Source organism: Astatotilapia calliptera, chromosome 6 (assembly GCF_964374335.1).
Source record: "Astatotilapia calliptera chromosome 6, fAstCal68.1, whole genome shotgun sequence".
Taxonomy (NCBI): Eukaryota; Metazoa; Chordata; class Actinopteri; order Cichliformes; family Cichlidae; genus Astatotilapia; species Astatotilapia calliptera.
The window spans coordinates 35097156-35169244 of NC_137427.1; the positions used below are offsets into that span (position 1 = coordinate 35097156).

The window sequence follows — 72089 nt, forward strand, 5'->3', positions numbered from 1 at the left end:
TCATTACTGATTATTCACGTGAAATAAAATTCATATCAATCAACAAGGAACCTTTGAATTTGAACTAGCACCACTGAATGAACAATGGTCTGGGAGGTCAGTTCCTTGGTAATTAATATACAGATTCTCATGACCATTGATGAACAACTACTGATCAAAGGCCATTGATCAATGGGATCAGTGGTGCTAGTTTCAGTCATTTTGCAAATGTACTGTTTATAAGACTGGGGAAACCTGCAGTCAGCTGAGACTGAAGAAGTCACTTGGATGAGTGACGAAACGTTTCTCTCACTGAAAACGCTACGTCCAGATGATGCATGCTCAGTCATCCAGGTAAGCAAATCCCAAAAGGCTGATTCTTTTCAAGTCAAGTAATAATTACAATAATTAACTTGTGGGTGGGGCAAAACACGCCCACACTACTGTTGCTGTGCTCTTAGCTGCTTCCATGCTACGTTAGCCCTCCTGTGGCATGTTGAAGTAAAACCAGAAGTGAATAATAGATCAGCTCATTGTCACCGATATCTGACCAAGGTTTTTTTGTAAATATGGGACTGATATCAAATCAAACTATTGGATTAGTGGGTCCCTAATACTAATAGCCTATGCAAAATAAACAAATAAAAATCTCTTCCAAGGTTGTTAGTGAGTTCAATTTTGTTTGAACAATTATTGCACACTTTCTGTAAATCCAGTAAACTTCATTTCACTTCTCAAATATCACTGTGTGTGTCTGTTTAACTGACATTTTTTATTGTAACAACCAACGATTTATACAGGAAAATAATGACTATTAACAATGTTGCCCAAACTTTTGCATCCCACTGTACGTTATACTAACAGTGGACTATTGCAGGCTGCTCTTTTCTTACTTCTTTACTGATTCATCTCACATCTACTCTCTCTACTCTGCATCATCGCACTTTATATTTTTCTTTTCTTTCCCCCGTGTCCTTCTCTATTCCTTTTTCATCTTCCTTGTCTGATTCCATCTTTTAATATTCTCAGCCACAGCCTCTCAGAACAATCAGTCAATATGATCTGTCATCAAAAATAAAGGCTCAAAGTTAATATTACAACGACTTCTCAAATAAGTATTTTGAAATTATGGTCAGTGATCATAAAATATCCTCCACAGCGTTTGCCATGACACTGAAAATTGAGCACAGATACTTCCTGTTTCGAGTGATCATCTGTTAGTTGCTCATGTGCACGAGTCATGTAGCACCAAGAGACTGATTAAATGTTAGAACAGGAGACTGTGCAGCACCCACTGGACCATAGTACATGTAGAGCACTTTTAGAACGGTAAACACGACTGTTGAGTGAATTTATGGTGACATACATGGCACAGTCTGACAAAAATACTATTAGCAACAATTTCATTCTTCCTCCAAAGTGTGCAGCACTCATACTGTGCAAAACAAAATCCCCAAATGCCAAAATGGAACAGAACAAAATAAAAACCTTGAAAAACAACAACTCTATGAATAAAGTCTTCTGTTTTCACAGACAGTGAAAGAATCAGAGAGAAAGAAGTGTCATGAGAAACAAAACAGATGGTTTTATCAGGTGGGAGTGGGAAAACTGCATAACGCTCTCTCTTCACTTCCTCATCTCACCTGTTTTGTCTCTCTGTCCTCAACTATATGTACACTATTACACTGTGGTAATATTTAATCAAGTTTAGGGAGGAAGGTGACAGACTCTCTCTGCTTGCCTCTGTTTGATTAGCTAGCAGCAAAAGAGGCTATTTACTAAATGCAGAAAGTTTGGAAGTAAAGCAAACAAAGCAGCAGCAGAGCCAACAGAGCCAAACTAGAACCACATATCTAGTGGTTCTAGTTTCACTTGTAAAGAAACATTGTGCACACACACACACACACACACACACACAAGGACCATGTTAACGTTTCACACTCTCAGGAACCGAAGCTGTAGGACATAACTCTAGTCTGATATGTTATATACTGCAGGTGAAACTGCACAACACAACAGCTGTCAGGCTCTTTCTTGTTCACCTTCAGTTGACTCAGCTCATATTTCACTGCTGTGGTTTAAACTCCTATTTGCTTTGAAAAGACAATGACAAGAAAACACAGTTATGGATTGGATTATTGTAATTATGATATTCAAAAAACACATTTTAAAGAAAATACATGATTGTATTTTATACAATAATACATAAACGTTGTGCCTGCACCGAGTGGATAGTCAAACAAATTGAATCATCATACATACATTATTGTATATTTATTACTTCATTTTTTTATTCTTATCGCTTTTTTATTATAGCACTCGGAATTAACAATAAGGGAAGGATTCTGGATCAGCGCCATGATGCAAACTTGTGGTCACAGTTTGAGTATGTGAGCGAGAGGAGCAGCGGAGGAGAGGAATTGGACTTTTCTGTGAGAGAGTGGAGCATGTTGGACCCTTTCCCTGTTTCCTTCGGACCCTGGAGCCCCGGACCGCCTTTTCACTGGCACTCTGTACATATATTCACCTGGTGTTTTCTCACTGTAAATAAACGCACTGTCTTCTTTCACAAGGAATTCCTGGTGTGCGCCTGAGTCCGTCTAAAGAACGTGTCAGAAAGTGTTACAGACTAGTTGAGAAAAACTGCTGCACTTGTTTTTAGTCCGGGTAAGAAAAAAATAAAACTAAAAATTTAATCTTCGGTTGCACCATCTGAGCCCATAGTAGAACCTTTGAAACATCATCATATGTGACAACAGTCAAGACAAAGGCCACTTTAATTTACATAGCAAAATATCACAAATTTGACCCAAAAGGCTTTGTCACCTGGACACATCACAAACTGATCTGAAACAGCACAGAGTGAATATCAGAAAAATATGATGAAAAATCAAAGAAACAAACTGATTATTATTAAAATTGTGCTGTTATTAAAAAGCTAAGAATATGATCCGGGAGGATGTCAAACAACTTTTTATCCAAGAATTGATTTATATTTGATTATGAGTATTATTATTTATCCATGCGAACATGAATGACTAAGCTGCGCTGAAAGAATAAGAAATACCAACAAAAACTTAGAAAGTAGTAGCTGACCACTGAAAGAGGCACAGAGAAAAGTTTTAAGGCTTTTACCACAACTGATATGTGTTGCTTCTTGAAAATGTTGCTTCTCATAAGCAAGTATTGAACTGAACAGAAAATTCTAAGGCCCCGAGTTTTGTGCTCAGTGAGCCAGACGTAGTTGTTCAGCAGTATCACTTATTAAAATACAGGAAAGTGTGATACAAAATACAAACAAAAAAGAAAATAAAAACATTGTTAAATGAAGTCAGTCAATATCTTGCTAATTGAAGAACAGATGTTTTATAGTTTTTCCTTTATGCTACTCTTAGAAAAAGATATACACACACCCTAAAAAGTTGTGTGTGTATAAATTAACTTCAACTTTGAAATTATTCTGTTAAAAAACAACTTATTTTAACAAATGCAGTATCATTTCCTGGAGTATGTGGATGACAAAGACTATAAATAATGAGGACACTTTTTTGTTAAGATGAAGAGATGTTCAACATTTGCATGAAAACTGTCCCAACGAACCAATGGGGTTTTGTTGATAACATTAGGCTCTTTGATTGGTGGATCCATCACTAACACAGTGAGAACAGGCTTAAAAAGGTCCCAGCACAGCATTCACTGCAAGCTGAATGACAGCAATGGCTCATCTGAAGTTCCTCCTTCTCCTCCTGTGGGTTGGTAAGTGAACTACTGCACTCACTTCCTGTGCTTGTTTGAACTTTGTCTGTTTGAACTGTTCCTTAGGTTATGACACATCTATGTTAATAAAGGCTTGTTTTGCTTGTTTTGTGTTAATATCATGTATGTCCTTCTAATTCTTTGTTTCTCCTTTGATATCAGTTTTGTATATTTGTCAGAATTTCCCAGTATCAGGAACACTCGCTCATACAATATGTTTGAATTTCATCAGTTATTTATGATAAATCTTTTTAGCCAAACAACTGGCTGAGAAAGATAATGTTGTTCAGACAGTGAACCAACTATTTGTAAGTAAATTACTGGGCTTATTTCAGGTGTCACAGAGAGCGCAGTCCTGGATTTACACAAAAGAATCTTCAACGGTTATGACTGTGAAAACACCAAGCATCTGTACCATGTGAAAATAACTGCAACCAATGTAACACATGTTTCTCGATGTGGAGGCTCTCTGATCCACAGAGAGTGGGTTCTAACTGCAGCTCACTGTTGGAAAGATCAACCTGGATGGTGAGAAAATGAGAATTTCACTTAAAACTTAAGATTAGACAGAATCGAAAAGGCCAGAGGCAAAAATCATTACTGATATTTGTTCTTTATTTTCATAATAAAGACTTTGTTATAACCATTTCCATTGTTTAGGACTATGTCTGCATATGTAGGAATTCATCCAGGTCCAGGAAGTATGGTTGCAATTAGGGAGCACCAAATCTTTCAGAACCATGACATCATGCTACTGAAAATCTCACCAGCATTGATCAGGACTGACCCTGTTCAGTTACCTGATTGTACCGTTCCTCCGAACATGTGAGTTCCAACACAAGCATGATAGGTTTTCTTTTTAAACTGTCGTTGTAACCTGAATTATTTAGATTTTCTTACATGCTTAAAGCAAATCTGCAAGTATGCTTTAAAATGAGAATAAGACTCTCTTTACTTTAGGAGATGCATTCATGACCCAGAGTAAAGGACAATAAAATATGAGAGTGGCATAAAATTCAGAGAATAATCAGAAATTTAATGTTTAATTTTTGAATCCTTAAAGTTAATTTAGCTTTAGTCATAGTGAACTGGAAATACTCAGCCTGTGGACTCCAATCATATGATTTTATCTTGTACTCACAACACATGGATGGACTAATTAATTATTATTCTTTAATTTGTAGAGGAAATGAAATTAAAATTGCAGGCCTTGGTGGTTATCTAGTAGATCTACAGAACATCCCACGTAAGACCAATTTTATTTTATTTTTTCATTTTTCTAGCTTACATTAGAATTTGATTTTGGCTTGTGAGCCTGTTTTAATTTTACAACTGTGATGACATGCAGTATTTATTTGATTTTATGGTGGATATACTCTCAGTTTCCCTCCTTTTTAAATGCTGCTCAGCTTCACACATTTTGTTCCAGAAATGAGTGAAAGCATGTTTCTGATCTGATTTCATTGCATGAAACACTGAGTAGCTTTTGTTCTTTTCCTCTTTTTTTTTAGTCCCTGGTGAACCGTCTCATCTCAGGTGTGCAAAGATGCATGTTGTTAACTGTGGGCTTAATCGCACTCCATGTGATTCACCATTATTATGGCCAAATGGAAACACGATGTGTTATGAAGAAGCTGGAGTGGACACATGTCCGGTGAGCTGCCATGCTGCTAACGTTTACTCTCCATTATCAGATGTTTTAAAATAAACCTATGGATTATATTTTCTTTCTCAGGGTGATTCTGGTGGTGGAGTGTTATTCAACAACATGATTTACGGTGTTCATGTTGGAGGTAGGACATGTGTCTGTAGCAGATCAGCTGTTTCTCTGAAGGTCTGCTCTTACATTGGTTGGATAAACAACTTCACTACACCAAATAGTGGAAAATAATTCAATTAAATAAGATTTCAAGAAAAAAATAAACAATCAGCTCTACAAGAAATATGTGTGGTGTGATTTGTTTCTATCCCAGAACCACTTTTTCTCAGAAATGTAAATTTATGTGTATAAAACCACACACCTTATGTGTGGTGTGAATATAGTTTCAGATAGTAGATCATTTTGTTCTTCAGAAACTGTGAAATTGACACTGTGAAGATGGAAACCAGGTTTGTGACATGCCATCAATCAGCTGCAGGACACCTAATGATGAAACACCGCTTCATAAGTCAGAATAACATTTTGGAAAGGATGGACTGCACGGAAAGGAAAATTCGGAGGTCATCAAGAGTCACCTCTAAGTCCTCCAGCGCATCATCTGTGAGCGGACAAGAAACTGCTGCTAAAATCGCTGCAGCTCAAGCAACATTGAAAATCATACATGAACAACAGTGTCAGCAAGCAGAGCTTCTGCAGCTGGAAGCTGAAAATAAAAGACAGATTGCAGAATAAACAGCTGAGGCCTGTAGATGATGTTTAAGGATGGAGGAAGAAGAAGCACAGTTGCAAGCAAAACTTGAGGTTGAAAATGCTGCCAGGCGAAAGGTTTTGGAAGAGAAGTGCAAGGAACTGGAGTGATTGGAAGCACTCAAACAGTTAAGGCTGCTAAGGCATCCATGCAAGTGTAAAAGCAAGAGCAAGATGAAGATTCAGGAGAAGAAATTAAGCAGTTACTACTTGCATAAAAATCTGAAAGGGAAAAGGAAGGAGACTCAAGTCATCACACAAGTCACATATGTAACTCACCAGAGTTACATATGTGACAGATGTTCACCACAACAAGCTATTATACAGCCACAGCATGACGGTAGCATTGCAGCACTTGCCATGGCATTAGCAGATTCTATTAGTGCTAGTCATCTTCCTATGCCAAAGCCAACTACATTCAGTTGTGACCCACCAAAGTATAAGAACTGGAAAGCTGCCTTTCAAACTTTGATCAAAAGAAAAAAACACACCAGCCTCTGAGAAAATCTACTATTTGTGCAAGTAATTCGCATTTTACTTTCTTCTTTCCTGAACCTTATTTTATCTTATCATATTATATACATTTGTACTTATGTAAATATGTATATTTTTATAGTTTTTCCTTTCTCTTAGTTTAGGTAAAAGTTTTTCTAGTATGTTTCTCACAGTCGGGGGGAGTATTTTTTTTTTAGCCAGGAAAAACATTTCACTGTATGTTGTACTAGCTATAACTACATGTGACAAATAAATAAAGAATTGAATTGAATTGAATTGAAGTACGTTAGTGGACCAGCTAAGAAGGCTGTTGAAAACTATTTCCTGTTAGGCACTGAGGCTGCTTATAAAGCACCATGGGAAGTTTTAGATGAGAGATTTGAAAACTATTTTCTTATTGTCAAAGCCTTTAGAGATAAACTTAGTGCATGGCCTAGAATTGGCTCCAAGGACAGTTTAGAACTTAAGTGTTTGTAGACTTCCAGCGTAGCTGTGAAGCTGCCGAAAGCCAGATTAAGGGTCTACAGGTTCTTAATGACTATAATGAGAATCAAAAAATCCTCTCTAAGCTTCATGATGGGCTGACTTCAAGGTGGAACAGAAAGGTCTCGATGATAGAAGAGAAGACTTCCAAGCTTAGCCAGTTTGTGCAGTTTCTCATAAGGGAGGCCAGGATTGCATGTAATGTTGTGATTTCACTCCATACCTTGAAACAGTGTAATGGAGAAAAGGCCAAAGCACAGTGGCCGGGGTGGGTATCTTGCTGTCTGTGCGTTGGAGTTTTTCCCAATGGGAGAGAGGAACAGGTCCTGTGCTTTTGGTGCAAGAAACGGGTCCTGACAGTTGTCTGTATCTATGTGCCGAATGACAGTTCAGAGTACCCGGCTGTCTTGGAGTCCCTGAGTGGGCTGCTTGAGGTTGCTCCACCTGGGGCCTCTTATATCTTATTGAGAAACTTGGGTGCTCATGTGGGCAATGACATGAGCACCCAAATAAGGGCTATGGTTACCGTGATCATTTACAAATATCTCTAAATCACAGAAAATACTAAACACTCTTAAATTTTTAATCACATAAAAGTGATTTTTGAGTAGAAATAAAAAGATGGTTTTTGCACTAGGATTTGTAGTGGTCTGAAACTTACACAGACTGCAATTTTCCTCATTATGACACAATGCCAAATCTTACACTTCAAAACCCTTCGTTTAGGCTGACTGGCATCTGACTATTTAGACCTGTTTTCTCTTGTATTTCCCTGCCTAAGGTTTCTGACCGAAAAGAAGAATCCTGATACAAGCCGCAAGCAAACATGTATATGAATCTACAGCCTGCAGAAAAGAGTGATGCATGCATGCAGTACAGTAACATTCAAAAACACATGGACTGCTCAGGATTAACTGACTAAAACCACAATGCCAGTTGCTGGGATAGATTGTAAAAAAGTACTCTGGATTCACCCCAGTGTCATCTCCCTGGTTTCAGTATGATGGCTAAAAATGATTTGTAGATGGATGGATAGATATCTCTTCACTGATGTCAACATCATAGACTCAGATGATAAATGGTAAATGGTCTGATTGTTATATAGTGCTTTTCTACTCTCCAAGAGCACTCAAAGCGCTTTATATAACATGCCCCATTCACATATTCATACAAGCACTTTCTCCTATTCTGAAGTGCATTGTATTTAACATTCACACACACATTCATGCTTCAATTGATACATCGAAGAGCAACTTGGGGTTAGGATCTGGGTCAATAATGAAGAAAATTATGTTGTCCTTCGCATGATTAAAAAAAACCTCTGATCATTCTGGCAAAACCTCACAAAATAACTAAAGTTGTATCTTTGCTGAAAGCCACACATCTTCATGATCGCATAGAAACAGTAAACATGATAAGCATTTATGAGCTTTCAGCACACAACAAAACTGCAAATACAGTGGACATATAGATCATGTGGACAACTGCTGCTGTTTGCAAGAACTGGAGGACACTTTGAAATAACTGTAAATTTGTTACCTGATCAAATTTTTTTAGCTATACATATTTCAAAAAATTAAAAAAACATAAAACTTATTAACAAATCATATAAAAAAAAAAACATTTCATTCACAAAGAGATGAATTTCATTCCTTTGTGTGTGTGTGTGTGTGTGTGTGTGTGTGTGTGTGTGTGTGTGTGTGTGTGTGTGTGTGATATGATGTAAGTGCTCTATGTGATTTGATTTTTATTAAGCTATTTCCAAGGTCACAAACAGAATTTTAGGCTTGCAGACTAATGTTAAAGTTTAACTTTTTCTAACTGCAAGTATGCTTGTATACCATCTGTAGGAGGGACAATGGGTTGGCCCTGCTATAATTTTCTTGAGCAACTGTGTGTTCAGAGGCCCAGGCTGACTGGCTGCCTATGCACCATCCCATTGGTTAAGTTGTTGTGAGGCATTGTGGGGATCAGAGAAGGACAGTCATCAATCAATCATTTCACAGAATTACTTGATTTGCAAACACAGTAGGGTTCTGAGACATTGTGGTAAATGGCCTTCTTCCGATATTGCACTTTTCTACTCAAAGCACTCTATACAAGATAAGCAATTTCTTTCTGTGCTTAAGTGCTTCCTATCTAACATCCTAACAACATAGCTAGGATGATTGGGATGGGTATAAAAAAACAGAACTAAGTTAACCGCAATCTGCAATCTACTGACATCCAGTGGTGAAAATTTTACACACCATAACATCAGTGAACTCAGGAACACCGCATGCAGAACACCGTTCCAGAAACATATTTTTGAGGTCAGACACTGATGATGGATGAGCTTGAAGTCTCTGCTCTAATTCATCCCAAAGGTGTTCTGACGGGCAGAGGTCAGGACTCAGGGTGGAGCCCAACTCCACAAAAACAACCCCACGTCATGAGCCCCGCTCCATCAAACTTTACACTTTGCACAATGCAGTCAAACAAGTACCATTTTCCTGCTAACTGCCAAAAGCAGACTCATCTATCAGATTGCGACATGGAGAAGCGTGAGCCCGGGGTAACAAGCACTGAGTTATCTAAGAACTGTCTTCTGTTCACAAAAGGAATCTACACTTCCAACTGCAAACATGTCTTGAACACACACACACACATTTTTCCTGGTCCTTCCAACCATGAAATTAAATCAGGATCTGTCATCAGGGAAATGTACCACAAAAAATTCTAGGTATGGTCTAGTTAAATTATATTATTAAAAAAACTTATTTAAGATAAGATAAGATAAGATAACTCTTTATTGTCATTGCACAGTCATACATAGTACAGTAGTACAATGAAATTGGAAAAACTGTCCTACGTCGGCACTACATATAACACAACACGACACGATATGACACATCACAACGTAACAAACAACACAACACAGTATATTAACTTAGTATAAAAAAAGAAGAATACGTGTATGTGTATTGCACACTGTTATTATTGCACATTAATTATTATTGCACCTTGTTATAAATATAAATATTATTGTTATCGTTTTAAACATTGTTACCTCCCCCTAAAAAGTCCAGGGAGGTATCCAGTCAGGTCAGCTATTTACATTGATCAGGGCTATTGCCCTGTTGTAAAAGCTGTCCTTGAGTCTATTTGTTCGGGACCTCAGCAGCCTGAACCTCCTGCCAGACGGCAGCAGCTTAAACACCCGGTGTCCTGGGTGTGTGCAGTCCCGTAGGATGCTGCGTGCCCTCTTGAGACAGCGAGTGCTGTACAGGTCCTTCAGGGAGGGAAGAGGATGTCCAATGATTTTTGGGGCCATGTTGATGACCCTCTGGAGTGCCTTTCTGTGTGCTGTGGTGCAGCTGGAGAACCACACACCGATGCAATATGTCAGCACACTTTCAATGGAGCAGCGGTAGAAGACGGTCAGCAGCTCCTTCTTCAGGTCCATTTTTCTGAGGATTCTCAGAAAGTGGAGACGCTGTTGGGCCTTCTTTAAGACCGCAGAGGTGTTAGAGCTCCATTGGAGGTCCCATATTTGAGCAAACACCAAAAAGAATTTGAAAAGTACTCTACATGTTTTATTTTGTCCATTCGTCCATTGTCTTCTGTGTATCCTTAATAGGGTCATAACTATAAACCATTCAGAAAAAATTACCAAATGTTTTGCAGTGTGGCGGTCCACGTCCATGTTGATTTCTTGTCTATGGAATCAATTTCTGTTACTGTCAGTCTCCTGAAAATTACAATACCACTACAATACAATACTAACTGGCAAGAGAAAATATTTTGTGAATGAAACATAATTCATGTTCATTATTATTATTATTATTATTATTATTATTATTATTACATGAATGCCTATACTTTCATTGATATTTGGAAAGTAGTAAAATATTTTTTACTACTACTGTATAGTTAAGAGTTTAATGATAATGTATTATCATATATTATTGCTTATTTATTTTTTACAGTATCCACTAGAACAGCGGCATATGGAGCCTCTTGCAGAAAGGCAGAGAGGTGACAGTCATCATCCTGGCAAACTAACCACAAAATATCAAAGTTAACCTAATAATTCAAGAGGAAAATATTCCACATCAGTTTTATATGGACTAACATTACTGTTCTGTTATGAGTTTAAGATTGAGCTTCTTTTAAATGCTTTATATTCAGTTTAATCTTCAGTCGCACTGGGGATTAATAAAGTAAACAATCTCTCTGTATGCCTGTGTAGCTATCTATATTATAAGACATTAAACTGTATTAATTAAATAACAAATAAAATCACAGCTGAAGACTTGAGCACCATGTGACATGATTAACTGTTCGCAGGATTACTAAAATGATTGAAACATGAAGGTGTTTTGGCAAAAAAGCTGGTCAAACATTAAACTGCAAAACTGAAAGTGCTGCTTGAGTCTGAACATTTTCAACTCACCACCAGAAAAAGATGCTGTTGTCCACAATATGTAAATAAGGATAGAGTATAGGCGATATCAGCAGCTGTATCAAAATGAGAATTTTATATCCCCCATAGTTGAGTATAGGCATTCAATCCAAAAGGTCACATGTTGTGGAGAAATAATGTGAATCTTTTGTGCAATCAAATGTTTTATTTTTATTTTAATAGCACAACAAATAATACATTTGTTAATAAATCTTATTCAGACACAAGTTTGCTTGTTGCTTGCTTCCTCACAAACGACCATTTCTGCTCCTTACATTCATCACCCTGAAAACAGCACAGTGAACAAATCATACTGAAACACTGTGTTTATTTCAGTTACAAAAGTTATTTTTATTTTAGCTTTTACAAAACACATATATATTGTTGGCAGTACTTTAGATGAAGGCAGCATGCTGCTCTCAGACTTACACTTAAACTCAAAGGGTCTATAATCTCTAAACTGATATATTTTACAAAGAAATCCTGTCTGGGCAGCGTCTGGATTTGGACTGAAGAGCTCGTTGGCATTTCTAAAACAATAGCAAACCTGCACACCATACATTGTTTTGTTTTTTGTGTGTGCATGTGTCAATGGAAAATTGTATTTAGTAGTCAGTATAATCTTTTAGTGATATAAGTTTGCATATGGTAGAATACTGCATGTAGTTATTTGTATTAGAAAATATTCAACCATGTATACTTAGAGGCATATAATTAATTGTGTGTGATCTCTAACAGGCTGCAGGCTTGGGGTGCATCCCAGGAATGCACCCCCACGCCTGGGAGCGTGGGAGAGGTCGCACCTAGTCTTATTGTTTTAACGTAGCTATGTCTGTTTCAGTCTAAGTGCTTTAACTGCTGGACTTCCTCACCGTGCCATCTAGGGTGGGGGAGACTACCCTCTTTATGACCAAGGATGTACCTTTTGTGTTTGTATGTTATATGACCCTTTTGATCAGCAGTGACACACACACACACACACACACACACACACACACACACACACACACACACACACACACACACCATACACACACACATACGCTCAAGAGTATAAATAAAGACCAGGGCAGTTCTCTCACTGGAGTCTCTTAGTGTGGAGACTGCCCTTGCTAGCAAGAACTTCTGTGTGTTTCTCTTCTCTGAGTCTTTACTGAAGAAGTGTTTTAGAACATTTTCCCTAACATTATTTGGTCCTTCGAGCCGGATCAGAAAATATCAGAATTGTTATCTGTGACTCTGTTCCAAGATCCAGCACTGATTCCTGACGCCGTGGGGAGCCAGCACCGAAGCCTGTGCACAGCCCTCTTGGACGAGGAGAGAGCCCCAGGACGTTAAATTCGGGTCTGGGCCGGTGTTATAATCTGGTCCACGGCGGTGGGATTCAGTCCAATGATCTGAATCACCAGTGGGACATCGGGGGTGAGAAACACTATTTGGTATTTAAAGACGGCCACAAAGATTTAAAGTAAAAATACGTTTAAGTAACGTGATAAATTAGGTTGGGTTCGCCGGAAGGAGCCGAATTTGACTAGTTTTAGAGGTAGCTGAAATTATCTCGGGACAAATTAGGTTTAAGTTCGCCAACAAGAATTGTGTTTCGACCAGTTTTAGAGGTAGCTGAAATTATCTCGTGACAAATTAGGTTTAAGTTCGCCAAAAAGAATTGTGTTTCGACCAGTTTTAGAGGTAGCTGAAATTATCTCGTGACAAATTAGGTTGGGTTCGCCGGAAGGAGCTGAATTTGACTAGTTTTAGAAGTAGCTGAAATTACTTCGTGACAAATTGTAAAAGCGCGCAAATGTCCATATGTGTGTGTGTCTGGAAGTAAGTTGATTTTACAGCACAATAAATTGCTGAACTACTTCCATTTTTGTGTATCCTGCAAGAGCCCATGTACTGGTGACAAAGGAAAAAGGTTGAGTTTCATCTCATAAAACTGATACCGCTTCACCGTTAGGGTGAAGTCGAAGGCCGTATCAGTAAACCTCTCTGAAGTCAAGCGTGCCAGCGACGGCCCAGCAAAATCTTTGAAAATGGGTGATTAAACAAGTAAAATTAACACCTGATGAGAAATGTCTAGAAAAACAGCAAGCCGGAGCACGATTAATCCAAAAGAAAGAGAGAGGAATGCATCGTGGAAGAGCAAGAGGTAGAAGAAACAAAGTAGACAGTAACTCAAAATAGGATAGCAGCTCAGGTGAAGAGAGCAGTTCAGACTAGGAAGAACATAATAATCCCTCACCCAGTGAAAATTAGAGATCACAGTAGTTTGAAGTAGTTTAAAAAAGGGTTGGAAACAGACCCGACTGAATAGATATAAATGCAAGAGGAATAAAGTAAAATAAACAAAAAGCTAAATTACAACTTAATTTTAACGCATTCAAACTAATAATAAAAAGGATAACAACCTATAAACTGGTATTAATAATGAAAGCAGATATTTCACACAAACAGAACTATGATAACTGTGATAACTGGAGTGTGCAGCGTTTCCGTGAGCAGTTTTCCTGCATCTTGACTTGTGTGTAGAGTGTTCATAACATCAGCATTATGTTTTTGTTTATTTGTTTTGTTGGGTTGAAAAATAGTTAAACTGGTGATCATGCCTATGGATCACCATGGTACATATCATCAGCCATATGATTTATTTACGCAGATGAAAAAGTGAGTGTGAATGTGTCTGACGTCACAGTGTTTTTGTGCGCTGTGTAAAAGTAATTGCCTTTGATTGTGAGAGCGTGTGATTCTGCAGGTCACCAGCTATTTAAAAAAAAAAAAAGAAGAGTGAAAAAGAGAGAGAATTTATATTGTAGATGAAAAATAATCATAGGGAGAAGGTTTTGTGTTGATCAGCCAAAAAAACAACAACTATAATTTCATTTTCTGCTTTTAAGAAAGGATTGTTCACAAAAACAGAGAGAGAGAGAGAGAGAGAGAGAGAGAGAGAGATGTGTGTTGATTAAGCAGTGATGATAATAATGAACATGTCTTAGTTTGTCACTTTCAGGTGAAAAGCAGACCTGAATCAATTTTCCACATGCAGCAGTCGGAAGAAAGTTATAGTTTAACATCATTGGAAACATGCAGGCCAAGTTTCTGGCTGACTTATTTACAACACCGTGTGTCTCTCAACCTCACAAGCAAGCTCCAAGGAAACTAATCTCTCCCTGAAGACAAGGAATGCAGCTCCAAAGCAATAACTTGATAAAGAGACAGCAGCAAGTCCTGAGCAAAGAGTCCCAGCAAGCAGCAGCAGTGTGGACAAACAGCATCAGAGAAGAAGAGCAAACCCATCATCCTGACTGATCGGATGAATGGCACTGTGTCTACAACAAGCTGAAACTTCACTGTGCATGTGAAGAAAACGTTTGAGGAGAACTGAACAGTTGGAGTTTGACATTTGCCACCTGTGGAGTAAAATGGCAAGAAGGGACAGTGGGACACAGGACAAAGCTGAAGGAGAACTGCCGGGACTGTTGAAGTGGGAGAGGACAAAAGAGTGAGAGGACAACAGACGACAGAGAGGAGTGGTGAGAACACAGAGGAATGCTGTTATTTAATGTGGGAAATCAAAATTTGGGTTAGCAAACCTGGGGAAAAGAAAACTGACTGCTTAAGTTGGAAAATTGAGAAGGAGTCTGGATATATGCAAATATAAAAAACATATACATCATATACAAAATCACACACACAAGAAGAACATGCATTAACCCTACTAACACTTCCAAACACAAGAGAGCTCATGAAGATTAGACAACATTTTAAGCATGTCAGTCTGTTTATCATCTTGTCCAAGTCACCTAGTGTGATGCAAAGACCAGTGGACTCATAGCACATTAGTTAAGAAATGATCAAATAATAGTAGAGAAGTGTGTAAGAAAGGCAGCTTTTAAGAACATGCTCTGCTGGATATGCAGCTCCACAGACATGCATTAGACCTGCCTAATAACACAAACACATGTAATGAAAATTAGCTTGTTATCTTTCATGAGTGTTAAAATAGTGTCAATTTAGCAGACACTTGTTATCAAATACTGAATTTATCCTAAAAAAAATTGACTCTCCAAGTTGCAGGACAACAATTTAACTTTTGTGGGAAAAAAAAAAATCCTGGTTTGATAAACCAGTGATCAGACAATAAATTTAGTTGTTAATATAGTAAATTGGGAGAAGCTTCCTGCTTGATTGAGGCAGCACATGTAATTTACTGTATGAGGGAAATTGTCTTTTGTGATACTATTTTGAACATGCTTTTCTGTCGTCCTGTCAACTTAGTGGGTTAATAGCTGATATGCAAATTAGTTGATCGGTTTTAGATTAATGAAAGGTGACTGAATTCTAGCACGAGTGAATGGGATGTTTGTTGTGTGTTGAGTGGAGACTCTAAAACACTGAGTTCCTGCTTTGATGTGCGAGTGAATTCTGTATTTAGATATACAACTCTGAATACGTCAGAACAAACTTTTTTTTTATGAAGTGCATGACAGCATGTCACATGTTTTATGATGAAGGAAAAAGGAAAATTGAATAAAATAGATCTGTGATTTAGATGAGTGAAGAGCACAGACCTGGTGATTAAACTCATAGCTAATAAGACACATTAGGCTTATGTGTGTGTTGTGCAGCTGATGGTTGGTTTGGAGTGAATTTAGCTGATGATTCTTCTCCTGTTGTGAAGTTGATGAGGAGTTTGTGTCATGACTTAACAAGGCCTTTTTATTTTGATACTTTCACAGTGCACTGAAAGTTTGGTTTGATAATTTGTTATTTTCCATTTTTATCTTTTAAACAGGCACTGATTTTGTTTGTCTATTTTCTTTTCTTTAAGCAGATCCGCACGTCGGGAATTAAAAGTGCTACACATCGTCGAGAAAATTGTGACAAGTGAGTCTTCTCCACATTAAATTGGGTTTTGGAGAAGGCCACTTATAAGTGTCCCAGCCTAAAACTGGATTCAGCGATGTAATCCTATCTAAAGTTCTTTTTTCTTTTTTGAGATGACGTCATTTTGCTGAAAGTGGAAACTAAATGCGACGACAGGTTCCACTATCAGCAAAGAAAGAAAGAAAGAATGAATGAATGGAAATAAAAAACAAACTGACTGACTGGTAAAAGCTGACAGGACTTGACCACGACTCAAGGTTAACCTCCACCTAGACAGGACAAAAGGGTGGATGAATTTATGTGTTTCCTGTTACAGGAGCAGAAAGATGACAGCAACATTCGAGGTTGCATGATGGTTTAACCTTTGAAATGCCATTTTCTGTGTCTGTGCATCTACCAGGGGTGTTATTCACTGCCTTGTGTTGCTTACAGAGGTAACGGTGACAAAGTATGCATATGCCTGCGCAGCGCTAACATTTGTATTTTCTTTTCTACAGCATTACAGTTTTTTATGTGTTTGATTATGTGGTTTATAAGAGGATTAGTTAATGTTTTTTTTTACTATAGGATTTTTGGGTTTACATGTGACTGACATTCTTTCCACAGCTAGGGTTGACTTTATGGTGTTTTTATGGCACCTCTGGAACCTGTTGACCTGTGTCTGACCTCCGTCTGACCACAGTCAATGTGTATTGCTTATGTTTGTTTTTTCTGGGACTGCATGTGGAAGATTCAGCTGAAACGGACAAGTGACATGAGTAAAACAAATAAGAGATTGCGTGTTTATGGAATAGTTTATTGTGGGCTCTTTGCTGGCCACTTTGAGCCCATAATAATAATAAATAATATATGAGTGGAGTGACTTTGCTTAAGGGAAGTCACTGATTACATTAATGTTAACAGAGTACATGGGATGATCCATGTCTGGGGCAAATTGGGGTAATAGTTGTAATTTACTGATTTGAGAAAACCTGCACATGACACTTGTCCTGCTAGTGCTGAATGCTTATTACTCTTATAATATAATTGTTTGTAAGTGTAAAGTTTGATTTCACTTCCAGATTTTGCTTTCCAGGCCATGATGGTGTGTATGCAGGCTCCTGGCAGAGCCAGGTGTTATGCAAAACACACTAACATTTTTATTGCAGGATTATAGGTCCAGGGTGGTGCTGCTCCAGAGGAGGAGATGCCCTGATGTTACCTGGGATATGATCTAGCTAATCTTTTTCTTTGAGACAGGAATCTGATTTTGATGAGTTGACTCATGGGAGTGTCCATGTGTCAAGATGGGGGATCCAGGATTAATATGAAACAATGAATTAACATTAAATTTTGGAATTAACATTAAATTTTGTTTTATATAATTTTTGCAGCGATTTGTGTGATTAACCGTTTATTTACAGGTATTAAACCTATGCAAGTGGTGCATCCATGTTCAGATGAGGCTTTGATGGTCTATAAGTTCACTGAACTAAAGAATGTGGTTTGATGATTGTTGACATGCTCTCCAAATAGAAGTTTTTCCTCCTAGCAATGAAATACAGGTGCAGCAGTAATCTCCTGAGAAATCTTCAGAGGCCCAGTGAGAAGCGAGAACCATTCCAGGCATAACTGACAGCCCAGGCAGTGGTTGAGGTCAAAGGTCAAGCTGGTTGGGGCCCATCATGAGACCCTCCTGGATTTATCAGAGCCACTGCAAGAGGTCGAGGTCCCAGGAAACCCCGGCACCCTCAAGACAGCACAATAGAGAAATCTCACACTTGGTTGTTTCAGTGGTGAGGGGGGAGTGCTGATTGAGCCCCCGTAGGGTAAGCTCGCACTTCAACCTCCAGCCTCTGATCAACTCTAGGGCAACCAAGTGCGAGGCGTGACGGACCTGTGTGCAACCATGGGAAGGTGGACCCTCTTGGTTACCTTGACTACGACGCTCACTTTTACAGGACCCCAGCTGGTGCCGGAAACAGCTGAACCAGGAGGAAGGCAGAGAAGATGGACACACGACAACTCTCACCTAAGGGATATGACGCAAGACCACATCCCTCCGTGGATGAATAATGCCTGGTACCGTTATATCCACGACAGAACAAAAGCAGAATCGGCAAATACAGACTATTATGTCTGTTCCCATCTACCCAGCACGGCAACATACCCCACACTATATATGTTCCTGGACTAACTCTCAGGGAAGAACTACTCTATGATACTAGCAGAGAAAGGGGACTTTGTGTCCTCTTCAACAACACATGCTGCACTTACATACCAGACGATGTACATTCATCAAACATGACTGACGCCCTGAATGCTGTGAGACAGATCCAGCAGGCCCAAAAATCAGGACTATGTAAGTGATACAAGTGACTGGTTTTCTTGGCTTTACACTGGCTCCTGGTTACAGGTGCTAAAAAGACTACTCATCGGAGTTGGGATATTTTTACTTTTATTTTGTGTCTTTGTAACGTGTATATTGCCATGTCTAAAACTCATGATTAACCGCATAATATTTTCTACTGTTGCTGCATAAATAGCCATGACAAGTGATGATGATGATAATGACCCCGACCTGTTGGAACATGAAGACTTTGTGTGATTAATGACAAACTGGTATCTCACTTAAAGTTTTTCTGACAACAGGAGGGAATGTCAATGGAAAATTGTATTTAGTAGTCAGTATAATCTTTTAGTGATATAAGTTTGCATATGGTAGAATACTGCATGTAGTTATTTGTATTAGAAAATATTCAACCATGTATACTTAGAGGCATATAATTAATTGTGTGTCATCTCTAACAGGCTGCAGGCTTGGGGTGCATCCCAGGAATGCACCCCCACGCCTGGGAGCGTGGGAGAGGTCGCACCTAGTCTTATTGTTTTAACGTAGCTATGTCTGTTTCAGTCTAAGTGCTTTAACTGCTGGACTTCCTCACCGTGCCATCTAGGGTGGGGGAGACTACCCTCTTTATGACCAAGGATGTACCTTTTGTGTTTGTATGTTATATGACCCTTTTGATCAGCAGTGACACACACACACACACACACACACACACACACACACACACACACACACACACACACACACACCATACACACACACATACGCTCAAGAGTATAAATAAAGACCAGGGCAGTTCTCTCACTGGAGTCTCTTAGTGTGGAGACTGCCCTTGCTAGCAAGAACTTCTGTGTGTTTCTCTTCTCTGAGTCTTTACTGAAGAAGTGTTTTAGAACATTTTCCCTAACAGCATGTGAAACTTTTCTGTCTTGTGTTGTGTTCATTTATGTCTTTTCTTTTCTCTTTAATGTTTCTGTCCATTATATGTGCAAGAACAAACTTCTGAATCACCTCTTAGTGATAAGTGTCTACAGTTTCCTTTCTCGTTTGGCTCTGGACGAAGGCAGTCGCACTTTTCTCCTCTCTCTCTTCCTTCTCTTTCCTGCTTGTCTTCTCAATGTCCTTGTCTAGTCTCGTCTACTTTTCTACTTTTGCCCTGGATGACTCTCACGGTCTGTTACAACCTAAAAGAGGAATTATGGATTTGAACAACTGGTCCCTGAATGCAATTGACACCCTCTTCTCAACGAGAAGCCTGGGCTTGAGTAAGTCCGAGTGTCCTAGAGGGACGTTCCCCTCTGGATACACAATGGACGGGTGGAGGAACTGGAGGGTCGTGTGCCTGGCGGGACTGTCAATCGAGGACATTGTAGACATCTACCTTTTCGGAACCATGATAACAGGGTTCTTGCTGTTCGGAGTTGGCTTGGCCCTGGCTTATCAAAGATAGCAGAATTGGCTTTCCAAAACCCCACAAGGCTGCCCGCTATGATGGAAATGATGGGACGGGTCGTGACTTCTCAAAATGGGCTCATTGAACGCAGCACGGATAAGATCTTGGAGAAGCTCACGGCAGTCTCTGCTCTCTGAGCACAAGATTGATAACATCTCAGAGAAGCTCTCCAACGGGAGACTGAGAGACCAGTTAGACCAACTGTGAAATTGACATGCAGTTGTTCGCACTAAAGGAAAACCACCATCATTTCATGCAGCTACCGTATCGGTGTCAGCTGTGGTCTCAAGGCTGGAGCTGATACGTATGTATGTTCGGGGGGGTCCAATTTCACTGCAGATGTAAACATTGCATGTGACAAATAAAAGGCTTGATTGAATAGCTTCAGACTTATGTTCAAAGAAAAGAAAAGAAGCCCTCAAACCTCTACTCTACTTTATGTGTTGATTTAATGAGCGAGTTCACTTTGTTTCTCTCTTCTCTCAAACGTCTAATCTCTCTTCCTCCTCTTCCTCTGTGTTTTATTCAGTCGTACCGTTTACAGCAGCGAGCAGGGCTTCTTCTTGACCTTGGCGGGCTGAGGGCAGAGGACGGCACGAATGGCCTCATCAAACACAGTCTTCAGACCACGCTGGGTCAAGGCTGAGCACTCCAGGTATTTGACTGCATCTATACATGCGAAGACACATATATGTTAATAAAAGAAGAGAAAGAACTACAAAGACAAAGTAAGAGAAGAAAGGTTTGCTGGTAGTGGAGAAGAATAAGTTCAACTTTCAAAGAACACTATAGTCAACTACAGCTACTATACTTTTACTGTGATGCCAGGAAATGAGGGGAATAACAAAAATTTGCAGAGGCAGTCAGGCTACAAAGTTCTCTAGCATCTTCATCTGCTAGTTTCATATCTTCACTGGTGAGGAGAGCTTCAAATCTTAAAGTGCTTTTCAAGCAAATAAAGTAAGAGTGACTGACCTATCTCCTTAGCCAGAGCTAGGCCCTGTGGATAGGTGATAGGCGCCAGCTTCTTGTCCTTCAGTTTCTCAATGGTATCCTTTTCATCCCTCAGATCCAGCTTAGTGCCAACCAGGATGATGGGCGTGGAGGGGCAGTGGTGACGGACCTCAGGGTACCACTGGCAGAATACAGAGTAAAGGAAAACTAAATAAGAGGCAAGAAAGGGGAACACGCAAAATCAAGGAACGTGTTAGAGGCAAAAAACAGAATCAAAGGTGGAGGGAGATGAAGCTCTGATGCCAGGTGTTACAGAAAGGTGGATGAAGGCATGAAAAACAAATGATATGCTGTAGCTATTAAAGATGAGAGAAATACATCATCCAACTTTCACCCACAGCATCAATCATTCATTCACATCAATTATTAGACCTGTTTAGGCTTTTTCTCCATTTTGTAATCCAAGTACCTATTTTTTTTCCGTTTGTTCTTTTTTACATTTTGTTCCTCGGCAGCTGAGAGACAGGCCTCATAAAAAACAGCCAAAACTCACCTTAGCTCTGACGTTCTCATAGGATGCCGGGCTAACCAGGGAGAAGCAGATTAGGAAAACATCCTGGATGGAGAGACAAGGAGACAAAGAATTAGAATAGCTGCTGCAGTTTTAATTAGCTGACATGTTATACAAGTTCTGTCTGTGTAACTTTATGTCCATTAGTTACTGTGTGTGCCTGTGTGTGTATGTGTGATTCTGTACCGTCTGTGGCTAGGACAGTGGGCGGAGCCTGTCATAATCTTCCTGTCCAGCTGTATCCCAGAGGCCCAGGTTGACCGGCTTGCTGTCCACCATCACATTAGCTGAATATTTGTCGAATCTGTGGGGAGAGTAGAGAAGGTCAGCGATCAGCCAACAAGTCATAGGCAACCTTTCATTTCATTGGTTATTCATTCATTCAACAATCTTTCAATTCACTGATTGTTTAACCAGTGAAACTCCTGTAATGGAGAAAAAAACAGGACCATACTTGAAATACCACTGTTCACAAAAACATTAACAACAACATTACTTTGGTTAGTTTGACACAAAAGCCATCCTAACCATGTCTAGTAAGAGAGAATAATACATAATAAGGCAGGGCTGCCCCCGTGTGGTCTCATAGTAGAATAACAGTTTAATTTCTCATTTTTAAAAACTTGAGAAATTTCATATTCATATTCAAATGTATTCAGGCTCAAATGAAACTGATAACACAAATGTTTGCAGACACAGATGTTTTTTTAAAGAAAGAAAGAGACTAGTGTACCAGATTAATCCTGTTTTATGGCCTGTCCGAGGTCTACCCCGCCCTTTGCCTAATGACAGCTGGGATGGGCTTCAGCCTACTTAATGACCCAGTAGTTAAAAAGATGGATGGATTTCCTGAAATAGAAAAGTCACTGAAATAACGTAAACTGTCAAACATAGAACAACTATGACAAACAGTCAACACTATCTGAGATCCTGCTGGTGGTTAGGGAGGATATACGTGATTCTGTTTGTTGTTTAAACATATTTATAGAGTTAAGAGTTCAGATTGCTGGAAGAACAACATTCACGCTGTCTGATTGCTGTTTTTCTCCCAAAATGTAGAAACACTTGCTAACCATGGCACACTCTGCTTTTCCATTAGGTCTGTGCAAATACTACTTAAGTACACTCATCCTCCTGTGCCATTAGTGATATTAACAGAGTGTAGTCCATTTACGTTGGACTTCAGCATCTACGCACATGTTGGCAGATTTTCTGAGTAATGTAAGTTTAGGAGGACGTCACTGTGGAGAGGAGTGAGGTTCTTTTTTTTAAACAAAAATAACCGAGACAGAGTTTTAGTGTGCGGAGGCAGACCGTGCGGAAACGTGTGTGGTGGACCCAGGTGCGAACACAGGCGAGGATGCAGGAGTGGATTTAAACAAAAGCGAGCAGTTTATTATGGCTGATGAAAAGGAACAAAACAGAGTGAAGGCAGCATAAGAGTAACCGTTCAAACGAAAACCTAAACTGGAAATAAACTAAGGAAAAGCTATGGCTTGGAATACGGAACACAGAGGTGGTAACACAGACGACGCGACACAGACTGTATGAAACACAGAGACTAAATACACATGAGGGATGATCAGGGGAAGTGGATGCACACGGGGAACACAGGTGACACTGATAATCATAACAAGACACGGCAGGAGTGAACGTAACACTGATGGGAGATGGGCAAAGTAAAACAGGAAGTACACAGAGGTTCAAACAGGAGGGGAGAGAGCACGGGGAGAACGCAGACATAACGGGCTGGGGAAAACATAGAATAAAACACAAAGAGAGACGAGGGCTCATAAATACACAGAGGGGCACACAGGGGGTGAGAGTCACGAAGGGAAAACACATAAGGAACAACGTAACAGATCAACCCAGGAAGCATGGCCTAAATAAAGAACAAAATACAAAAATACATGAAAACTAAGAATACTGGGCCCACATGGCCCAGGACCATGACACTGTATCTGCAACAAGATTCTAGCAACAGATCCTTTAAGTTCTGGAAGTTTCGAGGTGGGGCCTCGGAGCTTCTCAACCTTAAACATGTTGTTGTACTCTTTAAACCAGTCCTGAAACATGTTTGCGTTGCTGAAAGAGGGCACAGCTATAGAGGCCATGTATTTCTGTTGCTCCGTGGTTCAGTTCTGATGCTCATGTGCCCATTTTTGGTGCTTTCATGAATGTACAGAGGTCAGCACGGGCACCCTGACTGGTCTGCAGCTATGCAGCCTCATGCGCTGCACATGACCCTGTTGCTGGTTCACCACTGCTCCTTCCTTGGACCACTTTTGATAGATACTACTGCAAGTTGGGAACCCCCCACAAGAGCTGCAGTTTGGAGATGATCCAGCCATCACAATATTAATATTATTAATATTGCAGACTCACTCAAATCCCTGTGCTCGCCCATTTTTCTGCTTCTAACTCATAAACTTTGACTACAAAATGTTCAGTTGCTCTGTAATATATCCCACCCACTAACAGGTGGGACAAGAAATAATCAGTGTTATTCACTTCACCTATCAGTGATCATAATATTAAGCCTCATTGGTGTATACTGTTAAAATTAGATACTCATGTTAAAAATGGCCCAAATTTGTAAACCTTGTGGTAGAGCTGGGCGATATATCGAGTTTTTAAAACATATCGATATATTTTTATACGAGATATAAGATGTGACAATATCCTTTATATCGATATAGTCTATGTTACGTTATAATTATAGTTGTGGAGCCGCAAGTTTGCCTCTCTTTCGTCCACTTTTGTCTCTACGCAACGTTACTCCGCCTCGCCTTCACTGAAGACAACTCCCCCTCCTACCCCATCGCTTCACGTGCAGGCAGCGACAAGACGGACACGGCAAATCTCCGTTAACGAGTTACTGCGCATCGCCCCATGCGTGGGGCTGGACGGCATCAACGTGCTAACGAGCTAAACATGCTAACGAGCTAACCGCGCTAACGAGCTAACAGCGCTAACCCTAAAATCCTTTCATTCTCTCAAAAGTTGATAGCGCGCCTTATGTATGAATTCTGGTTGTGCTTGGTGGCCGCGAACCGATTTTATGTGGTACACGGCGTTCAGCAATCTGTCAAAAATGTTTGAGTACGACTTTGGTAAGCTACGGAGCTGCACCGCTTGATAGATTGTCGGCGCATTACGGCTACCGAGGAGCTTCGCGGAGTGATACGTACTGTGCATCAACGTAATATTACCGTATTGTGTGTGTATAAGGACCATAAATGGCACCTGTAAGAGACGTGGTTATGAAGCGGATTTCAAACTCCAGGCTATCAGTCACACAGTAAAACTTGGGAACAGAGCAGCTGTGAAATCTGTCTGTCTTTGTTACTATATATGACACTGTATTTTGTGTACATTCAATTTGTTTTATTTGTTCCTTGTAAGCCTTTATGCAAACACTATGTTGGAATAGGTAATGGATAATAGGTATTGATTTGTAAATAGCCGGACATGAGTAACTTATTATATAAATATACTACAGTACATTTATAACTAACCATGCAGCTCATTCTCCTGTTTTATTTACAATTCACGATGTCACACTAGGGCTGGGCGATATATCGAGTTTTTTAAAAATATCGATATATTTTCATACGAGATATAAGATGTGACAATATCGTTTATATCGATATAGTCTATGTTACGTTATAATTATACTTGTGGAGCCGCAGGTTTGCCTCTCTTTCGTCCACTTTTGTCTCTACGCAACGTTACTCGGCCTCGCCTCTCCTTCACTGAACACAACTCCCCCTCCCCCATAGCTTCACCTGCAGGCAATGACAAGATGAAAGCGGAAAATCTCCGTTAGCGAGTTACCGTGCGTGGGGCTGGACAGCGTCAACGTGTTAGCGAGCTAACCGCGCTAACGAGCTAACCGCGCTAACGACATGCAGCCCGGAGGAGCTGCACGGCATAAAATCCTTTCATTGTCTCAAAAATCGACAGCGCGCCTTATGTATGAATTCTGGTTGTGCTTACTGACCACAAACCGATTTTATGTGGTACACAGCGCTCAGCAATCTGTCAAAAAATGTTTTAATATGACTTTGCTAAGCTACGGAGCTGCACCGCTTGATGTCGGAGGATTACGGCTACCGGGGAGGAGCCTCGCGGAGTGATACGTACTGTGTGTGTATAAGGACCATAAATGGCACCTGTTCAGAGACGTGGTGCAGCTCTGAAATCTGTCTCTTTGTTATTATGCTCAGCGTCTATTAGTTTACATTTTGACTGCACAATTGTGAGCTTTTTGTTATGCACAAAAACAACATTGTTTTCTTTTATTTATGGAGCATTATTATTTAATGAATGCTCATAATTTAATTTTGAGTAATTTTTCATGTACATCTGTGCTGTATGTTAATAAAAGTGCCTGTGTGACATCTGGGACACAGCTTTGACTAAGAACTCTTTTTGTTCTTACTTTATGGCTTAAAAAAAATATCGAGATATATATCTTATATCGCCATCCAGCTAAAAAATATCGAGATATGAATTTTGGGTCATATCGCCCAGCCCTACCTTGTGGCCAATGCATGTGCAAGTAATCGCTGTGCACAGTGAGGTTTAGGACAGTGTTTACTGCTTGTTTATCTGTGTAATATGTGGGGACATCGTTAATATGGTCATCTCATGCTCACAGCTCTGGCTGTGAACACAGCCACCGCCTGCTCTTTCAACCTGTTTATAATGAACAGAAGAAAGCTGGCTTAAAGTGAGGGTGGCTGTTATAACCCTAGCAGGCTCCCACAGGTTCAGCTGCCGCCCATTTCTCCTGAGGAGCCAGTGTATAGCTGGATACAAGCTTGTGAAGAGCTCCTCGGTGTACGCCAGTGTCAGTACTGTGGTGACCTTAGGTGTTTGTTTCCCAGCCTGCAGAGGCTTGTGTAGTGATGTGCTTTGACGTATTTGACGATGAGTTTAGCGCTGTGTTTGAGCTAGTAGTGAGCAGTCAGTGCCCTATGTGAGAGTGAAGTTTTTCTTTGATTAACCATTTCTTGTCTTTTCAGCAGATTCTAGTCTGTTGACATCCTTTGTTGGAGTGATATAACAGTATAGTTGACTCGTTATCTGTCCCCTGAGCTTATCATTGTTAATCCCCTCATCCCCTAGCCCTTTCCTGAGGGTGTAAGAGTGGCCTTAAAGGAAATGGCTTTTTTTAGACAGTGGATGAACAGTTAAATGTCAATCATAAAATGTCAATCAAGTACATCAACATTAGTTGACTGAAGCCACAATACTCTTAAAACAGTTTGCAGCCTCATACTTCCTCCTTTATCTTAAAAACTCAAATTATTTCAGTGTTACTCTAAAAGTCATACCTTGATGACGATCAGCAGGTAGCACAAGCAGATGACCAGCAGGGGGCAGAAGAATCCAACAGTGCACGTGTAGACAATAAACGATGTCTTCCACACTTCTGCTGGTTCAGGCCACACGATGCTGCAGTTCCCATCATCCTTCAGCACGTCCGCGAACACCACTACCGGCAGCACCACCACAAAGGACCCCGCCCAAACGGTGCCACTGATAGCCTTAGCCACGTGGGGGCGCCGCCACCAAGAAGAGCGGATGGGATGCACCACAGCCAGGTATCGGTCCACTGACATCACAGTTAGACAAAAGATGCTAGTAAACTGGTTGATGGCATCCACTGTCATAACCACTCGGCACATCAGAGAGCCGAAAGGCCACGAGAGCAAAGCGTTCTGTACCGCCAAGAAGGGTAGGCCCAGCATGAAAAGCTCATCTGCAATGGCTAGATTGAGGATGTAGATGTTTGTGACTGACTCGTGTTTTGTGTAGTTGACAACAATATGGATGACCAGAGTGTTTCCCACCAAGCCAACGACACAAACGATGCCATAAATGAGTGGGATGAAGATTCCAGCCAAGCCAGGGAGGGATCCTGGTTTACTTTTGGTGCAATTTTGACAGGAGCTGTTAAGGAGAAACGAAGTGTCATCTTGGTTGAAGCTGTGAAGCGGTTCGGAGGGAGTAGAAAGGAGCAGGAAATGAGAGTAGGAGGGGGCAGAGGTGTTGCTCCAGGTAGCTGTAGGGACTTCCTGAGGCAGCAAAGCAAACTGGATGAGCTCCATCGAGGCGTTAACGACTATCAGGCAACAGTTGTTGGTAAGCTCACATCAGTAGAAGATCAGCAGCCCTACAGAAAGCAAAGTTAATTAATTTAGCACACTTCATGTGGACATGAAATATAAAGCAATTAATGCATTAAAGGTGTATTCTAACATTTCGGAGATGTCCAGTTAATCAACTCTTCCAACAAATCAGCCGTGTTGGTTGTTCGTCCACTGAAATGTGTCTGTAAAGCTATAAAGTTTCTTCTGGGACCTTTTCTGAGTTCTGTTTTCAGTTTCTGTTCGAGCAGATCTGTTGTTGGAGAAAATGCGTCATCCTTTGTAGCATCCTTTACATCAGGGGTCCCCAATCCCAGTCCACAAGGGCCGGTGTCCCTGCAGGTTTTAGATGTGTCCTTGATCCATCACAGCTGATTTAAATGGATAAATTACCTTCTTAACATGTCTTGAAGTTCTCCAGAGGCCTGGTAATGAACTAATCATGTGATTCAGGTGTGTTGACCCAGGGTGAGATCTAAAACCTGCAGGGACACCGGCCCCCGTGGACTGGGATTGGGGAACCCTGCTTTACATGGTGGAATAGACACAGCACACAGTTTGCATGCAATTATACACACTGCAGCAAACTTGTTGCTTAACTTTAAAATATAAATATAGTACATAATAATAAGTATAGAATTTATGTAAAACCCTTAGGAGTAAGAAAGGTGCTCGGTGTTATTTAGCACCTGGATTATCATTAATGTAACGTTAATCCAGGTCCATGAAACTTCAACTAAACTGCATTATAATTGTGTTTTAGAGGAAACATCTAGGCTGACTGTGTAAAGGTAACAGATTTCCCATCACGTCTTAGATTGTTCTTTGCTAGTATGGACTTTGAATTTTTATTGGATAGACAGCAACTTGGGAAGTCTTGTTACCTTGAGGTTGCCTGGAGACAGCCGGCACTCAAGTGCTGTATTGTTCTTGGTTTCAAGTGGGCAGGAGACTTTTGCTGCATGTTTAGTGTTTATGTCTTCTCTGTAAAACTCACAAGTGACATTTTTTTGCATCTAGACAACAATACTATATAACTAGCTAATGTGAGCTTTAGGGGTATTTAAATGTTTTAACAGGCTTCTGTCAAAAATAGACGTGCAAGCACTATTACATTTTTCATCTGACTATTGGCAAGAGAATGAGTGAGCCAGTTTAATAAAATATAAAACTGTGTCTCTAAAAGATATGTAGCAAAGAAAGATAAAACATAGAAAACAATGGCATACACAGCAGTAAGAGAGAATGAACAGGCAACGACATGTATTGACAAAGACACACTTTTCTATGTACACATAACGTTGACTGCTGCTGATGTTGGACAACACCTAAAAGTTTCAAAAGTTTGGCCATATCTGCCCAGTGGCTTGATGAATACTAAGCTATTAATAAACATAACAACCTTCCTTCCGTCACAACAAAGCAAGCGAGCACCAGAACACAGACATAAGGTATTTAGTTTTATTAGTACGAGACTTGTTTATGAAGCCATCCCAGCTTCTTAATCACCACTGTTCCACACACAGGCACACCCTCATCCCTCACAGCGATGGTTAATAATTGGTGGAACAAAATGCACTGACCTATGGGGGAAAAATAGCAGAGGCATATCTTCTGCGACCTCAACTGAGTAAAGTACATTAATGCAGATGTGAAGATGAGCGGAAGAGCGGGGAAGGTAAGGTGAATTATATACACCACTAAAGAATCCCCCAGAGACAGTTACTTTAGATTAAAATAAGTACAAATATTGGCAGCACACAGGAAATGTACACACTTTGAAGCATGACTGAATTCTCTTTCAGTGTTTGGAGATTTTTTTTGCTTTGCTTTAATTACATTTCATTCATTACAACCTAAAGGGCACCAGTACCACCAGTGGAGAATAAGACCACAGTGTTCACTGGTCAAACACGTGATCAAATCATGGTGAATGTCAATCCTTATGTACAGTTTTTAGACCAAACCTAAGAGCCATCCATAGGTCATGACCTCAATTACTAAATGTGAATGCCAGAGGATGGTATATGCTGTGGATCTCAACTGCTTAATGCTGCTACTGCTTTTATGAAGCAACAGGGTAAAGACAAGAAGTCGATAAATATAGAAATATTAACTTGTACCTAATATCGAATTACACTTATACTTGGGGTTATTTAGGCTTTTAAAACCTCATGTTTAAATCAGAAATTATTCAAATGAAAGAAGGCTAAGATGGATTTTTTTATAATGTGTGCACATTGTGTAAGGAGTCTTTAGTGAAGAGATCCTATTGTGACATCATCATATAAGGGAGTAGTGATATATTGAGCTGTACTGGAAAAATCCCCTGGAGGGAGTCTAGACGGTGGTGATAGCAGCGCAGGGGTGAAGGATGATGCTGGAGATCTGGATGGATGTGATGTGGAGCATGACAAATGGTGAGATTAATGGATGGACCTGAGGACAGAGGTCCTGATTAAAAGTGAGGATGAATGGGGTGGAAGAGTTTTCCATCAATCTGACAAGGAAATGACCACAGAGAGCAGCAGAGGCTTAGACATTTTTTAAATGACCACAGTGCAAAAAATTGGATAAGAGACAGAAACTATGATAAACACAGAGAGGAACATCATCAGTCAGTCGCCTTTATAAACTAGGTGCTGTGTGAGAGGGAACATGAATGGGTGGTATAAACATGAGACAGTCTTCTTGACTAACCTTTGACAGGCTTCGTATCACAAACAGTGCTGTGATTGTGAATATGGAGTTGTACAACGTTCAGGTGTCACACTGTACAAAGACACGGAGCTAAAATGGTTCAACAGATTAAATCGAGGCACCAATTACTTCTCTGGCCTCAGTCATTGATTTTTTTTCCAGTCAGCGAACTTGAGTGACGTATAAAGTCTCAATAAGTCCTTTTCAATAAAGCGTATCAGGAGTACACAAAAGAAAAGAATGTTGTAATGCAGTAAAGGTGGTTCAGCAAAATATTAAAAATCAGCTGAGGCACAAGAGCCAGTGTTCACTCTTAAATCCTGTCTCCATAAATAAAAAATATTTAAAAAAATTATCGTTCTGGTTTTTATGGTTCCAAAATTTATTAAAAAAACAGTTTTGGATAGATAATGAACAAATAGTAGGAAACCAAAACCTTTCTGTGGTTACACATTGTGACTATTTGGAGTGCATTCTCTTTGTAATCCAACCTTGTGGCTAGTATGTGCATCATTTATTAAGCTTAAAAAAATCCACAATTACCTTTAAGTTCTGTCCTTGTCTCTCTATGCTCCCTTTTCCTCCTTCTCTTTCCTCTCATTCAGCAGCCAGTCACAGCACAAGGCTGCCCCTTCCTGAGCCTGGTTCTGCCACATTTTGCCTCTTATTAAAATGAGTTCTTCCTCCCCTCTGTTGCCATGTGGTTGCTCACAGTGAATTGCTGGGTTTTTCTCTATGATTTTGTAGGATCTTTGTTTTGTGATAGAAAGCGCCTTGAGGCAACTGTGGCTGTGAATTGGCACTATAATAATAAAATGGAATTGAACATATAAAAATTATAGTAATGCAATTCACATCCATGGTTAGTGAAGACAAATGATTTTCTAACATATCACAGGCTTCACATCACTGTCATAACGAGAATATCTGTTAATTAATATATAAAAGGGGAAATAAGAAGTTTAATGGTTCCATAACACAAACTGGAGTGGTTGCAGGTATCTTTTGTTTTTTTTACTCACACCATACATTAGATAGTCACTGAATGTCCCACTGAGATGTGAACAGTCAGCAAGGCTAACCTAATCACACACACACTCCCCTACACTCTCCTCATTTTGCCTTTGCTATTGCCTCCCACCCTAATCTCTGATAAACACAATAAGAGCAGACTGACAATTTTTCTTCCTGAAGTGCATCACTTCTCTCGTCTGCCATTGCACGAGCAGCTCTGTGAAAACCCTCCCAGGAGGTGTTGCTATGGTAACATAAGGTCAAGACAAGGCTTAAAGGTCCCTGCATGGAGCAAATTGACGAGATAAGTGAGAGTCTGAATGACTGCTGATTGAAGAGTCCTTGCATTTACATTCAAATACAAAGAGTATTGTGTGTGAGAGGCCAGGTGTGTGACAAATGCATTTGTGCATGTGTGTACACAAAACCTGCCCTCTGTGCATCTGCAGAGTGAAGATAATATAGTCTTAGAGATCTCAGGGTAAATTTATGTTAACTGGTTGTTATTTAAAGTCTGATGCTAGCTGAAGTGATGATTACAATTCTAAATGTTCACTTGTTTGCTATACATATCTATATTTATGTGCCATTTGTGGCATAGAATGGAATATGTATAGTTTTCAAAGCAAATCTTAAAATAATAGGTTCAACACAAAATATGATTGAGCTGCTGGTTTGGCAAATTTTGCATAGTCTGTTCTCTCCTAATGCAGACATCTGGAGAAACAGAAACTAGAAAGTTTGTTAAAAATAGGAAGGTACTTACTTTTTTATTATTTCACATCTCAAGGATTACTCTATCATTCTGGCAAACAAGGTTATCCAGTCATATGGCTTACTAATTCAGTGTTCTGGTTCACTTTCCCCACTTTTTAGCTCATTTTGTGGCTGCAGCAGGGAAAAGCAAATGCCAAGCATACAAATTTGAATATCAAACACATTTGGAAAAGACTCAAGACTGGATCGAGAGCGTGAAACGGTAATCTTCTGTGGTTTCGTAACCTTATCATTCTGTGCAAGCAGGAAAAAACTTAAATGACGTTGAAGCTGTGCTGAAAAAAATAAATATAGAAAAAAATCTCATGTGTAACTGAAATATGTATTTTGCCTGATCATTAAACTTTAATGGTAACTTACTGGTTGTCATTTACAGTAATTTAACTATTAATAATAAGTGAATGCCATATGCCACATATGAGACTGAATAAAAAATATAATATATATTAATTTTACAAAGTGACACAATGAAAAAGAATAAAAAATTTAATTTAAAACCTTGATTTGCAGTTTTGTTTTTTTTTAATTAATAAATTGAATGTAAATATATTTAAAAAACTGAAAAAAGTCTAGAAAAAAACTCTGTTTAAGTGAGACAGCACAGGGTTTACAAATGAACTGGTGAAATTGTACCTATTTGCTGAGGCAGTACAATGAGAGGCCTGGGTGGGGTGACTGCAGCTCCGGAGGTAGAGCAGATCACCTACTGATCGGAAGGTTGGTGGTTCGATCCCTGGCTCATGTATCCTTGGGCAAGATACTAACCCCAGGTTGCTCTCGATGCATCCATCGGAGCATGAATGTGTGTGAATGTCGATAGAAAGCACTCAGTTTAGAGACAGTGCTTGTGAGATTGGGTGATTGTGGCATGTTGTATAGAGCGCTTTGAGTATTCCGGGAGAGTAGAAAAGCGAAAGCTATATAAGAATCAGTCCATTTGTACAGTATAATTTGAGGCAACAGCAGCAGTTCATAACCTACCAAAATTATGCAACGCTTTCAAACTGTCGGTGGTCTAAGCAGCAGTCCTTTCTATCCACTTGTTCACTACACACTTTAACGACATTACAGTTCAATGTGTTTTTTCTTAATCTCATCAGTCCCATGTTTTCCTGTGCTGGCTTGAACACCTTTAGGCTTTCACGTCAGAGACTTTCTCACTGCTCTAATTCAACTCTGACTAAACTCAATGCTGCAAACTCAGTTTGTGATTACCAACAAATGCATGTCACTTTGTTCCTCATGAATCAGTAGAAAATAAAATCCACTTTCACTGAAGCCTCAGTGTATTTCAGCATAGGCTTTACAGTTAGCCTTTGAATTAGCTGAAGCCAAGATGTCATCTTGAGATTTTCAGAGCCTTTTCCAGAGGAAAGACTATTATACTGAGTCATGCACCACCTCAGCAGTTATTGTCCCTCGATGGAATTCACTGAAGGTGTGTGTACTCATAACTGGATGCCACGGCTGACACTGCAGGACAACACACTTCTCTACTCCCATATCGATCATTCCAGCTGTTCATCCACAACATCACTGAATCCCAAATTCAGTTATTTCCATAATGATGCTTGCTCATAACTGCAAAGCGACACTAGCAGTATTGTTCTGAGAGATTAGCTGGTGAAGCGACAATTGCTTGGCACATAATAAGCCTGGATACTATTGTTATGGTTTCTGCTAATGAAAATAGCTTGCACCTGCTGTGAGCTTCAGCTGTTGTGTCTTTCAAAGGGACAAGCTGAAAACTTTAAAAAATCCACATTCATGCTGACAGCAGTTTGGTGCACGATGCTTTAATAAACACTTTTAACATCAGTTTCCATGGTTTTTTTTTTAATGTTTTTGTTTTTTTCCTATCACCATTACGTGTTGTACAACCATCAATTTGGCTTTAACCTCTCATATTTCTGGTGTGATTAACCTCTCTTAAAGACAAAAGAGAGCATAAGAGATGGAAAAGAGATGTCCTTGAATAAAATTCAATAGTTGAATTATTAGAAAGCATTTATACTAACATTAATGGTGACTCTCTTTATAAGAGGCCTGGTGATGATTACATGGTTGATACTGGTGGTAAATACATGTTTCCTCCTCACTGAAAACTCTGTTGACGCCTGCGTAATACCTCGTAATTGTTCAATCCACAGCTTGGAACAAACAACCTCCTGATGCAATCTAGAGGCCACAAGGTACCCATTAACACAGACGCCTGTCTGGCAACTGTTTCGTTGGGGAAGTGAATGCCTGCTGATTGCCCAAAGGGCCGCTCATTATTGTTACATTCACTAAGTGCATTTTAGGGCATTTCTATTGTTTCTTTTAATGTCAGTCTGGTCTTTTCTTTTTTTTGCCACCCTTATTCCTAGCATATAAAAAATAGGACAGGAAAAAGCAAAGACTGTTGGTGGTGTGGCCACCAGGCTGCAGAGGGTATCTCATAAAGGGTCAAGGGAAATGGGGAAGAGTAACCATCACTCACTGCACAAAATAGATTTCAAAGCCTTACTTATCATGCTGTCATTAAGAAGGTGCCAAGGAATTGCAGCATAAACTATATACATTTATGTGCATCTGTCCATTTATTTCATATGGTTTATAATGTTAGTTATAATTGTGGATACAACTGATCATCACACGACGATGATGCTGCACAAAATCATCACTTGAATTCCTTGCTGCGACGCTTTGAGCTTGGACATGAACACACCTAAGTATATGTACACTTCGTGTAGACAAAACATTTAGAGACTGGAGCTTGAAACACACTCCTGCATCTGTGAATTTGCATTGTATGCCAATAAAATACAACAATAATGTCAATGACACACACATTTAAAAAAAAGCTTACCAAAGTCAGTACATTCTAGGTTGGCAGCAGTCTCCAGGGTTAGGGTCGCTAAAGCTGCTAGCAAATGCTAGGTAACGCCTCAGCTAGTTAAAAATCACTGAACATGTTTGTGCTCTTTTGGACCATTTTAACGAGTTTATCTGGCAAATTATATGTCTTCTGTCACAAAAAGGTCTGTGACTTAAATTGTAATACTGTATGAATATGCTTCAGTCTATGTATGCAAGTTGCTAATCAAGATAAACCACATTAGCTGCTAACTAGCTGCTAGCACTACAGCCTCTCATCCAAATATGGCCATTGTTTACTTCCAAAGAAAAACAATGGTGACAGCCAAAATGCCAAACTTGAAGCTTCAAAGCAGTAGTCCACAAAAGAGTATGTGCTCTTGTTGTGATTGGGTCCAAATTTTATGTAGAGTGTTTGACTTTAGGTAACATTTAAATAGTGATAATATTATCAGTGTGAAATATTGTACTTTTTGTTTACTAAATTTAGCCTATTCAATATCTACAGTTACTAAAAATAGCCCCATCTTTGCAAGATAGACCAGTAAACATTTGTGAGTTACTTTAGCCCAAAGTACAAAGATCCTAAGCTTGTATTTTCACAAAAACACATATATGCTTTCAGCAAGGCAAATATTTGGACTATAAATATTCATTTGTGATATTTCTTTGGGGAAAATAGTGGGTTTGTGATGTGTGTACACTGTTTATGACATGTAATACACAGTAATGTTCTTTTTTTTTTTTTTTAAAGCAATTTCACTCGAAGCGGGAGAGCATAGATTGAGCAGAGATACACCATCAGCTAATTGGCTATCCATTAGTCCTACTCCCTCAGGGAATCTACTTCCTCTGTTGCGGTTTAATTAACAGATTTGGACTGGATCCAGTCACCTCCACACCGCTGCCCGCCTCCACACTTTTTATTACAAAGCTGACAAGTGCTCACAGATTGCACAGAGTGTGATCAATAATCTTACAAGCATGTCATGTGGATCAAAGATCTGCAAATGCAAACATGGTCACAGAATGGTTTTGGTTGTATTTTAGTTTTTCCGAACGACACATATGGAAGGACTTATCTATGGATAGATAAACACTCAGGGAGGTGTTCGTGTGCACACATGAGTCATTTGGCCCTAAGGCAGTGACTGAAGTTAAAAAACACAGGAGACTCTGCAGCACCCACAGTGTCACACTGCTTGTGGAGGGTAGATTTTTGGGAAGGTATACAGGAATTTGTGGGGGGGTGCATTAATGCTTACATGCATTGCCACAGTTCTGCTAAAACCAATATCAGCAACACTTTTATCCTCTTCCTACACAGCGTGCAGGACACATGCAGTTTATGAAAAAAAAAACGCACCACAGGTGAACAGACGAGAATGAAAAGCTTTAAAAGCTAAAGAGTGGTGACCAATTAAATTAAAAGCTCTGTTTCCTTGGACAGTGAAAGAAAGAGAAAACAAAGGGTCACGTAGAGGTTAATTATTTTTTTTACCTGTTTCACAGCAGTCCATTAATTCAAGCAGCAGGGCTTCAATAACAGTGTTCTAAACCTTATCAGTGATAGTGGAGCAGATTTCATATTCCTTCCTCTTCTTTCCTCTTTCTTTTATTTCCTCTCTACCCTGTTGTTGTTTTCCCCTCATCTCTTCTTCTATCTCCTACACTGCATGTCACCCTTCTTCATCTCACTTGGTTTCTCCTCATCTCTTCTCTCGTGACTCCTATTCCTCTTAATTCTGCATTTTTTGTTTTTAGTTTGAGTTCAATTTCTATTCCAGTCCCCTTTTTGTATGTGTGACCCTTTAGAGCAAATCAAGGCCTCCACTTCCACCTGTATCGTTTTTAAAAGCCACATACACAAAAATCCTCATTTTTACAGTAATTCCAGGAGTTCTGTATCAGCAGCAGACAGATGAGCACCGTGACTGATAATGTTTTTGGCTTGCTGCACCTCCAGAGACACGGCGCGAAATGTATCTCACATTAATAAAGAGTATTAGAGATTAAAATAAATCCCACCAATACACAGCAACAACTAGGACAAAACAGAAAGACACGAGCAACACACAAAGCACAGACTGCTAAAGTGAACCTAAACACGACACCAGCCAGCTTCACCTGATGTATTTACATGTAAGCACGAGTTTATGGCTGTGTGCTGTCCGCTATCACAGGTGAATTCTGCAAATAAAAATGTATCCAGCTGACGGCAATGGCTGCTGTTGTTTGGACGAGCCATCAAGTTTATGTTACTAAGTAAGACAAACTTAACGACGCTTCATTTTCACAGGCTTGTGTTAGCGGCAGTGTGGATTAAAAAGGCTGTCCTGCACACTCTAAACAGAGACTAAAGACATGACGAAGGGAAAAAAATACTTACAACTATCCGCTCACTGTGTTTCACCGGTCTGCACTTCAGCTGAGAACAGACTCACTCGGAGCCGTGAACAGCGGAGACTGTCTCAGAGCTCTGAGAGCTGAGGGGGTTTGTAAGAACAGCCTCCACCTACAATACCCACGCGCGCACACACGCGCACGTGTTTCTTTTTTTTTCTTTCTCTCTGTTTTTTGTTGGAATTTCGAGGACCCTGCAGACACGACGTATTAGCAACACTCTTAACCAATAGAAACCACAACCCTAGTTCTAGAAACAGTTTTAGATGTTTTATATATACATTATATTATAATGGTTATGCTCGGCTTAATCACATCCTGTATTATCCTCTCTCGTAGCTGAGAGCAAATGTTGTGGAAATCTGAAATAAATCAGGTTTTCTCTGCGACTTTAATTTGACTTTGCATTGGTTCAAATTACCAGCAGGTCCATGTGCTTTTTTACAAAGCACCTCCAATATTTACACATCACTGCCACGATCACACAATACGGTCAGAACACTGTGTGCGAAAGATAACTGATGCATGAGCATGTGGTATACCTGAAAGATTATTCTTTGCCCTCATAACAATAAATAAAATCTGTTTATTTATTCAAATTATTAGGAAGATATGCTCATAATAAATTGAATACATACCAATCAAGTACATTTCTTTTGGCCAGATTCCATTAAACTTTTTTTCATGGACTTAAAAAAAAACAAAGACACAGAAAGTTGACATGTAATTAAATTAAAATCAGCATTTTGAGCATAAATATTTTCTGAGTGCATGAAGACAGAATGACAAAACATGGAGCCTTTCACTGAGTCAGGTCAGCTTCACACAGTCTTAAAATTTCCCATTACACTAATCAGTTGTTAATACCTTTGCGGGGAGTGCACAAATGAACAAACAGCTAAGCACCTGAATCTCTGGAGCCATTACTCATAGCAGCAGCTTTGGAAAACCATCACTTTATGCTTTTTAAACAAGTGCCATTAACATAGGTTCATTTTTTACTTTTTGTGCACTTAAATTTGAGTCCTCAAGACAAATTGGCGGTAAGAAGTACTGTATAACAAAGTACAGGGATAGTGCAATCACAGTGTCACATATTTTACACAAAGCAATTTTAAAATGCTGTGTTTGTTTAGACATTTAATTCTGATTCAGAAATGCAAACAAAGTGTTCAAAAATAGAGATTCATACGAACATAGCAGGCACTTTGCTTTGCTCTCTCGTCTTTCTGCCTCTGTGAATAGCTGTAAGTAAAAATGGAGGGGCCATTGACTAACAGTCCATGTTCAGACCAGACTTTTTAACTGAACGAGGCAGTCACTTTACGACCGTCAGCCAGTGCATTTCACCTTCCTCCTTAGCAATAACTAAGGCAAAAATGCAGTTCAACCCAAGGCATAGTGAAAATGGGCTTCATGAACATGGCTGAAGCAAATGTCATGTTCACAGTGTGAGATATGCTGAGTGGTGCATAAGTAGTTTGGGTCTCCTTAGAGAGTACTCTGAAGGTGTGCCTGCATGTGTGTGTTCTTCTATTGTCTGTCATTCCAGCACACAGTTCCAACATTGTTACTTTTCAAGCACCTACACCTGTGCGGCAGACTCACACCCAAGCTCCTGCAGTGGGAACTCTAACCTTTAGTACGTGTGTCCCCACTCAGCCAGGTGAGATATAGCAGAACAATTCAGAGTCTGACAGTAAGGGTGAAGACGAGCCTGACTGTTGGTCTGCTCCAAACAAGCCCATAAGCAAGCTTTGAAATATTATGTCACAAAATTGTGAAACTGGGACATGAAATTTGATTTGAAAATGAAATTCATCCTGATCAGGAGCTGTTATGATCTAAATGGTGTTCTAGATCCAGTAAGCAAACAGGAAGAGCTGCAATGTGTGTGCTTTTTCAAAATAATACAAAGCTATAGTGCAGACTACAGCGCCATCCAGTTGGTGTTCGCTCTCTCTGCGGTAGAGTATCACTTCCTGTTCCAACACATAGTGGTGTTTTTGTGTAGCTTATATGCGTAGCAGTTTAATTATAACCTTATAGATAACGTCCTATTTCACAGGGTTAGGGTTAATCGTCCTGCTTGACAATGACGTGCCCAAAGTGAATTGACTATTTTGCTTTGGACGTCTGCTTTCAGCACCTGACGGCATGTCCAGGTGAATGAGCCGCGCTTTGTGTTTACATCTTTTTGCGGATTCTGTTTACACATTCAAAATAAAGAGAGAGAAGTTTGTTTGTTAATTTCCCCCAGGGATCAATAAAGTATTCTGATTCTGATTCTGATTGTTTGTTTTTTGTTTCTTTAACTTTCATCAGAGTCAGAAGTATGCATACACTTCCTTATTATTTGGTAAAATTGCCCCAAAACTGTTTCACTTGGGCCACACGCTTCAGGTGTCCTTCCACAAGCTTTCTGCAACAGTTTGCTGGAATCTTGGCCCACTGCTCTTGACAGAACTGGTGTAACTGGGTCAGGTTTGTAGGTCTCCTTCCTGAGCGGTATGATGGTTGTACGTTCCTGTACTTTTTATTCTCTCGTATTATTGTCTGAATGGATGAATGTGGGACCTTCAGGCATCTGAAAATTGCACCTAAAGATGAGCCACACTTGTGGAGTCTACAATTCATTTCCTGATGTCTTGGTTGATTTTCCTATGATGTCAAAGAAAGAAGCTCTGTGTTTGGGGGTGTGGTTTTACATGCATCCACAAGTGTGCCACAAATGAACTCAAATGGACTTAATTAACCGATCGAATCATCTTAAGCTCAAAATAGAAAATATCTGGAGTTTAGCTTTTGTTTAAAGACACTTGCTTTTACTTTACTTGAGAGATACTGACCTCAACAAACAGCTTGGGTTCTTCAACTGTATCTTATGGACACTCAGGTGAAGAACAGAGCTGAGCTATGAACTGATGGTCACCTGATGGTGAGTTGGGTCAGGTGGTGGGGGAGGATGCTGGACACCCTTTAACTGCCAGTTTGACAGCATTCTGAGGGAGGCTTTGGACACATTCAAAATCCTGCTCCTCACATACAAGGCCTTAAATAATCAGGCCCCATCTTAACTTAATGACCTTGTAGTACCATCACCCTATTAGAGCACTTCACTCTCACACTGCAGGCTTACTTGTTGTTCCTAGAGTATTCAAAAGTAGAATAGAGAGACAGCCTTCAATTTTCAGGCCCCTCTTCTGTGGAACCAGCTTCCTGTTTGGACAGACACTATCTCTACTTTTAAGATTAGGCTTAAAACTTTCCAAAATATATAATTAGGGCTGGACCAGGTGACCCTGAATCCTCCCTTAGTTATGCTGCAATGCGGTGGGCTGCTGGGGGATTCCCATGATGCACTGAGTATTTCTTCTTCAGTCACCTTTCTCACTCACTATGTGTTAACAGACCTCTCTGCACTGTATCATACTTGTTATTAATCTGTCTCTCTTCCACAGCATGTCTTTATCCTGTCTTCCTTCTCTCACCCCAACCGGTCGCAGCAGATGGCCCCGCCCCTCCCTGAGCCTGGTTCTCCTGGAGGTTTCTTCCTGTTAAAAAGGAGTTTTTCCTTCCCACTGTCGCCAAAGTGTTTGCTCACAGGGAGTCATGTGGTTATTGGGTTTTTCTCTGTATGTATTAATGCAGGGTCTACCTTACAATACAAAGCACCTTGAGACGACTGTTGTTGTGATTTGTTTTCTGTATAAATAAAAATGAAATTGAAATAATATAATAATATAGTTTAATAAGATTACAGTCACATGGAGACATAGGGCACTATTAATTCCTTTAGTACGTTTTCATGACAATATAGTCATATTTTTAGTTTATGTGCAGAGAACAGAGACAGTTTGCTGAAGTACAGATGATGGTGTTGGGCCATCACCAGAAGAGCTTCACTTCATTTGGCTGTGATTGGTCCAACTATCAGGAACTGTAATTATATGATGAAACAAAATTCTTTCACGCTGGCCTGAGATCTGACATCTGTGAAGACTATATCATATAAATAAATCCTTTTACGAGTCCACAAGAAACACCACAAATCACAGGGCAGTCTGTGATCTTTCAGGACAGAGACATCAACAACAGTGACAGGACCCTCAGCGTCTTTCTACTGAAGCTGTCAGGCCCTGCTCAAATTTGAGCCACAAGCCTTTGGATGAAATTTAATTCAGGTCTTGACCAAAATACATTTATGGTCAGTTCATACTGTAGATCTTCTATAATAAATCGACGGTTTACACAATACTCAAAGTTTCATTTCTCAGCTTCATTTCCCTCCCAGCACTTTATGAAAGGCAAAAGCAAAAACTGCTGATGAGTAACTTTGCATCAATGTGTGGAGTATTGCAGCTTTTCATGCAGCATGATAAGGCTTCATCATGACACTGGTGACTATACAATGGTCACCATTCAGACAGAAAGGCAGTTGTTAGAGGGTGAATGGCAGGAACACTGTGTCTGCTGCCTCTTCTCTTGCCTCTGTGTATCAGTGAGTATTCAACAACAGTTTCTATATTTAACTGCTGGTTCTTACTGCATAATTCTGTCTGTATAATATAAAAATGATTCAATGCATCGAGTTATGCCAAACCTCACAGAAACTGTGCACGGTGGGTATTCTGAATTGCTGCTCGGCACATATATGCAGACCACAGTCAGAGCCTTACCCTCTGCTGCTTGAAGTCACACAGAGGTAACCCACTCGCTCTCTGTCAGCACGCAGTCACAGACTCGTGAGTGAGGTTGTTTTTTTCTCTTATTTTGCTCTTCTACTCTTAAGAGCTCCATTAGCCACACAGAGGGCACAATATGTTCTGCATTGCTTCTCAAAGTTAGCATTGGTTAGTGATCATGAGCTGTTTTAGGTTTATAAATCATTGGTTTACACCACATTCCTCTGAATTAATGTCACAAATTGACAAACTGACAGTGAGATACAGTGAAGCGTGTAGAACATGTAATTCAAATCAGAGCACGAGCAGAACAAGAGCATGAAGCTGAGATCAAACTTCATTTGCTTCCATCTATAAGGTGCAGGTCACTGAGGTCTTCTGACAGAAACCTGCTGGTGGTTCCTCGTTCTAGGCTGAAAACCAAAAGAGACTAAGTGTGTCTTCAAGGCTGTTGGCTGATAATCTATGGAATGCACTAATATTACATTTGATCTCTGCGGTCTGAACATTTTTTTTTCCATTTTTGAAAGTTACTGCATGCACAGGTTTTTATTCCCACTTGTAATACAGTTAAATATATTGGAAATATCAGATATCATAGAAGTTGTTTTTAGTCAGCATATAGTTCAAAGTAAAAATTCACTGTGCTTTTATATTAAAATTCATAGATCGATAAGGCTAAGCTAGACAGGCTTTGCCTTCACATAGTTGTTTGGTAGTTATGTTGGTTGGCCTCCTCTATTTCATTGCTCTGGATAAGTGGTTGTCTTTCAGGGAGAGCAAATGCATGTTTCCAGCTTCTAGCACGCAACCAGGATGATCCTTTGTACCATCGTTTTGTAGTTAGGACCGCAGCAGCTATGGCTATTGTCAAAATTCCTCCACAAAGCCCTGCAAGAAGCAGCCACGGCCACACGTCCCGCAACTCATCGAGGGAAGGGTGCAATGATTCTGCTAGCTTTTGACTAGCATCTAGCAGGTGGGTGTATTCATATCCCAGGTCTTTGCTGGAAATGAAGAAGTCTCTGTTCCTATGCAGAGGTAGGAATGGTGCCATGTGGTATTCACTGCTATGGCCTATAGGAGCATTTGACTCTGGATACTTGCATTTGCAGAAAAAAGAAAACAAGCAGAAGAAAACGAGAGCAATAGAATAAACAACATCACGATGATATATGGGAATATAACTGTAAATACTAAATATTAAACATTACTGTGCAGCACGTAAGATCGACAGCGCACAGTGTGCTTTGAGGTAGGAGCCAAAAAAGGGTGTAAAACACCAGTCAGTGTCACGCCGCCGGGTATATCAACTTCTCGTTTAAGCTGTGCTTTCTGCTTCACGCTCCGTGCCCACACATGTAACAAGGGCTGCTACAAGGCCCTTTAAAACAGGAAGTAGCATGTGCTGCAGTGAGCTTGAATGGTGTCCCAATGCGCTGAGCAAGCACAGTCCAAGCATGCTAGCCAGGTGTGGTGCGTGATGATAAAGTGGTGACTAAAACTCTATAAAGGACATAACTAATATAACAGCAGGTCAGGGTTACTCTTACAATTTTCTCTGGTAAGAAGTCAAAATCCTTCATATAGAACTCTGAAGTTACTGGAGAGATGAGATCCTGCTTCATAGTACAGGCCTCAGGGCAACATTTCAAAGTTAACGTGCAAAACAATCAATATATGTATTTGTATGTAACTGACAAAAAAAGGAGAGAAAAGCGTCCAAACACTTCTTGTGTCATTCCAGAGTTGAGGTCGCAGGTTATGGTGCCACCACTGGACTAGCTAATGAGAAAAGGAGTAAGATGATTTTTAACAAATTTGTTGTATTAAGAAAAAAGAAAACAAACCATCCAAACTGTTACTTTATTAGTAAAGAGATGTTGCAGATATTTGTACTGAAATTGTATTTTGCTTCATTTCTAATGTGTTCAAAGTAAAAACAAGCTTTTCCTGTGAGCTCAGACCATTTTATTTCTTTCTGCTGCATTTCTGCATAAAATACAAATCTGCATCATTTTTTTAAAAAGTGCTTTAAGCTGAACTAATTGTCCCTTTTTTCTAGAACCTGGTGAATCACCCTCTCTTCACTGTGCAGAGACTGAGGTTGTCAGCTGTACAGAGCTCAATGATATTTTACAGAAATAATTCCCCGAGGTCCACCGAGTCAGGAGCTATCAGCACTGGTTCTGTGGACAAAGTCCTGGGAAAGATATATGTCGAGTGAGTTTGCATGATCCCTCAGCTCACAGCTGCATTTATTAAACATTCAAAATACAGAAAGATTTTATAAAACTGGGAAACTGTATTTCTGTCTTGCAGGGAGACTCTGGTGGAGGAGTGGTTCATAATGGCAGGATTTATGGTGTCTCTTCTTTTGTGGGAGATCCAGACTTTGTATGCAGAGCACCGGCTGCCTTCATGGACCTCTGTGATCCTGAGTATGCAGATTGGATCAGGAAAACTATCAACCCATAAAAAGCTGTGAGGTGTGGATAACTGTAAACAAGCTGAAATAAATAATCTTTTAGAGTTTAGCTTTGGTTTCTTTTATTCTGTTTGATATAAGCAGTAGAGGATTTCAGAATTTCTGTGTTATTTGCCAAAAGACGTTTTTTCAGCTGCACCCACACACAGTTTCTTTAGATAACTTCAACTGCAGAAAGTAAAAACTCAGCACTAAGTTTCAAATGCAGTTTTAAAGATAATGATAATATGGTGTCCCTGAAGAAAACACCCGTCAATAGAAAAAGCTGCAAAATCCTGCAAAATGTAACAGAAGTTGAATAAAACACAACGGAAATAGAAAAAAATGCAACAAGGCTGAAAAACTGAACAAACAAACAAAAAACAAACACAAATTACAACAGAAATAATAACAACGATATAAAAAAAAAAATAAAGTGGAAAAAAAACCGTTCTCATCCTAAAACTTGGTGACAAAGTGGAATATGGTAAGGAAACACTCACTTAAGTGCTGTCATTACTCAAAGGTTCCTGATAATCATGCATGAAGTGATTTCTGGAGGGGAATGAAACTTAACTGAACTGCTCCCTGTGACATTTTGACCTGTCAAACGCAGGCGTAACTCCTGTTATTCATTGTTGTATTGCAGGTCTGCTGTGCACGACGTCTGTGAATCTGAGTAATTTGGTACAGATGAAGGAATAAGACTGCTCAGATGCTTTGGGTGTCACGTAATGATCCCTCAGGTTTGGGTGTCTTTGGTGCCCTTTGATTTCAATCTACCTGCACATTGAACAGAAATCCTGCCATGACAGAACACACTAATGCCTTTTCAAGGGAGAACCGATCCTAATCTGAGCTGTCAGCCCCAAGTTCTCTGCAGTCATCAAATCAAGCATAATCTGGTTTGAACAGGCTCCCTGCCTCACTGCAAAAGCCTTTTTACCAGCTGCTGTTTGACAAATTGCAAAACCTCTGAAGAGACTTTAGAAAGGGGGAAAAAGGATACGAAGAAAAAGCTGAACAAAAAGCTATCCATGCACTGTTTAACATTTCACTTGGAGCTTATTGACTGTATTCTATCTGTGGATTGCATTATAGCTTCTCTGAGAGCTTTGCTCCCTGAAGATTTTATGATCTGTGAACGCTGAGTCTCTCTTGTGGCTGTAAACCAGTCTGCTCAGCATGGCACTGCATGGCAGAGTTTCTCTCCATTTTTTTGAATCACCTTTGCTCAGTTGTGCTCCTAACTGGTCTCCTGAGTTTGGCTGTATTCCTGGACTTTGCCCTTTAGTTACTCTTCAGTCTCTTTGACACACAGGCTGCCAAATTTGAAATAACATTTTTAGTTTTGGAAAAAGAAGAGCGTGTCTAGCAAATTCTTGCACATCCTTGTTCTTAAATAGCACTTTTCTACTCAAGCACTCAAAGTACTTTATACACCTCATTCACCCATTCATACAAGCACTTTTCTGTACCTAAGTTCTTTCTATCTAACATTCATACTCTGATGGACACATGAAAGAGCAGTTTGGGGTTCAGTATCGTGTCCAAGGATACTTTGAGATACAGATCAGATCAGTCCCTAAGGACCCCAAAGCGCTTCACACTACATTCAGTCATTCACCCATTCACACACTGGTGATGGCAAGCTACATTGTAGCCACAGCTGCCCTGGGGCGCACTGACAGAGGCAAAAGTTGAGTTAAATCTGATTTATGTTCATTAATGCCCCTCACACTGTAACTTAAAGTAATAAATCGGTCACTGATTAATTACAGAAGTACGTCTGTGAGCATAAAGATGTAAGCCTTGGACCATCAGGATAAAATGTGGTTGGGAAACTTAACAAGCTTTGATAAAACTTCATCAGTAGCTCAAGCAAGACCTCAAAACCTTCGATCACCACGGGTGGTTAGCAGACTGTGGTTGTACCATGCAGCCTAACAACATGCAGTAAATTGCAGGTTAAAGCAGTCTGCTTACACATTGTTAAACGAGGGAAGGGAACTAATGTGGCTGTCACATTACCCTTTTGTCCCATTTCATCCCAGGACTTGATTCAATTGCTGCTCACTTTCTACAATACTTAAAACTGATCAGTAGGACCTGAAACTGCAAACATTCAAACATTCAGGCCAACAATCAGTTGGTGAACATATTAATCTACTACAATTAGCAAAAATGAATAAATAAACAGAAGAAAGTTGGAGTGATATCAGAGTCATGCAAGTTTTTGACCAGCAGGTTAAACTCATGCAAATTAGCTTCATCCAGGCTCATGAAAACAGTGTCCTGCTTATAAACAGCAGATCATTTGTGTCAGTGTCAGGATGGTTTATATTTGAGCTTTTAGTTCACACAGAACAATTTTTATTAATTGTTTTTAGCGATTACGAAAGTCTGTGAATCCCCAAATTGTTCAGTTGTTCTCTTTGCTCCCCATGAGGTCACTTTCACCATGTGACAAAAACAACACCCCACTCTACACACTCGGGCCACCAGCAACTTTCTAAATCCTCAATAAAAAGCTGACAGGTTGCAATGATGTTCCAAAGAACTTATTAAGAAAACAACTAAATACACAGAAAATTTTATGAAAATTGGTTTATTTTATATCTCATAGTTTTAAATGATGCAATAAAAATATGTATAAAACATCACAAACTGTAATATTTTACAAATGCTTACGTCCTGCTGATGCAATGGAGACATCTTCCAGTGACAGTCTTCATCAGTGTGAGTGTGAGGAGGATCCTAAACCCACCGACACAGAAGTGCATGTTCACAACTCCCTCTGTGCAGGCGGGGTCAGGACCCTCCTCACCCAGGGTGAGGGGGGTTGGTGCTGTGGCCAGTCAGGTATGAAGTGCTGAGAGTGGATCTTTGGTCCTCTGTGCAGCTCTGTCCACTCTCAGCTGCCCTGCAAAGTAATAACACAAGAAAGACGTCATTTTAACACAAAACAGCATTTTCATTGTTGGTAGCTGCAGCATGTTGTTAAAAAGCAATTTTAAACCCAACGTATACACATGAAAAATATAAATAAAGCTAAACCTACAGTGCTGCTGACATAGGATGATGATTTATACCAACTATTGGAAGAATTTTGTCTTCAATACAGTTTGTTGTCAATGTGAGGTGATAACTTACATAGTTGGAACACAGCACCACTCTCCCGTTTTTCACTTGGTCATCCATCCTTCTCATCGGGTTGGTCGGGGTAAGGCTGTCTTCTGGGTGGGGTGTTTGCTCCATCTTGGACGTTGAGTGTCTGAAGTGTTGAATTCTTAGCCACAGGCTATACCTTATGTAAAAACAAGAGACTACAGTCAGTTCACTGCATCATTTTTAAACCTTTTCTACTTATTTGTGTTGAGATTAAGTACAGACTTACCTTTGTCCTGCATGGTGAATTAGGGCTTGGGAAAAACATATATTATTCAAGAAAAAAACAATACATTTCACATGTGCAAGTCAGATGTTCTTATATCTGTAAAAACACAAAGGCAAAGTTTAAAAACACATTCTAACATAAACTAATCAGAGTCACTGTCATCAAGGGAAAGGTTAAAAAGCCTCTCCCAGAAACATCTGACTCCAAAACTACCTGAGGATGTTGAAGGGGCATCAAACTGGTCACTCACCTTGCACCTCTTTGCACTTACCTCTTCGGTGCAGATGTCTTCTCTGCTTCTCTTTTCTGAGGAAGGAGCAGTAGAGGGAGCAGAAGAGGAAGGAGCAGCAGAGGAAGAAGCAGCAGAGGAAGAAGCAGCAGAGGAAGAAGCAGCAGAGGGAGCAGCAGAGGAAGAAGCAGCAGAGAGAGCAGCAGAGAGAGCAGCAGAGGGAGGAGCAGCTGGCGGATCACCAACTGGGGCAACAACTCTAGGGAAGAGTGGGGCATTGGCCTGGCCGAAAGGCGGCATGGCGATGGGGGCAGCACCTGGAGCAATAGGACGTTGCCAATCGTGCCAAAACGGCTCTGGAGGGTGCTCCCGGATGAGAGGGGAATCATCTCTCTCATCCATGGTGTCATACCCAGAGTCATCGCTAAGCCAATCCCCCCACTCTTCTGAGTCGTTCCAGTCAGATGAACTGTCAGTCTGTTCACTCACCTCTTCATCATCTACAGGTAAGTAGGGGCGGTACTCACCATACTCACCTTGCTGTTCACCGTCATCTGCATCTGATGCTTCATGAGAAGAAGGTGAGGGTGAGAGAGGGATAAAATACTCACCATACTCACCTTCACTGATACGCTGGGTATCAGTGTCCTGAGCTTCTGCAGGGCGTTCAACCACATAGTCAAGACGCCCTGTGAGGAAACAATTTTTAAAATAACATTAGGAATGTAATATATATATATATATATATATACATACATACATACATACATACATACATATATATATATATATATATATATATATATATATATATATATATTTATTTATTTATTTATTTATTTATTTATTTATTTATTTATTTATTTTTTTAAATAAAAACACAACCTCCTTGGCAAGAGTAAGAATTGCACACACAAAGCTCTGCAGGTATGTCTGAAAATGATGGTCAAGTCAAAAACAAACAAACAAACAAACAAACAGAAACTCTTAACTCAGAATCCACATATTTAGAAATGTGCACAAGGACTGTATCTGCCATAAGGACAGATACATCTAATCTGTGGTAAACATGCTATCCCTGTGTAAATATCCCCGTGTACAATATCTCTCTCTGCTATCTAATAAGGTTAAAAGCATTACCGTAACAGAAGATAGGTCTTAATGCCATTATTACTATTGTTTTCATATTCTTTTGATATTATTTTATTTGTATTTTTTATCTTTGTGTTTTGCAGCAGAGAAAAAATATAGTTTATGTCAATAAAGCCTTTGATCCGGAGAAGAAAAGGATGTCAGGAGGGGACCTGGATCTGTGTGTTTACGCCTGCGTGTTCTGAGGCCATGACATCTTGAAGATGCCGTTACCACAGAAACTGATTTTTTGGGCATTTTACAAATTTTAGTCCATTAAGCTATTTTTAACCATTTCATTTTAAAGAAAAGTGTCAAATTTGAAGCCTTCAAATCAAAGAAACACCTTTTTTTCATATTCATACACCAGTCGTTAATAATTTCTACACCTCTCCCGGAAAATTTAAAGCATACAAACAATTTACGGGAAACAATCTTGAATACACATATTTGATCACGTTAAAACTTGATATTCACACTGGAACTTGTTAAATTATTACAGTAATTTACATTTAAAGAAATTTTCAAATGTACCTGCAGCGAAGTCCAGGTGACAGTCGGGGAGTCCGGGTCCACGGCGAGCCATCTTCAAACTTGAAAAACAAAAACAAGTACAAACGATCCACAGATGAAGTACTTGTTATGCGTTCAAGTTATATCCGCTTTTAGTCAAATAGTTTGCAAAACTTAGCTTTCCACAGGCTGAGGTTGGAGCAGGTCGAAACAAGTCCACGAGCAAGTGTAAACGGACGTTTGGAACCTTGTGAAGCATTTATATACCCTCGGCGGCCATGGTTACGGTTGTCAACGTGTACACGTGCACGTGATAGAACTATCCGGTTGTTCAGTCTGACCTCACTAGCTGTGTCTGGGTCTAAACTCCGCTGCAGGTCCACATATCAAACGATCACTATGGCATTACTGAGAGTTGAAAAACTGTCTAAAGTCTTCCATTTTTAATAAAATGATCAGCGTTCTGCTCTACCAGGTGTAACAATTGAGTTTAACATCCAGGCATCCATGAAAACGGAATTTATGACATTTAACAGAGTTAGAAGTTAGCAGGGCGTTAGCTCGCTAGCTTCTATCTAAATACAATATAGCATGTCCTGACTGCAGGTTTTGGAAACAAATTCAAACGTACAGCTCTGCTATCACTTCCAGCATAAATGAAGACAGAAAACTAAACAGCAGTGACGTTTGTAGGGTTACTGAAGTTTGGCTAGCTGGTATATAATGATGTGCTACGTGACCGCTAGCGACACAGCTATGTTAGCATAATATAAACAAGCTAACTTTTTTCCACTCCATAAACGTTAATGTGAGTGTTCTCGGTGATCAGGAACAAATGTAATCGCATGGCAGGATGCTGAGATAATCCATCCACAATACGAGGTTAGTCATTCATATACTGCTGCATGGGCTGGGCTGTAGTTACATACTAAGGTTTTAAAAACTGAGCTTAAATAAATGATTAGCGGTAATAAAAGCCGAGGGAGGTCAACAGTGATCACTGACTGTTTTAGGAGCTTTTTGAGATCAAATAGAAGAAAATACATAACATTAAACATGTTAACAATACAAAAGCCATATTAAACGCAGACTACTTTAGACCCGGAAGTAGGATTCGTGCGTCACCACTGAACAGCTAAATTCGTAGGAATGTTTTAGCTTATTATTTGGATAACCACCGTCATTACAATAAATTAAATTTGTAGTCATTTAAAACTCACAGGCCTACAATCAGCTGGCCTATATAAAAAACAAAAACAAAATTTGAACACAGTGCTGAGCTGCATCTCAAATTAATCTTCCAGCTCTCAGCTGACATGTACCAGAGCCCGATTGATGGATCAGTTGATCAGGATCATTGGCCTGATATAGGTCTATCATAGTGACGTGGCTCTTAATCAGTAGGGTTATATGTTTCCCAATATGATATATTTTTCAAAGAACATAATGTGGATTGATTTTATTTGTTAGCTGTATGGGCAGCATTTTTGTGTATGTGATCCCTTTTCTTAAATTACATTTGCTATATACACATATTTTGCTCTCTTAGTATTTTTAGAACCTGACTAATACTGAAAACTTTAGGGTGATACTGATAAAAAGGAGTTAAAAATTTAGATACTGATACATTGGTCGATACTCTTTTTACAGATAGTATACAGATTACAGAACTTAGAATGTATACAGAAATTCATGTTTTTTACAATGATCGTTCAAAATGGGTTTACATTTGTAAATAAATACAGCAATATATCTGCAAGATTTGACCAAATTCACCACTCTTTTATACTATGCTAAACAATCAAAGATTAGCTCATGTCTAGTTGAATGATGTTTTAAAAATGTGTTTTCCTGTAGTGTTAATCACAGTGATGTTATGAAGTAATGTATGAACCTGACGTATGATAATATTTATCTCTACAGAGGAAACATCCATCGAAGATTGAGCAGTACAATATCACTGTGGCATCAACATCTCGTCAGCGAAAGACCACAGCCACACCAAACAAGCTCTCAGCAAATACACAAGCCAAGTTACCAGACCTGATGTTGAGAGCTGCAAACAAACATGTTCCACAAGCAACTGTTGACATGCTTGTCATCAATTTCACATGTGAGGGTCTACAGCCATTTGCAGTGCTAGAACAGCCATCTTTCAAAGAATTGGTTACCACATTACAACCTCAGCTCATCAGAAAACTTACCTTGGAGTCACATGCCATTGGAGGAAGAGTCCCTGGAAAGAAGATCTGCAGCACCAGCATGCAAAAGATTGAGAGGGTCTCACACATTTGACATGCTTGCTGGTGCGCTTGATGATATCCATTGCCAATACAAGATTAGAGGCAAAGTTGTAAGAACCACAACTGATAGTGGATCCAACTTTGTCAAGGCCTTCCACATGTTTGGGGCACAAAATGATGCAGATGAAGCTGAAGATGAAGCAGACCCAGAAACTATTGACCTGACTGACCATATTGACTACCATGAGGCAAGTGCAATTCTTGATGAAGACTCTGGTTTGGAGTATCAACTCCCGCCTCATCAGCGATGTGCATGTCACCTGCTAAACCTTGTGGCAACATCTGATGCTGCCCTAGCAGAGAGCATGAATGAAACCTACAAGAGGCTCTCCCGTGCAAGCTTTGCAAAATGCCAGGCCATTTGGAACAAAACTCATTTGGCTAATGAAGTGGTAGAGGACAAGTGTGAACTACAGATCATTCGTCCCAATGCAACAAAGTGGAATTCAACCTACCTTGCCATTGAAAGGATAATACGCATCATTGATGAGAAGGGGGAAAATGCCATCAGGAGCATTTGTGAGGAGTTCAAGGTGAAAATGTGAGTAAAATTGGACACCTACCAATATGGTTGCAAATTTTGTGAATTTTCCTTAATGGATGGTTAAAAACGTGAGCAGACTCTTAATATTAAATCAGAAGATCCCTATTATAGTCATGGTGGGTTTTGTTGTTGTGTCTTACAGGTTGAGTCCTGCAGAAGTTGCATTCCTTAGGGAGTACTGTACCACCATGAAGCCTCTGGTGAAAGCTTCAAACATTCTTCAGTCTGAGTCCACTTCCTTTATGGGATGGCTCCTGCCAGTAATCCAACAACTACTGTCCAAACTTAGCAGGCTGGAGACATCAAGCAAGACATGCGTGCCACTCATCAGAGCCCTGCAAAATGGCCTTCAAAAGCGTTTTGGAGCGATGATGGAGGATCCAGAGTTGGCTGCAGCTGCAGTCCTCTTACCCAAGTTCAAGACTTCCTGGACTGACAGAGCAGATGTAACAGAGGCTGGTAAGGATTCATGTGATCCCATTTTTGTGTATTTTTACATTTGAACACATGCTTAAGTGAGTATTTCACCTAATACATTGTAAGTTATTGATGGTCTGTCCTGAATACTAAACAATCCTTTTTGAGAATTTGCTGTTTTTAAATTTGTGTTCAGGAATAATCACTGAAATTTAAATAACAAAATTGTGTTATCTACTTGCAATTACAGCCTTGACATACATCAAACAACATCTTGAAACGACAGAGCATGAGAGTGAGGATCAGCAAAGAGAGTCATCTGATGAAGATGAATTCTTCTCCAGACCGATCTCCAGAAGGCTGCAAAGTGCAGTTGAGCTTGATGGTTACCTTGCTTGTGCCACAGACACCATGGAGCTGCTGCACTCCTTCTCAGGTATCAAAAACCTCTCTCTTAAACTGAACACAGCTCTGCCTGCTTCTGCTGCGTGTGAACGACTTTTTAGCTGTGCTGGTCTACTCTTCACAGCCAAACCAAGTCGGATTGCCTCTGTTAATTTAGAAAACCAGCTCTTGCTGAAACTGAACAAAAGGTTCAGAAAGTAAAGTGTGACAGAAATGCTAAGAGTTTAAGACACTCACCTGCCTGTTGTTCAGTGTATGGGGAAAAGTTTAAATGGTTCTACGCATGTTCAGAAACATATTTGTCATTGTTTTAACAAACAAAATTCCTTCTTTTATATCTACATTTATTTACAAAACAAGTTACCTTTCTATACCTTGTTCATCTGAGAAATGTGCTTTGAACATAAATATTTATACTGGTGAATCGAGTTGAATGCCTGCTATTGACGACAGAATAAAACATCAGTCTGTTAAAAAGTAATTAATACTCTGAGTAGTTTTTGAGAAGAGTACTTTGTACTTTTACTCAAGTATTTTTTTAACACCAGTACTTTTACTTGTACTTGAGTACAAATTTTGAGTACAGCAGGTGGATGAGGGAAAGGGGAGGAAGGAGGAGGAGAGACCCGTGGTGGCCGCCGGACCGGCCGCGTCTCGTATTGAAAAGGAACCCGATTTGTCCCGGACTTCAGCTTGAATGAAAAACAAATACACAAAGCTGGAGTTCTTCTGTGTCTTTACGTGGCCAGCTGCCTCTTCTTCTCCCATTCTCTCTCCCTCTCTCTCCTGTTGCTACTTAAATCATGAAACTGATCAATGATCAGCTGATCGCTTTTCTCTTGGAGATACTATATAGCTCATGCTTACGGAGCCCCTCTGATGACATCCTCCAAAAAATTAATAGATTGTGGTGACAAAATACTACTTCCTGCCCTCGAAATAGTATAAGTGCCCACGAAATACTTATTTGTGGCCACAAAATACTATTTCGAGGGCACGAAATAACGTGCGCACGAAATGCTAATTTATGGGCACGAATTGGGTATAACGTGGCAACGAATTACGCATTTGTGGCAACAAATAGATTACGTGCGCCCATCATATTGATACATTGGACAGCTGTGTAGAGACATAAGCATAAGAGTAGGCTAAACCTGTACAACATGGCCAGAGACAGTATGATTGAGTTTTATTTTTGTCATGGTCTGCGTGGCAGACCTTGGGTGTGTGGGGAAGGAGGACCCAAAATGCGTTTATTTACAGTGGAGTAAACAATACACAATAATAGGTCTAGGTCCCTCAGACCCAGATCCCTGACAATTTTAGGCTGGGAATGAGCTACACATGCATTTTGAAAAGCCTGGCACTGAAAGGAACCATTATTATGGAGAGACATTTAAACAGGATATTAAGAGCCCAGTTGCATTGCAGACGTAAGTACGACCCGGACGTTGGGATAGATTCTATTGTCAACCAACTGCAAGGGCCTGGGAAGGATCACGGTTATTGGTCAAGTGTTTCGTGCTCACAAATAAGCATTTCGTGCGCACGTTATACCCATTTCGTGGCCACGAAGTAGTATTTTGTGGCCACAATTTATTTATTTTTTGGACCATGTCATCAGAGGGGCTCCGTACATGCTAATATCACATCTTCACATTTTTTTTTTTAGAGGTAAAAATAACTTTGCATTCTCGCTACTCACCATGCTCTAAAACAGGTATATGTTAGCAATGACAACATTTAACAAATGTTTTTAAAATTCTAGCCGTGCTAATTAGCCTTAGGATTGGTTGAGGTCTGTGAAAGCCTTTGGAACAAAATCAGTCTTGTAAAGCTCACTATTTTCCAGCTGAGCCTAAAGCACATTTGTTAAAGTCAGTCCGGATTGTACAGCTTCTAATCAGAAACAATTAAAGTTTGTTTCTTTTTTTCTGCTCATCAATCTTTTTCTGTAACCAGGATACCTGGAAAGTCTTAAATAACTCATGTTAAAATGTTGCAGGGCTGTAGAGTGGGGTCATGTTAACAATCCATTCAAACTTGTGGTCTTCAAGGTCAACTTTATCAACTTAATCTAGAAACTATCATTCCTACAACTGTGCTGTGTATATGTCACAACATATAGCAGGAACCTATAAAGGTAACTGACCTTTGACCTCTCCTTTAAGAAGGTACATGTAATGTCCACAGTGATTAGACATACTTAATAAAACAGTGTGGGGCCCAGAGTATTGTTGTGCATCAGTGTGGAACATGTCAGTAACACTGAGGGTTACACACACTTTGCCAGGTACACCTGTTCACCTGCTCGTTAAACACAAATGTCTAGTGAACCAATCAGACGTCAGCAAATTAAAGTATTTAAGCATACAGACATGTTCATGATGACCTGCTGAAGGTCAAAGCAAGTATCAGAATGGGGGAAAGAGATTGCGTGGTTGTTGGTGCCAGATGGGCTGGTCTGAGTATTTCAGAAACTGCTCATCCAATGAGCTCACAAAATTACCTCCACAGTTTACAGACTGTAGTGGCAATCCAACCAGCAAAAGGCCACCTGAGGGAATTTGAAGTATTTCCAACTCATCCTGGTGATGAGGTCAAACACGACCAGTACTTTTAACACTTTATCAATTATTTACCAATTTAAAAAACAACTTGTGGTAACTTATTTTTAATTTTGCTGCAAACAAGTTGAATGAATGCTTACTGGATCTAGAACACCATTTAGATCATAACAGCTCCTGATCAGGATGAATTTCATTTTCAAATCAAATTTCATGTCGCAGTTTCACAATTTTGTGACATATTATTTCAAAGCTTGCTTATGGGCTTGTTTTGGAGCAGACCAACAGTCAGGCTCGTCTTCACCCTTACTGTCAGACTCTGAATTGATGGTTCTGCTATATCTCACCTGGCTGAGCTCTTGTAATTATTTTGTGATAAAACTTTTTCTATTTTGAGATCAAGATTCAAGTGGAAATCTTTGTGTGTCTGTCTCTCTCCCTTGGTTTCTGTAGAGGTACAGTGTGGGGGCGCCTGGATAAATGTTAAACAGAAGCTAGATGTAGTGTTCCTCCACTGTCCATTAAGGATATGAGGAAAAGAAATGGTCAAGAACAAAGTGTATGGTGTATTTATAAAAGAAAATGGCTTTTAAATTGTATACCAAAACCACCACCAGAAAGTCAACTACAACTTGTTACATAATCATCATGACTGTTGTATCAGTTTAACAGTTTATGGGTTGACTTCTTTCAGTTCATTCACTGTTTACATCATGAAGGGAAAAGAAGGCAACAGGCTGAGAAATGAAGCTGTTGTGTGTCTTTGTGGCCACACGGGGGCAGTGCTGCATAAATAGTAGAATCTCTTCCTGGACACTTTTTCTAGACCTCTTTTTAAATGACTAATAAAGACAACAACAAAATGAATTACATCAGGATCTGATATGGTTTTGTTTTTTTGTTGAGCTTTATATATTTCAGAATGCCTAGAGTTTGTTTGTTTCCCATGTTTTGTGATACAGAACATCTCCTCTCAGACGGCTGTTGTCTCATAATGGGTCATTACCTGGTCTGATGGGGTGTTTGTTCCATTTATAAATCAAGTGATTGATTTGTGAAATGAGAGATGGCCTCTGACCTGCTGACTGGTGTCTGATCTTCTCTGCTCCCCTCAAATTTGACAACTACTCAGCTGATGTGATGGTGGACAGGAAGTCACTAAACCTGGGACTCTGGAAACACATTTCTAGGGATAGAAAAGTTAATGTAGATCGTTTCAGGAGATAAATACGAAATAATCGATTTGGTGATTATACTAATATAGTAAGAAAATAATGCATGAAAAAAAGATTTTTTATCTATAAACTTAAGCAACGACCAGAGTCTTAGAATTGCGCTTTCACCAGGTTTTACTTGACTGAACAACAGAACTTCTCTGTCTCCTTTATAAGGGGTCACATCCTGAGTTACACAATGAGTCTTTCAAATGTGTGCGATAACCCACTGCATGTGTAGTCGTGCTGAGACCGCGTGGTCTTACTTTTATTACCCCTTGATTCAGCTGTGACCTGCTTATCAAGTCTTTTTACAAGTACATCATAATTATCTGCTCTGTGCAGACATAAGTTGAGCAATGGTTTAACAAACTTTCCCATCAAAAACATGAAGGTTTAGCTTTAAGCTTATTTGTCCAAACAACAAAGGATAAACTGCCAGCACCTGGACTGAAACAGAACATAGTAGTGTTGGATGTAAGTAAAGGAAATACAAGTATAACTGTGACTATGGAACAAATCTCCTTCAATGTTAAACCTTAATGTTAACCTGATTGTGTTTATTAGAAAAATCAGCCATTACAGTGTCTGTGATTGCTTCACATAGTTAACTCTGGTTGTCTGTGGGTTTGTGTCAAACTTGGAGTGAACAAAAGCATAAAAACTGTGGAAGATGCAGACTGTGAAAGTCTAGTTTATTTCATGAATACAATTATTTTTTACAGTCGCTAGAACAAAGTAGCGTACATTCATGATAAAGTAAATACCACAACACAACATGGACAGTAAGAAGTAAACTGAATTGTCTTAGAACTTATTATATTCTTTAAGCTTAAAAGCAACACCCAGGATTAGACTGTTTGTGTTTTAAGCCTTTTATTCAAAGCTAGTATGTGTCAACACTTCTTTCTGCCAGCAGCATTATTGAAGTGACACTTTAACGACACTTTACCTGCTGATGCTTCACATCACAATCTTTATGACGAAAAAGCTCAGATGTCTGTGCTGTCACTTGTTATGAAAATGGACAGAACCTGGGCTCAGGCTTCCTCTTCTTCTTTCCTTCCTCTTTAATAATAACCATAGATCAGTAAAACAGCCATATTTTTAAACAAATGATAGTGATGAAGAGAATTTTTTTTCCAGTGTGCATGAACTCAAAATCTTTTAAGTTTAAATCTTTTTTGTTTACCAACAACTGGGGAAATCCAAACTTGATGTACCAGGTCAACTCAGCTCCTGCCTTGACCTCCCCTCTGCTGAGCGTACACACACACACACACACACACACACACACACACACACACACACACACACACACACACACACACACACACACACACACACACACACACACACACACACACTGTATCATCATAAATGCCATGATATCTTTCTTGTTCAAATAGTTTATTCACTTAACAAAGAGGTAGCTCGGAAACTCAGTAAGAAGGAGGAAAAATAGTTTAAGGACACTTTCTCAAATAAAGAGGATTTCATCATCTTTCTGTTCATAATACAGGCTAAATAAAAGAAGAGATACATCAGAAACAAATCAGTAGATCCAGAAATTATAGAGTCAAACTCTTTTCAGCTGTAGAGGTACACTTCATGTACTCATTAGCCTACAGTTCAAATGCCTGTGTTAGGGTGCATTGTTTCAGTTTCATTAAGTCTTCTTGCAGTTACATAATAATTATTATGCTGGAGTGATCAAAGCTCATAAACATCTGAGTTACACAATGAGTCTTTCAAATGTGTGGAATATCCCAGCTGTAACCTTTGCTTTCAGTTTGGTTAAATTCATCATTCAGATCACAGACTAAACAACAAGTACAGTAGGTCTTCCACTCCGCAATTAAAAATAGCAACACTCATGTAAGGCTTTATTCTCCATAGAGTCAACATTAAGCAACATTAAATAACGGATCTTTCATCTGAAATAATTACAGTTTGTATAAATTTACACTGAAGACCAAAATACACACACATACATAAAACCCATAAATCACTAAAACCTATTAAAACACATGGAAAATTACCTCATTTGTTGTGCTATTCAAAGATGTGTATGTGTGTGTATTCAGGCCAAGTCATAAAGAAAACAATAGAGGTCAATATACTTTATGTTCTACAGTCGCTGCAGATTAATGAAATATAGGGAAACCTGAAGATCCTAGGTATAGTAGTTTGTGGGAAATAAATACAGTGAAGTGACCATTTAGCTCTTGTGGCATGAAACTGCTTAGTGCATTATTATTTGCTTTTCTACAATATGATATTTGTTTAATAATTGATTTAGTGCATAAAATAGTTGATAAATAAAATGTTAAATATCTAATCATCATATCAAAAATCATATATTTGGAGGGAGTGTCTTTGACACATGCTGACTGCATTCTTCTTATAACCAGAACAGGAAGTGAGATCAGAGGAGAACAAGAGTGAGCAGTTTGGTGAAAGGAACAGGAAGGATGAAGAAGAGGTGAACATCCACACAGTTTAAAAGGAGACATCATGGCACAATAAGAGCACAAGCTCTAAGATGAAGACTGGTAATGATTAAAAACTGCACTAAATAGTATCATTCTGTGACTTCACACTTTAGGTAGTGCATAACATTTACCACTTTATATTAATTTTACTATATGTTTAAATAAATAAAAACAAATAACTTTAAAAGGTGCTGTTATTGAGTGAAAACTCAAAAGACTTCAGGGCTGTTGTAAGCCCTGTATGCTTCAAGATCCTAGCAACACCCTCGCCAGCAGCAGCAAACTGATATGGACCAGTTTATGCCTTTTATTCGGTTGTAAACTCTGATATACTTTTATAATTAACCTTTGGGTGACTGCACAAAGACTGAGAGGGGATGACAGAGAGGGAGAAAGATGGAGGAACTCAGCACATATAATAAACAGGTAAGAGTGGACATGAAGTCAAAGTCAGGGACATGTCCGATAATAAAGACCTTCCACCTGGCTACATATACGTCACCTCTGCTTTGCCCACATTCATCTATGGTGATCGCTCATAACTAAGCAGGGTGCTATGCTCTTATCAAACGACGCCTTTAAAATAATTATTACCAGAATATATTTTTCGTTATTGTTTTAGTTGAATATAAAATGTTTGTGTGTGATTGTCAGTACAAAGAGGAAGCGCGGACAGAGAGACTGGAACTAACAGAGATCAGGTGGATTTTTCACACAATCTACATGCATTAAATGGATGCGTTGTGTGCTTTTCAGTAGCACTCTGCTATTAATGTGAATAATAGCATTTAGCAGCATTCACATCACTGTAAACTTGAACAGGATGAATGCTACTATACTGATGTGACAGACTACAAATCTGTTCTCCACTCTCTGAATTGGTGTACACGAGTCTCTGTGCTGAGTCTGCTCAACAAAGTGTTTGCATGAATTCAAAAGCTGCCATTTAAAACCAGCTCTATTACCAGTTTGCTTCTTGTGGAGGTGGAGTCGCAGGGGGATTTTGAACTGTCTGTATTGTATAATGGTACTTTAAATACTTGATGATTTGGTGGACTGGCCTCTATGTGGTTAAGAGACTGAAACAATGCCGTGCAGGTTTCTCCTCTGATCTGCTTTTTCTTAAACTGTTTTTGAAATTTACTGGTCAACATGACTGTGCCATTGCATCGGGTTTTAAACTAAAGTGACCACCGTAAAGCTGATGTATTATATTAAAATCTGTTATTCTTAGACACTGCTGTAGGTCATCCAAAAATTACATTTCTTTTGAAGGCAACACTAAAAGCATGACATTAAGACTGAGCCCTCCTAATGTCATGTTTCGGCTGTGTGGCAGGCAGGAGAAGGACCCAAACGCAAACTCATGGAGACGAAACGTAAACTCAAAAACACAGCTTTAATGCTGGCATAAAGTGAAACACAAAAAACAGTACTAAACTTAAACTGGGGAGACTAACGCACGAGGAGCCACAGGAAAAATCACACAGCTATGAGGGAGAACGCGATGCCGAACAGAGGGAGACGCAGACAGAAATACACAGAGGGTTAACGAGGAAAGTGGGAACACACGGGGAACACAGCTGACACAGATAACCATAACGAGACAGGGCGGGGTGAACATAACACTGACGGGAGACGGGCAGAGTCAAACAGGAAGTACAGAGGTTCAGACAGGAGGAGAGAGAGCACGGGGAAAGCACAGACATAACGGGCAGGGGAAACATGGAATAAAACATAAGGAGAGACGAGGGCTCACAGATACACAGAGGGACACACAGGGGGTAAAAGCCACGAAGGGAAAACACTTAGGGAACAACACAACAGGGCAACTCAGGAAACATGGCCTAAATAGGGAACAAAATACAAACATACAAGAAAACTAAGAATACTGGGCCAATATGGCCCAGGACCATGACACCTAAAGGTTTGATGCTGGAGTCGTCCCTGATTGAGTGCTTCTCACACATTTATGATTTTGAACAATTTACAGAAAATAATATCAACAGTAAGTACTTTTAAAGATTAAACATATAATAATAGTTGCTAAATTCATGCAAGTCAAATAACTGATTGATCAACTACAGAAACAAAATTGTACTTCATGTGTTTCATGAGCACAAATCTTCATCTGTAAAATAACAACTAAAGATGTCAGATATTTGTAGTGAAGTTAAATGTACCAATTTCCACTTAGAAGCAGCGGAGAAGAAGCCACAAATGTGATGGAAAGACCGATGTAATGCCTCTATCACCCCTGTCCTTGCAGACCTGCATTGGCTTCCTGTTAAGTATCGCATTCAATTCAAAATCCTGCTGCTCACCTTCCGAATTATTAACGATATAGCTCCAAGCTACCTCATTGAGCTCCTTAGACATACACCCCTACGGTGTAATTTTACATGTAGTTGTTTTTTTTACTGTGTAATAATATTCAGCATTGCTATCAATACATTATTCAAATAATGCTTCTCTGTGCAAAATGGGATTAAAAACATAAACTGTGGGATAGTGTTATTCCGTGATTTGAACCGGGGGAACAAATCGTGGCAGGATCAGCCTGATATTTTTTGTATCGCACTCTAACTTTACTGTATAAAGAGCTAACATCTCCAAAATGTCAGGAGTAGTTAGTCATTACAACAAGTGTTTGTGAACTAAAAATCAAGAATGTGGGACACTGTTTGTCCGTGATTTGAACAGCCCAGCGCTGCTCCCGACGAAGGGAAACCAATCCTGCAGGGGAGACCTACCTCAGCACTTGTGCAGGTGAAACCAAAGGGAAGATATGCTTCACCATATTTTCTCATCTTTGGCTTGGAACAAAGTTGGTTTGGAAACATATTCAGCGATGCTTCATCTCCTGCTTTGCGTTTGTGTAGGCGCCCCGTGCTAGCAGTGTCCAAGCGTTTTGTTTTTTTCCCCTTTTCATACCACCCCCCTCTCCCCACCCTGCAATGGCTAGGGGGGGCGGGCCCCACACTTTGGGATGCTCTGGCCTAGCCCCATCTTATCTCTCTGAGCTGCTGCAGCCTTATACACCCACCTGCTCTCTCAGGTCAGCTGATCAGCTGCTCCTAAATGCATCTGACTGAGCGTAAACTTAGAGGAGATCGTGCTTTTGCTGTAGCAGCTCCAAAACTGTGGAACGAGCTGCCTTTAGAGATAAGACAGGCCCCTTCTCTGCCTGTTTTTAAATCACTCCTGAAACCCATCTATTCACCCTGGCCTTTCACTCCTTGTGAGATGTTGGTTTTTAGTTTTAGTTTTACTTTAGTTGTTTTAGTTGATTCAATGCTGTTTTATCTTGTTTTTAAATATAGGGCTGTTTGAATTTTTATGTATTATGTTTTATTTTTTACTGTTTTGTTTTATTCCATTGTTCTTAACTTATTGACTGTACAGCACTTTCATCCTGTGCCGGGTATTTTAAAGTGCTTTATAAATAAAGACAGATTGGATTGGACCGAAATAAGAAACAAACTTATTTGATGCTCAGGATGTGGTCCCATTATCACACTGTAATTAATTAATTAATGCTGAATTCTCTCGCAGCTGCTCTATTCCCATGTTGTTGCAGTATATTAATGACTTACCGGTACCTTGTTTTGTGGATGGATTATCTCAGTTATTCTCCTGACTGAAGTTTGATCTGTTTACAGCATCCTGCCATGCGATTGCATTTGTCCCTGACCACCAGAAACCCTCATGCTAACTAAAAAGTTAGCATTCATCCTCCAGCTTCACTGTGTTTCTATGCTAACATAGCTGTGTCGCTAGCAATCATGTAGCACATCATTATATACCAGCTAGTCAAACTTCAGTAACCCTACAAAAGTCACTGCTGTTTAGTTTTCTGTCTTCATTTGCCAAATGGAAAAGAAATAGGAAAATCTTATAAAAGGCTTGCATCAGATTTGGCCTACTTTATATAGTGAGTCATATAAGGCTTATATGATTAACTCATGAAAGTGGACACTTTCTCATTACTTTCATATATTGTTTTAGTAAGTATCCAAAACACACCAGTTTCATTTATAGAATTTTTCAAGGGATCTTATATCTGTTTTCACTCTTGTATGCTTTTCATACAAGTTTCACACAAGACAGATACAAAATTTATAAGATTTATATATATATATATATATATATATTCCATATGTTTTATGTTGGAAGTGATAGCAGAGCTGTACGTTTTATTTTTTTCAGAAATCTCTCAGTCAGAACATGGTATATCATGTTTAGGTAGAAACTAGCACGCTAACTTCCTGCTAACTTCTAACTCCGTTAAATTTCATAAATTCTGTTTTCATGGATGCCTGAATGTTAAACTTAATTGTTACACCTAAGCAGCAGATCATTTAATAAAGATGACAGTTTTTAACTCTTAGTGATGCCTCAGTGTTCGTTTGACTTTGGGACCTGAAGCGGTCGGAGTTTTGGACCCAGATTACTGTGAGTCCGCGAGGCTCCTGACTACGGTAGCTGTAACGCTCCGACGATCCATGAAGCGGTGCAGCTTCGTAGCTACCAAAGTCGTACTAAAACATTTTTCGACAGATTTTTGAGCACCGTGTACCACATAAAATCGGTGTGAGGTCAGTAAGAACAACCAGGGTTCATACAAAAGGCGCACCGGATTATAAGGCGTACTGTTGATTTTTGAGAAAATTTAAGGATTTTAAGTGCGTCTTATAGCCAGAAAAATATGGCAAGTATGATACCTTTGGCCATGGATTAATCCAGAACATCTCCTCACACCCTTAATTTAAATGGCCCTATTTTTCACATAGCTGAAGAAAAAAAAAACTGGTATTTACGAATAACAACCTGATGCAACCTGACTCAAAACCTGATTGTAATACTTCAGGACAGACACACAGACTGAGATGTACTGCTTAATGTTTATTGTTAATCTAAGTTACTGATCATTTACAGTATTACAGAGTCTATCAGTCTTTGAATAGAATAGAATTCAACTTTATTGTCATTGCACATGCACAGGTACAGGGCAACAAAATGCAGTTTGCATCCATCCAGAAGTGCTTTAGTGATATAGATATATTACAATATATATTAGCAATAGTATAGATATGTGAGTATATTACAGAAATGGGTCTATTATGGTATGTTATAATGTACACGGTATGAAGTATGTTGTGAATATTCTATAACTATAAGTATGTACAGGCTGTAGTGAGTACAAGCTATGAACAGGACATAAATATGAAAAACTATACAGAATATGAAATAAATAACTTTACAGAAATCTGAGATATACAGCTATACAGAAATGGGAACTATGCAAGTTGTAAACAGTTGTAGGGTTAAAAATTATCGAATGTACAGAATGATTATTTACACAGAGCTATACAGTAGTGCAGTTAAGATAAGTGAGATATAATTCCTACAGAGGCTATATAAAGTGCTGGTGGTTGTGAGTGGTGGTTCAGTCCATGTTATTATTGTGTGTTTGAGGGTACAGTTGTCCATTGTGGGTGTGTGTATGTTCAGTCCATGTGTTAACGTGGGTCAGATGTCAGGAGGCAGAGTTCAGGAGTCTGACAGCTGTGGGGAAGAAGCTGTTCCGGTACCTGGTGGTCTTAGTATGATGTAAACATTCCTGTAAGTTTCCTGCTGACTCTCAGGTGTCACAGGTGTGCCAGCAGGAAAAAGAGTGGGCCATTTTGTTTACAGCGAGCTTGAGAACATGTGCTGTTTGACTTGCAGATTGAAGAAGGTGATATCAGGGGAGAAAGAATACCAAGAACTAAAGTACAGACACATTACGCAGAAGTAAGAAGACGTTTTTAGAAAGAGGAAATATTCTGCAGTTATTCAGAGGTCATTTACATAAAATGGACAGATGTCTAGTTTACCACTAAAAGAATGTCAGAACAGAGTAAAGAGGAGCTGATGTCTGAAGATATCCAGAGCAGAATAAATACACCAGTAAAAATGCCATGGAGTTTGTTATGATGACATGACATTTTAAAACTTTGTATGACCTTTGTTGACATGTTGACAATACTCACCACACCTGTAAGAATCACTGTTTTTTTAGTTATGATGCTTTTTGTCCATTTGTGACCAATAAATCATCATGTAGATCTTGACAATCTCAGTGGAAGCAAAGCAAATTTTAATGCATTGTAAACATCAGCCCACTCTACATCCCTACAAGGTTTTATCAGAATTCAATCAAAACTTTTCCAGCTGTCGTGTTTATAGGCAGAATGACACAGATGCTATGCTACCAAAAACATCACCTCATTGGCAGAGGTTATAGAGGGCATGATGTCAGCTTGATATAAGCGATCATTACATGATTACATTACATGTTTCTTCATCTTCATCATCTTCTTCACCAAATCACTCAGAGTCATAAACATTTCACACAGCAGACATTTTGATTTTTTCAGCTCTTGCTGAAATCCCTCACCTAAAAGACTAGACGGGCATGGACTGTAACAGGAAGGTAGCAGCAGACAAAACCACCCTTCAACCTTCAATGACTCAGTTGTTGTAGCTTAGCTAAGGAAGGCACAACAAAATAGTAAACAGCTTTAATCAATAAACAGATTTACTGAATGATGAGAATCCACACTGAATTACTGAAACCAACAGTTTCTCAAAACAGCAGGATTTACTGCTAACATCATCATCTCATTAAGAGCATCCTTTAACTTAAAGATCCCGTTTCATTTTTAATGTACCTGCAGTCATCTTGAAGTTATATAGAAAATTTCTTCCAAAAAATGAAAAATAAATCTATAGTTTTCTACAGTGAATCACTAGCTAGTTAGCAGAGGTGTGGACTCGAGTCACATGACTTGGACTCGAGTCAGACTCGAGTCATTAATTTTATGACTTTAGACTTGACTTGAAAAAATGTTCTAAGACTTGTGACTTGACTTGGACTTTTACACCAATGACTTGGGACTTGAATTGGACTTGAACCGGTTTACTTGAAAAGACTTGATATTTTACCCCAAATATAAAATTTAACATGCATATTATATAGAGATTGAAAATGTGACGTCATTCACGGGTAGAACCGCAAAGGATTCTGGGAACTCGTGGCAAGCGGTAGTAGCGCACGCAGGCTTTCAATTAAAATCAGTCACACAGCGATAAAAAGAAACACAAAAATGTCAAGTCAAGAAGCTGTTGTATTATTAACTGCAATAGCCGGTCGCATGACAGCCACGGGAAGCCGACGGGTAAAGAGATCGGTTGTTATCGGATTACGTCGTTGAAGAGAAATTGTTCAAGCCATGTTTCCGAAGTAACAAAGACGCAACGGGTGGCCTGGATTGCAGCCATTCAAAGATCAAATATAACATCCCAGAACCCTCCAGCTCACAGGTTAGTCTGCTCCAAGCATTTACACGAAGGTCAGTATTTTTTAGTAGTTAATACGTCATTTTTCTTAACGTAATTGGTGATATAGGTTACAAGCAAGTCTGACGCTGAACAGAAATTGTCGCGCTATGCTCCTTTGTTTATTGTGCATAAATAGTAAATTGTCCTGACACAATATTGCGTTTCGCTTCTGTTATTATGGTACATTGACAAAAACATATACTTTTATTCACAGGATAAAACAGGTTTTTTGTATCACTAATTGCCCAGTACGATTACAGCATACAATATTGTTGTCACTGCTACATTTCTGTAACGCTACCAGAAATTATTTCCACTGCTAATTAATTACCGTTGAGCTCAAAGGTCCTATTAATAAACGGTTAAGGAATGTGTATTTATGACGACAATTTGTGAGACTGGTAAACTTATGATACGTACGATGGTCTTTCGTTCTACACGGTGCATTTCAAGGTCCTGTACCCATCCGTCGGTAAACTGTACCTGGGCTTGTTGCAGTGACCTGAAGTTACTAAACTTCATGAGTGTATGCACTCACTCCAAGAACCGTATGATTATAAATATGCATATAAATATGCTAAGATGAGATAGCTGACTTCATCTAACTAGCAAATGTTTTCCAGGCTACGTTGGTGATGCAGTTTTTTTTAATGTATATGATATTTTTGTCATGCGATTTTAAAGCCAGTCCTACAACCGCATCCAAGAATAACATGCAGCTTATCTCAGAACTGTCGGTGAAAATTATTCTTGGAGCTAAGTTTAATTGAGCTGCATTTTAAAGAGGTGCAATTTCACAATTTGTGTATATTTTCTAAGTTCACTATTTTGTCATGTGTTGAGAAAAACACAGATTTTAAAATTACATGGTCTAATATTTACATTTAGCATAACTGCAACATTCTTTTTTCGTTTTTTTTTTTTAAAGACTCGAAAGGACTTGAAATTCAAAATTTCAGACTTGTGACTTGACTCGGACTTTTACACCAGTGACTTGAGACTCGACTCTGACTTGCCTGACATTACTTGAGACTTGACTTGAGACTTGAGGATAAAGACTTGAGACTTACTTGAGACTTGCAAAACAATGACTTGGTCCCACCTCTGCTAGTTAGCAAGCACTGTTACTGTTAGCTAAAATGGTCGTTCACTCTGTTTTTTGCTGCTGCTCCTAATGAGTAACAAGGTATTTGTGTGTCACAGTGAATCACAATAACCTTTGTTTTATTTCAATGAAGATGATTTACAGAGAATGTGCTGTTTTGACTCTTCATCCTGACTTGCAGATCGAACAAACAGATTTCACATGAAGAAAAAGAAGAACAAAGAGTCACTCTCACAGAAGAAGTTGGCATTGAGCAGATGTTTGTTCTCATTGCAGAAGGTTTTGCTGAGTCATCACCCAAATGTACTCAAATATTTACACATGCCAACAAATAATGAGAAATGCAATAAAAGGTTGTCAGTAAGTTCACCAATTGTATTGATAACTTCCACTGCCATGTTATAACTAAACCAGAGTGGACACTAGTATAGATCACCTGGTTCAGCATGTGATCCGTATGCTGTAAAGCTATTGCTATTGCAGAAGCTTGGTATTGAATCTGCCCTGGGCCATTTTGTTTACAGCGAGCTTGAGAACATGTGCTGTTTGACTTGCAGATTGAAGAAGGTGATATCAGGGGAGGAAGAATACCAAGAACTAAAGTACAGACACATTACGCAGAAGTAAGAAGACGTTTTTAGAAAGAGGAAATATTCTGCAGTTATTCAGAGGTCATTTACATAAAATGGACAGATGTCTAGTTTACCACTAAAAGAATGTCAGAACAGAGTAAAGAGGAGCTGATGTCTGAAGATATCCAGAGCAGAATAAATACACCAGTAAAAATGCCATGGAGTTTGTTATGATGACATGACATTTTAAAACTTTGTATGACCTTTGTTGACATGTTGACAATACTCACCACACCTGTAAGAATCACTGTTTTTTTAGTTATGATGCTTTTTGTCCATTTGTGACCAATAAATCATCATGTAGATCTTGACAATCTCAGTGGAAGCAAAGCAAATTGTAATGCATTGTAAACATCAGCCCACTCTACATCCCTACAAGGTTTTATCAGAATTCAATCAAAACTTTTCCAGCTGTCGTGTTTATAGGCAGAATGACACAGATGCTATGCTAGCAAAAACATCTCCTCATTGGCAGAGGTTATAGAGGGCATGATGTCAGCTTGATATAAGCGATCATTACATGATAAGAATATCAACAACCTTGTTTCTTCATCTTCACCAAATCACTCAGAGTCATAAACATTTCACACAGCAGACATTTTGATTTTTTCAGCTCTTGTTGAAATCCCTCACCTAAAAGACTAGACGGGCATGGACTGTAACAGGAAGGTAGCAGCAGACAAAACCACCCTTCAACCTTCAATGACTCAGTTGTTGTAGCTTATTAAATAAGGAAGGCACAACAAAATAGTAAACAGCTTTAATCAATAAACAGATTTACTGAATGATGAGAATCCACACTGAATTACTGAAACCAAGAGTTTCTCAAAACAGCAGGATTTACTGCTAACATCATCATCTCATTAAGAGCATCCTTTAACTTAAAGATCCAGTTTCATTTTTCATGTACCTGCAGTCATCTTGAAGTTATATAGAAAATTTCTTCCAAAAAATGAAAAATAAATCTATAGTTTTCTACAATGAATCACTAGCTAGTTAGCAAGCACTGTTACTGTTAGCTAAAATGGTCGTCACTCTGTTCTTTGCTGCTGCTCCTAATGAGTAACAAGGTATTTGTGTGTCACAGTGAATCACAATAACCTTTGTTTTATTTCAGTGAAGATGATTTACAGAGAATGTGCTGTTTTGACTCTTCATCCTGACTTGCAGATCGAACAAACAGATTTCACATGAAGAAAAAGAAGAACAAAGAGTCACTCTCACAGAAGAAGTTGGCATTGAGCAGATGTTTGTTCTCATTGCAGAAGGTTTTGCTGAGTCATCACCCAAATGTACTCAAATATTTACACATGCCAACAAATAATGAGAAATGCAATAAAAGGTTGTCAGTAAGTTCACCAATTGTATTGATAACTTCCACTGCCATGTTATAACTAAACCAGAGTGGACACTAGTATAGATCACCTGGTTCAGCATGTGATCCGTATGCTGTAAAGCTATTGCTATTGCAGAAGCTTGGTATTGAATCTGCCCTGGGCCATTTTGTTTACAGCGAGCTTGAGAACATGTGCTGTTTGACTTGCAGATTGAAGAAGGTGATATCAGGGGAGGAAGAATACCAAGAACTAAAGTACAGACACATTACGCAGAAGTAAGAAGACGTTTTTAGAAAGAGGAAATATTCTGCAGTTATTCAGAGGTCATTTACATAAAATGGACAGATGTCTAAAAGAATGTCAGAACAGAGTAAAGAGGAGCTGATGTCTGAAGATATCCAGAGCAGAATAAATACACCAGGAAATTTGTTAAAGGAGTTTGTTAAAATGACGGTGAGCTGTAGGAACGTGTTCCCAATCTTTTGCTACTCCTCAGCCTCGTGTTTTCAGTAAAACCAAACGGCAACAATCAGAGGCTGACTTAGCCTCCCATGAAACCAAACTATGAGAACTTTGAGAGGACCACGGTTCACCAACATGAGGCAGCAACGTTTTTCAGAGACTGTTCCATTTGAAGTCCAGCTGTGGACATAAAACGAAATGACTGATTGAGCGTTATTAGTTTAAGCTCCAACATATGCTAGCAGGGACAACAAGAAAACCACAGTTGTTGTTATGAGCACCAAAAGCATGCAGCTAACATGCAGCTAACATGCAGCTAGTGCACATGGTGTTTGTCAGCAGCAGAGCTCTCGTACAGAACTCGTTTGTTCCACTGTTACTTTTAATAAAAAGAAAAGACGCACTAAGCCAGAGGTTGCAAACAGAATATAATGGCTAATGTGCCTGGTTGGTCATTAAACAGGACATATCACACTTGTTGTTTCTGTAAACTGATTGTTTATTATGTTTATGAATTATGAATGTTTATTTTTTTTTCATTTACTTGCTAATTTCTTTATTTATCCAAACAATGTAAGAACTAGGGATGGGTATCGTTTAGGTTTTATCCGATACCGGTGCCAAATCGGTACTTTTGAAACAGTGCCGGTGCTCAAACGGTGCTCAAACCGGTGCTTAAAGAATGGAGAACACAAAATTGGTCCAAAAACCTCTCATGTTCAGCTGGCTTTTTGTAAAAAGATAACAATGTTAGCCTTTTCTGCAGCTATGGGGCATATATGGTATCACTCTTGGCTGGAAGCAGTGCTTAAACAATGGAAAAAACACAAACTTTGTCCAAAAACCTCTCATGTTTAACTGTTTTCCACTTTTTCTTTGGTCATTTTAGCCTTTTTGGTCAGGGTGAAGGGAGTATCTGCCATCAAACAAGAGGACAGCCGCATGTAGCTATGATGATGTTTGCTAGTTCACCTTACATGCGTTAATTTAATAACGTGGTTAGCCTACTCAACGTAAATTACACACGAACAACATTAAGCAACATTAAGAGGATTTTTTTATTGGAGTCCCCTTCAGTCACAGTCTTGCTGTGAAACATTAACACATAAATGAATGTGCATTTAAAAATAA

The 72089-nt window shown here is 39.4% G+C and overlaps 3 protein-coding genes, 1 long non-coding RNA gene and 1 pseudogene across 5 annotated transcripts; 3 read left to right on the forward strand and 2 right to left on the reverse strand.

Moving 5' to 3' along the window:
- The first annotated feature begins 3650 nt into the window (after positions 1 to 3650).
- On the forward strand, positions 3651 to 5678 carry LOC113024602 (serine protease 1-like). The gene is made up of 6 exons (XM_026171782.2): positions 3651 to 3735; positions 4071 to 4263; positions 4396 to 4560; positions 4920 to 4981; positions 5247 to 5389; positions 5471 to 5678. The coding sequence occupies exons 1-6, from the start codon at positions 3687 to 3689 to the stop codon at positions 5624 to 5626; spliced, it is 768 nt and encodes a 255-aa protein (XP_026027567.2). The 5' UTR covers positions 3651 to 3686; the 3' UTR covers positions 5627 to 5678.
- Positions 5679 to 12156: 6478 nt separating this feature from the next.
- Positions 12157 to 13215, forward strand: LOC145429580 (uncharacterized). The gene is made up of 2 exons (XR_013909823.1): positions 12157 to 13107; positions 13181 to 13215. It is a non-coding gene; the product is annotated as an uncharacterized LOC145429580 (long non-coding RNA).
- Positions 13216 to 19422: 6207 nt separating this feature from the next.
- LOC145419393 (ras-related C3 botulinum toxin substrate 2-like) lies at positions 19423 to 22055 on the reverse strand (annotated as a pseudogene). Its single transcript, XR_013909819.1, has 4 exons — positions 21945 to 22055; positions 21741 to 21803; positions 21209 to 21368; positions 19423 to 20902 (listed from the first exon to the last, which is right to left on the reverse strand). The product of XR_013909819.1 is annotated as a ras-related C3 botulinum toxin substrate 2-like (transcript).
- Positions 22056 to 27094: 5039 nt separating this feature from the next.
- On the reverse strand, positions 27095 to 38078 carry LOC145429577 (somatostatin receptor type 3-like). Its single transcript, XM_080303215.1, has 2 exons — positions 37656 to 38078; positions 27095 to 27942 (listed from the first exon to the last, which is right to left on the reverse strand). Exon 2 carries the CDS (start codon positions 27875 to 27877, stop codon positions 27095 to 27097), a length of 783 nt encoding a protein of 260 aa, XP_080159341.1. The 5' UTR covers positions 27878 to 27942; positions 37656 to 38078.
- A 13885-nt stretch (positions 38079 to 51963) lies between these two features.
- On the forward strand, positions 51964 to 54205 carry LOC113024638 (uncharacterized). Its single transcript, XM_026171850.2, has 3 exons — positions 51964 to 52935; positions 53081 to 53397; positions 53606 to 54205. Exons 1-3 carry the CDS (start codon positions 52307 to 52309, stop codon positions 53959 to 53961), a joined length of 1302 nt encoding a protein of 433 aa, XP_026027635.1. The 5' UTR covers positions 51964 to 52306; the 3' UTR covers positions 53962 to 54205.
- The last annotated feature ends 17884 nt before the right edge of the window (positions 54206 to 72089 follow it).

What these genes read in the sequence shown, in the direction of transcription:
- LOC113024602 (XM_026171782.2), top strand. Translation starts at nt 3,687, where the DNA reads ATGACAGCAATGGCTCATCTGAAGTTCCTCCTTCTCCTCCTGTGGGTT. An exon ending in CCTTCTCCTCCTGTGGGTTG is followed by an intron (nt 3,736 to 4,070) that starts GTAAGTGAACTA and finishes GGCTTATTTCAG; the next exon opens with GTGTCACAGAGAGCGCAGTC. An exon ending in CTGGAGTGGACACATGTCCG is followed by an intron (nt 5,390 to 5,470) that starts GTGAGCTGCCAT and finishes TTTCTTTCTCAG; the next exon opens with GGTGATTCTGGTGGTGGAGT.
- LOC145429577 (XM_080303215.1), bottom strand. Translation starts at nt 27,877, where the DNA reads ATGGAGCTCATCCAGTTTGCTTTGCTGCCTCAGGAAGTCCCTACAGCT.
- LOC113024638 (XM_026171850.2), top strand. Translation starts at nt 52,307, where the DNA reads ATGCCATTGGAGGAAGAGTCCCTGGAAAGAAGATCTGCAGCACCAGCA. An exon ending in GAGGAGTTCAAGGTGAAAAT is followed by an intron (nt 52,936 to 53,080) that starts GTGAGTAAAATT and finishes TGTGTCTTACAG; the next exon opens with GTTGAGTCCTGCAGAAGTTG. An exon ending in AGCAGATGTAACAGAGGCTG is followed by an intron (nt 53,398 to 53,605) that starts GTAAGGATTCAT and finishes TTGCAATTACAG; the next exon opens with CCTTGACATACATCAAACAA.